The 72,089-nt window shown below is 41.4% G+C and overlaps 1 protein-coding gene and 1 pseudogene across 1 annotated transcript in view; one reads left to right on the forward strand and one right to left on the reverse strand.

Annotated features, from left to right (window-relative positions):
- The window catches only part of LOC134587041 (opsin-5-like), a 21,638-nt gene extending 2,784 nt beyond the window's left edge, over positions 1-18,854 (forward strand). Inside the window, exons 3-6 of the mRNA XM_063443100.1 lie at positions 7,052-7,151; positions 10,897-11,001; positions 13,373-13,596; positions 17,877-18,854. Coding sequence (XP_063299170.1) covers positions 7,052-7,151; positions 10,897-11,001; positions 13,373-13,596; positions 17,877-18,341 — 894 coding nt within the window. The 3' untranslated portion in view covers positions 18,342-18,854. The remainder of the gene's footprint in view (positions 1-7,051; positions 7,152-10,896; positions 11,002-13,372; positions 13,597-17,876) is intronic.
- A 23,378-nt stretch (positions 18,855-42,232) lies between these two features.
- LOC134585697 (actin-related protein 2/3 complex subunit 1A-A-like) lies at positions 42,233-43,392 on the reverse strand (annotated as a pseudogene).
- Between the last annotated feature and the right edge of the window lie 28,697 nt (positions 43,393-72,089).

The raw sequence follows: 72,089 nt of genomic DNA on the forward strand, positions 1-72,089 counted from the left end.
CTTCTTCAATTTTTCAGTTTGCGTGATGGAATAACAGGACACAGAGTTGCAGAAAATAAAATAATTATGTATATAGTTAGAAAAGTTCTCACTAGGGACTGAAACATTAATGTTACTTCTGCCACTACATCCACTGTATTGAAATAAAGTGGCAGAATGTTCATCCTTATAAAGATTTATGAATTCAAATTATTTTGAATTGTGTATATATACTGAATGTTTATTGAGAATGGGAACACTGGTTTCTTCTGATCCAGTTGGTATTTTCTGTGATCTGGGATTTAAAAAAAGGAATGAGGATTAAACCATCCTTAAATGTTTTGGTCCTCTTTGTGGAACTTTATTTATTTAAGAAGTTTAAAAGTGCAAAATATAAAATATTGTTCTTTTGATTCAAAAATTAGTAATTATGTGTAAGCGATCTAAGACGTATTTAGAATGTTTGAATAATTAAGTTGAACTAATTTATTGGATCACAGAATGACAACATCCTTCTTCCCAACAGGCAGGAAATAAAACTCAGCAAAAATCAATTGACAGAAAAGTCGGATGTGGTTTCACTGACTTGTGTACCAGTCAGCAGATAATGGGAGGATTAGCACTACAGACTAAGTTGATATACAATAGCTACTTTGGCAATCTGTTCCCTGTTTGCTCTTGCAATGTTGAAATGGGATTAGAAGATAGGTTGGTACAGTTGTCAATGACAGCTTCCACAGCATAATACACTTGTGCAGTTATATGCTTTTGTTTATATTTATTTTCTAGCTAATGTTTCAGAGATAAATCTAAATAGCAGTATTATACACTGCTCAAAAAAATAAAGGGAACACAAAAATAACACATCCTAGATCTGAATGAATTAAATATTCTTCTGAAATACTTTGTTCTTTACATAGTTGAATGTGCTGACAACAAAATCACACAAAAATAAAAAAATGGAAATCAAATTTTTAAACCCTTGGAGGTCTGGATTTGGAGTCACACTCAAAATTAAAGTGGAAAGACACGCTACAGGGTGATCCAACTTTGATGTAATGTCCTTAAAACAAGTCAAAATGAGGCTCAGTAGTGTGTGTGGCCTCCACGTGCCTGTATGACCTCCCTACAATGCCTGTGCATGCTCCTGATGAGGTGGCGGATGGTGTCCTGAGGGATCTCCTCCCAGACCTGGACTAAAGCATCTGCCAACTCCTGGACAGTGTGTGGTGCGACGTGACATTGGTAGATGGAGCGAGACATGATGTCCCAGATGTGCTCAATTGGATTCAGGTCTGGGGAATGGGCGGGCCAGTCCATAGCATCAATGTCTTCGTCTTGCAGGAACTGCTGACACACTCCAGTCACATGAGGTCTAGCATTATCTAGCAGGTAGCGGTCCTGCTGCTGGGTTGTTGCCTCCTACGGCCTCCTCCACATCTCCTGATGTACTGGCCTGTCTCCTGGTAGCGCCTCCATGCTCTGGACACTACGCTGACAGACACAGCAAACCTTCTTGCCACAGCTCGTATTGATGTGCCATCCTGGATGAGCTGCACTACCTGAGCCACTTGTGTGGCTTGTAGACTTCGTCTCATGCTACCACTAGAGTGAAAGCACCGCCAGCATTCAAAAATGACCAAAACATAAGCCGGGAAGCATAGGAACTGAGAAGTGGTCTGTGGTCACCACCTGCAGAACCACTCCTTTATTGGAGGTGTCTTGCTAATTGCCTATAATTTCCATTGTCACTCAGTGTTGCTTCCTAAGTGGACAGTTTGATTTCACAGAAGTGTGATTGACTTTGAGTTACATTGTGTTGTTTAAGTGTTCCCTTTATTTTTTTGAGCAGTGTATTTATTTAACATAAACATCCTATAAAATGTCTCTTAAAGGACCACTATAGTGCCAGGAAAACAAACTCGTTTTCCTGGCACCATAGTGTCCTGAAGGTGCCCCCCACCCTCAGGGTCCCACTCCCACCGGGCTGAAGGGGGAGGAAGGGGGTTAAACACTCACCTTTCTCTAGCGCTGGGCTCCCTCTGCGCTGGGGATTCTCCTCCCTCTTCTGATGTCATCGGCTGAATGTGCATGCGCGTCAAGAGCCGCACGCGCATTCAGCCAGTCTCATAGGAAAGCATTCTCAATGCTTTCCTATGGACGCTGGCATTTTCTCACTGTGAAAATCACAGTGAGAAGCGTGGAAGCGCCTCTAGCGGCTGTCAATGAGACAGCCACTAAAGGCTGGATTAACCCATATGTAAACCCATATGTAAATCCTAGATGGACCTGGCACCCAGACCACTCAATTAAGCTGCAGTGGCCTGGGTGCCTATAGTGGTCCTTTAACCATAATGCTTCTTACATATTTTAATAATACCTCTACAACGAAAGATCAATTAGAAAATAAATAAAGAGTGCATCAAATTTAATTAGACTGATTTTACCAAACGGGGAAGGGCAAGTAGAGACTGGGGGGTGGGGGGTAAAAACACTAATGGAAACAGGTTATGAGGAAAAGGTTGTTATGCCAGATGGACAAAGATTGTAAAGAGCGTATAGTAAAGTCTGAAATAAGTCTGTAGTAAAGTTTTCTAGAAATTACTAATGAAGAGGAATGGATAAGGTGGGTGGAGATAGGGATTTCAAAACAAGTGGTTTCAAAGAGTTATGAAGTTCATGTAATTTGACAGGGGAGTTTGCCCCAGTAGCAAGTAGCTAAGAAGGAAAATAAACAGAACATGGAAAGAGTATATGGACAGGGTATGAGCAAGTTTTTGATTCTTAGAGACATGAGAAGACATATAAGGATATATCAAGAAATGTATGAGCTTAGGTAGAGTTATAAATGTATGAGCAGAGGTAGAGAGTAGTGATGTCCCGAACAGTTAGCCGGGAACCGTTCGCCGGCGAACATAGTGTGTTCGCGGTCGCGAACACGCGCGATGTTCGGTCCGCCTCCTATTCGTCATCATTGAGTAAACTTTGACCCTGTACCTCACAGTCAGCAGACACATTCCAGCCAATCAGCAGCAGACCCTCTCTCCCAGACCCTCCCACCTCCATGACGAATAGGGGGCGGACCGAACATCGCGCGTTCCTGGCGAACTGTTCGGGACATCACTAGTAGAGAGGTGTAATAAAGCTGATCTGCTTTATTTGCACTCACAAATGGTGGGTGGGCAGGTGAGCCCCAAATACAATATTTTAAGGGTCCCCAAACTCCCCATAGAAGAATCCTATGAGGTAACCATCTCACAAAAGTAAACAAAAAAGTGGTCACAGGACTCTATTTTTAAGTTCATGACTAAAAAGGCTAAATGTAGCATCAGAGTGAACCTAGTATTGCTGCTTTCCTTTTACAGGATTTCCTGTAAACCATTTCTTCTGGATTCCTAACTGTCCTGATTTTATAGCTAAAATCCGCACATACAGACTCAAGGCACCACAAACACTTACAATTTGTGTCCAGAAAACGTTTTTTCTCTAATGCTTCTCCCTTCCTTCCCTATTATCTCTGCATTTCCCTCTTGTTGTGTATATCCCGACTGCCCCCCTTTACTTCACCCCATATCATAATCTTTTCCCACCCCCCACCACAGCTCAATATCATTACATGTTTTTTTATAACCTCCTGAGTCTTACCTCAGTCCCTGTGTAGTGTGGCCTAGTGGGAACTGTAGATTTTGTAGATCTGGCCAACACTCTGTCTCCTGTGCATTGCTGAGCTGTGAGGGAGACAGGAAACATGATGCACAGTTAGGTCCAGAAATATTTGGACACTGACACGATTTTCATAATTTTGGCTTTGGACGCCACCAAAATGAATTTGAAAGGAAACAACCGTGATGCAATTGAAGTGTAGACTTTCAGCTTTAATTCAAGAGGTTGAATAAAAAAATTATATGAAATGTTTAGCAATTGCAACCAATTTCACGCACAGGCTGCTTACTTCAGTTGCTCAGATGTAATTGGACAAATTAAGACAATCATAAATAAAATTTTATTTCTTAATACTTTATGGAGAATCCTTTACAGGCAATGACTGCTTCCTGGTGCTCCACTCCATGCCCGATTCTGACATCACCAGCTCACTTGTGTGAACCAATCAAATGCTTCTCGAACAAAAACAAAAACATTTGATTGGACCATTCTTGTTGAAGAGGAGACAGAAGGGGGTGGATTGGAAGGGCTGCATTGCAATAAAAAACAAACAAAAAAAAACAGCAATCTGTAAAACAGAGGGTGGCGGGGAGGGACTGTTGTGCATGTTGACAACAGACATAACAGATGCACAGAATTGACATTAGGCTGCCAGAACAGAGTTCCAGGTCACCTAAGTCATGTATGCCGTGGCACGTAACTGCCAATTTGTCTGTATAAGCAGTGTTTCAAGCAGAAATACAGACTCCTACCACGATGACCACTTCTAAAAGCAGAAGTGGTTGGAATAACCCTAAATAAAGGACTTTGTCAGTCTAGCCAGGAAGGTGAGTTAAATGCATAATTCAATCGATCTCCTACTCTAACAGGCTAGACATAGAGTTTTGCTAAAATGTAACTTTTTTTTTATTTTTCCTTACTTATAAACACAATGTCAGAAATAAACTGCTTTCCCTCTTTTCCTGTAATATATTTTGACATTTCATGGCATTATGTTTCATAAGTCACAGAATACTGCACATTCTGGAGTGGTTCAAGTGAACCGAGGCTAATTAGAAATGAGCAGTTTCAGTGTAGATTAAAATCTCCTGGAGCTCACTGTGTTAAAGGACCACTCTAGTGCCAGGAAAGCATACTTGTTTTCCTGGCACTAGAGTGCCCTGAGGGTGCCCCCACCCTCAGGGACCCACTCCCGCCCGGCTCTGGAAAGGGGAAAGGGGTAAAAACTTACCTTTTTCCAGCGCTGGGCGGGGAGCTCTCCTCCTCCTCTCCGCCTCCGTTCCTCCCCGTCGGCTGAATGCGCACGCGCGGCAAGAGCTGCGCGCGCATTCAGCCGGTCACATAGGAAAGCATTCATAATGCTTTCCTATGGACGCTTGCGTGCTCTCACTGTGATTTTCACAGTGAGAATCACGCAAGCGCCTCTAGCGGCTGTCAGTGAGACAGCCACTAGAGAATTAGGGGGAAGGCTTAACTAATTGATAAACATAGCAGTTTCTCTGAAACTGCTATGTTTATAAAACAATTAGTTAACCCTAGCTGGACCTGGCACCCAGACCACTTCATTAAGCTGAAGTGGTCTGGGTGCCTACAGTGGTCCTTTAATGGGAAAACGTATATTTACATTTACAATTCACACAACTAGATACCTTGTTATAATAAAAACATGCTTACTTGTGCATTTCTACATCTTAATGTAGTATGGGACAGATTATATTAGCAGTGATAAATCCACCCACTAATCAGATCGCTAAACCCTTGTTTGTATGAATAAGATATCGAGTGTGCTGCTACAGTGGAACAATCTTATGAAAAATAATAGTCATATTTTAACCCTCCCATAATCTTCATGGCCAGTGGGGAGATCAAAGATCTCCCTCACCAGCTAGGCTGCCCCGATGTGGAGCAGTAGAAGGGAGAATATGGTCTCTCTCCTGTACTGTATTACCTTGACAATGCTCTGATACATGCCCAGTGGCGTACACACAATCCATGGGGCCCCGGTGCGAAATTGATCCCTTTAAGAGAGTGCTCCTAATCTCAGCTCATTACCTGTATAAAAAGACACCTGGGAGCCAGAAATCTTGCTGATTAATAGGGAATCAAATACTTATTTCACTCCTTGACATGCAAATCAATTTATAACTTTTTTGACATGAGTTTTTCTGGATTTTTTGTTTTGTTATTCTGTCTCTCACTGTTAAAATACACCTACCATTCAAATTATAGACTGACCATTTCTTTGTCAGTGGGCAAACGTTCAAAATCAGCAGGGGATCAAATACTTTTTTCCCTCACTGTAGTTATGTGAATAAAGTCAACATTTAGCGGCTGTCCCCTAGCCATCATCCATTTTTTGTCGCATCAATCACCTCTTTTTTGGCACCATCAAAACCAACAGCTTTTCCATTGGTTCAGAGTTCAGTAACCTGTACAATCATTCAATCGGTCCAAATTCGGATGAATTACAGTTCGTAACTAAACTGATCTCCGAGTATGCGGTGCCAGTTTGACAGCATAACGAACCTGCTGTGTTTTAAAATCATCTTGGCTCTCTGCTGTTAAGAAAGTGTCAGAGATTCCCCTACTGTATAGTGTGTGTATCCTGCATATACCGTAGAGAAAAAAGTGATGTAAGCATCTTTGAACTACCTCTAAGTGTTCCAGGCTTCTTGATTGACTGCCCTGGTGGGCTGTCTTATAAAAGCAGAGAGTTTTACAAATTGCTTCTGTTATATCCCATATATATCTCTATGCATCACGTGCTTGATTATTTAATTGACTGTTTGATTGCACTGCTTCTCTGTCTGGTTACCCCATTTTAGGGACTTTCTCACCTGATCTCAATCACTCACTTAAAGCTTATTGATGCACAGTTACTATCCCTGCAAACTCTCATTTGACTAATCTTTCTGTCTGCATTAATACCTTGTCAATCAGAGATCCATGATAGCATCATAGCATACAGCGACAACTCATTGGTATGAGATGTTAAGAGAACCAATGTCATGTCATTCCCAGCTCATTGATTGACAGAGCTTGTAGGTGGAGACATGAGCTATGATTTAAAGATCTATTTTGTGTGTGGCAAATTAGTCAATCGACAAGATCTAAAGACATTACTATGGCATCATAACCACATTTCCTTTTACAACTCACCCTTTCCTTCTTCCTTGCAGATAAAAAAAGTCCCTCACAGAAAACTTTGCATTAAATAATATTAATTTATACGCATATTTTAATCATGACCTCTATATTTGAAAGTACCTTGGTTGTACATTGTCATTTGAGATCCTGCATTGTATGGATGTTAAAGGAGATAATTATTTAGCCAAATATGATTTTGATAAATATTTATATATGTTTACTATATTTTATATGTTTTTTTTTGTTGTTTTTTTTTTTATAGGTGGATGGATTTCTCACCCTTCTTTTTGGTCTGGCCAGTATAAACACACTAACACTCATCAGTGTAACTCGTTATATAAAAGGTTGCCATCCTCAGCGGGGTAAGATCACACCTTTTGAGATACATATGAAAGCTTGAATTTTTTTTCAGTAGAAATAAGGAATTAGGATTCTCATTTCTACATTGCTATATGCCTGTGACCACCTCCTGACCACTGCTCGCACCCGTACGGCCAACTCGCGCTTGCAGGACCTCTCGCGGGCGGCTCCTCTCCTATGGAATAGCCTGCCTACTGCCATCAGACTCTCCCCTAGTCTTCAATCATTTAAGAAGGGCCTTAAAACCCATCTCTTCAGGAAAGCTTATGGCCTCCCAGAGTAATCTCTACCTTACATACCTGTCTCTTGCTCTCCTATGGGATAGTGCTTTGCTCTCTTCTCCAGCTCTGCTTCACTCCTACTTGATATTTCCTGTCCTAATGTTTCTAATACCCCACCTCCTATAGTCTGTAAGCTCGATTGAGCAGGGTCCTCTTCAACCTATTGTTCCTGTAAGTTTTCTTGTAATTGTCCTATTTATTGTTACATCCCCCCCCTCTCAAAATATTGTAAAGCGCTACGGAATCTGTTGGCGCTATATAAATGGCAATAATAATAATAATAATATGTAATTTAGTGCCGGTGTCCTCATTTTAACACGTGTGAAGATTAGTTGGGTGGAGTGTGTCCATTCATATTATTCCTCTCAATTGAAAATATTCATTAGAGATATTGTGGAATGTGTTTTTGAAACAGGTGAAGGCATGTAAGATTCAGGGAATTTATTGCATTAGTGAAGGATTTGCAGGGTTATTACCTAAAGAGAGAATTTGAAGTGAATTTCACATTTAAGGTCAGCAATGATTTCAGTTGTGATCTGGCCTTACATTTGAAATTCAATCTATAAAACAATATAGCAAAAGAATGGTGTAGGATGTTTGAAACACCATAAAGTGCGCAAATATATAATGCACTCACAGGATGGAATTAAATTGCAGACAGAAAAAGGTTTCTTTAAAATTCAATGAAGGTCAGAATCTTCTTTTAAACCTTAAATATAAAGGAGAGACACAAGGACATAGTGCACCAATCTGACAGATGACAAAATAATGTATTCAAGTTTATATATTTGCGCACTTTATGGTGTTTCAAACATCCTACACCATTCTTTTGCTATATTGTTTTATAGATTGTATTTGTCTATACACTGAATTAGAAGACTGAAGGGATCTTCTTACAATCTTATTCGGGGTAAATTTTATTTTCTATTTGTTTACCCACTGGGGCGCACGTGTGTTATATATATTTTTTTCTTACATTTGAAACTCAGTTTGAATTCACTTTGAATTCTCACTTTAGTGACTAACCCTGTAATTAAAATCTACATCAACAGATCTAAGAGATAAAGCAAGCTGTAAATGCCAAAATTATGCTCAGATATAGAGTCTATGTAAAAATCATATAAATCAGCTTTGCTTCTGCCTTGGGAAACCACCCGTGCCAGGTATGAGTGAGACGATATAAAAGAGATCAAAATATCTGAGCTTCTCTACAGATTACATTTTATATATATATATATATAAAAATCATTTTAAAAGTTTATATATATCATATAATTTGAAAAGCTCTATGGGTGAGAAATATGCAATTTTTATCCCATTTGATAAAAGTGCCAATTTCAATGAGAAATATGCACATTTATAATTATTTTAGAAACATGTCCATGGCTGCCAATCAAATAGCCAGGGAGGTTCTACTTGAGCACGCTTGCCTTCTTCCCGTCAGACCTCAAACCAAAGTCTTCAGTAACTACAGCGCGTCCACAGACCAGATGTCTACACGCACAGATTCAGAGACTTCTCAATGAGAAGCGTCTGATTGGGTATTTCCCACTAAAGTTTCTGCTGGGTGAAAAAGGGGAGGGGTTGCAAATGCTGCATTTTATAAGGGGAGGGTTTGCAAATGCTGCAATTTGTTTTCTTAAAATTACCATAGCAACCTTTTTCTCTTGCCCAGTAAGCGCTTACATTTTAAGTGAACTTTGGTCACAAACAGTTTGTTTTCTCCTATATAATAGCTACAAATTCACTGTATGAGAACATCAGCAATCATCTTCAAACATGCTGTTATAAGCCAGTCACTGCGTGCTTCTCTAAAACTGTGGGAATTGCTGTTACAAAGAGCTACTCTAGTTTTCAAGACTAATTAACAAATTGTTCAATAATAAATTGCCCGGAATTCAAAGTAAATGTCAAAATGTAGGCTAAATTAGCTACTTCTCCAAGTTATTTCTGTTTTTAGTTTGACTATTTTGCATTGAATTTAAAATGCTCATTGCGTTCCTGGCTAGTGTCACTTTAGCGAATACCTCTGTACATGGTTTTATTTCCTTTTACTGGATCCATTGCAAATATTAAAATAATGTATTTCTTTAGGCCATACAAAGTATTCAATGTGTGTACACGTCACACACCCTGTCTCTGACTCACACATAGACCGTCACACATACATACAATGAATGCCTCTAACCAAAACTCACAGAAAATGGCAAAATATTTGCTAGGCAAACATAAAGTTTGCCTGGGTCATTTTTTACAAACCTTCTACATATATAAGCTTAAGGAAAAATAGACACAAAACAAAGTAAACAGAACAAATATATTTTCTAGAAGAAACATATTTATGGCAGTTTTCATTTAAAGAGCCATCCCATAACAATTCCATCTCAATGAAGTTGTTGTGCGGGCTAGAGTAAGATGGTGCTTACCTTATCTAGACATGAGGTAGTGCCGAACAGGCATCTCAGGGGACAATTTGTGGGTTAAAACATTCCAGACATTCCAGATACCATAACGACTCCATTGGTGTCAAGTTAAGTGACACCAATCAGTGTTTTCAGTATTATTATTATTGGTATTTATAAAGCGCCAGCTTATTCCGCAGCGCTTTACAATAAGCATATTCAAACCTGACCATTTGAATGCCATCTGCTATAGTGAGAAATAATTAATTCTTATAGTTCCGAATTAATATGTTTAGGAAATATCACAGTGGTTTTTTGTTTGTCTGGGTTGGAAAATGACAGTGGAAGATGGTTTCAACACGGAAGGATACATGTATCTTTTACCAGTTTTTAAACATGTCCTAATGAATAGCAAGTCAAAGAAATCCAAGTAAGTGCTAATATGCATTATATGTTGAACAATGGTACCAATAACATTGCTACAACCTGATAGTTATTCCAAAGCAGAATGAATGCTTTGGATTAGGTACAGTACTAATCTCCATTTATAAATTTGCATTTTAATATATTATTCTAAATTGTACTCTTGTGCTTTAACTCATTCCTAATTCTATATAGATTTAAACAATTACCCCTCTGTGGCAATGTTAATGGATAGTAAAATGTATACTATAATAGTAAGTTACATGATTAATGTCATGTTGCTCGTTTTGCCTTTCCTTGAAGAGTAGCATTGGTTGCAGTAATAATATCAAGACTCAATCTAATCTAGTGATAGGAATGCAGTGATGAACAGTGACAAATTATCCAGAAGTCTTGCTGTTCACCGGTCCATGTTCACATTTATCCCATATCCAGTGCATATAGTTGTTATGCCAATTAAATAAAACAAGGTGGAAATGTTAATTGATATACAAATTCACATTTTATGATTTTCTGCTGTTTCTTTTCTTAATGTATTAGGTGGTAAGCCCACTTTAGTTGGTTTGAATTTTTAGCTATGCATTGTATAATTTGATGTTGTATTCACATTAAGAAATATTTTTTTTTATTTTAATTTTCAGCTAACTGCATAAGCAAAGGCAGCATTACAATATCATTGGTACTAATTTGGATTGCAGCATTGTTTTGGTCAATGGCTCCACTGCTGGGATGGGGAAGCTACAGAGGTAATGTCACTTCATTTCTAAGCATCTGACGTGAAAACACACTGTCATCTAGATCAACAACTGATGTGCTAAGTATGAACACATAAACAGACCATAAAGCATTCTGCATATTAGAAGGTTATGTTTCGTTCCAAGAAATAATACGTTCTAGCATGTCTACCTTGTCTGTTCTATTGCTCTCCACCTTCTTCTTTCACACTGTCCCCCTTACTTGTTAGGTTTTTATTAATTTGTCTCATTCTCTGTCACTACATAATGATCCAAGTTATGGGGATTTTGACGCATTTTTCTATGTTTGCAAATGCAATAAAATGGGACAATGGCATAATGGCTGTAAGCAGATTTAGGCATTTAACCTTTGCCATCCTACTCTGTTGCCTTTTCCATTTTTTGTTTTTTTCTCTTCTTCCCATATCTATTTTTACCTTATGTTATTATACAAAAATATATGTGTAGGCCACAAATTCAACTGGGCCTTGGGTGTGACATGTGTCACAGGAGCAACAGCAATGGTGTAACTAGCTGTTTGAATGGGGGGTGGAGCATTATGTGGTCCTCAAACTTAGTCCACCTTGATCAGGGGCCAACACATGGCCTTCTAATAGTGCACTGGACCTAATCCTGTCAGATCATTAGAGTCAATGTACATTAGGATCCTCAGCAAAATAAAAGGCAACGATCTTAACAAAAGCACAGCAAGGAGAGATAGTAAGGTGCATTTTAGAATTGCTGGACTCAAAGGAACATTATAAGCACCAGGACCATGTAATCTCATTGAAATGCACTGTCCCTCGCTCCTTAGTCCTGCAATGTAAAATATTGCAGACAGCCATTAGAAGTGCTTCCTGGAGTTTCACTGAGTTTAACTCTGTGAAACGATGCTGGATTGTTTATGCCGTGCATGTGGACATCCAGTGTCACGGAAAATCCCACAGGAAAGCATATAAAAATGCTTTCCTATGGTTAAGGCTCAAAGTGCCTCTGGTGATCCCCCATTGACTAATGTCGAAGGAAGGAAGGTGGAGCATGACCCACTGTCGAGTGACATCAGCGCTGGAATCGGCAAATTAACAATTTACATGGTTGGGGGGGAACGGCTTTTTGGTAGAGGAACCTGTTAGTGTTAGAAATACATCTTTGTATTTATAACATTAAAGTGTTCCTTTAACACAAACCAATCATTAGGAAGTAGTGGGACTAATTATAAGTTCATTCAGACCAAGAGGAGAACAATGAAATCAATATAAATAACTTCAGGAACAGAATAAATGGAACTCAAGGTTACAAACAAGCTTGGTCTAATACATGAGCAAGAGAATATCAAGATCAAATGTAGCTGGGGTCTGACAGGAACAAGGTAGTTGTGGTCAAACATAGGCCGGATCTGATACACAGGAAAATACTGGAAAAATCAATGCCAATTACTAAGCCTGATCAAATAACAGAAAATCAGAAACAAGGAAAGAGTGAGTCCACGAAAGGGCATGCAACAGTTGCAAAACTCAGGCATATATAGGCCTTGGTGGTTTCTTGATAGTCAAGCACTAAAAATTTGATTGGATGTGGCAGTTTAATAATAATGTCATCACATCATAAAAAGGGGTAGGACTACAGTATCTAGTGTCAGAAACACTGGCAGAGGTGTCTGAGATTGTTTCCAGATGCAGAGCCTCTTAGCTTGCTGGAGTGTGAGAGAAGGGAGGGAAGCAAGCACACAGAGGAGGGAGAGAGTGACTTAAGTCTGGAGCCTTAGACTACCATCAACCTTAGCCAGTAGACTTGTGCACTGCGAGAAAATTTGGTCTGTCCTAACAAACATTTGGGGGGGTGGAGGGGTGGCCAAATTTCACCAATATGTCAGTAATAAATATGACAAATGAAACAGTAACAAAAATTCATTGTACTGCAATATATATATATATATATATATATATATATATTATCAATATATTTTGCAATACATTGGCAGAAACATTTTCCCATAATCTGGTTCACAGATCAAGAAAAAAGCAACAAACAGAAAAAAAGAAGGAGCAATAAAAATGATGTCACTTGTGACATATATATATATATATATATATATATATATATATATATATATATATATATACATGTGTGTGTGTGTGTCAGTGTGTATATCTATTTGTCTGTGTGCAGGTTGGGACTGGCAAAAAAAATAACCACAGGCATTTTTTATTTACAGTGGATTAGTGAGAAGGGGGCTAGCCAGAAAGGGTCTTAAGTGCATGGGCAACCCAATGAGGCCCCTCAGCATGAGGGCCACGGTAGTTCCGCCACTGACTTCATTATTTATTTATATTGTAAGAGCTGCCACAATTATCACAATCATTTTTTTTTTCTCCACCTACAGATCGGATGTATGGAACATGTGAAATTGACTGGACCAAGGCCAGCTTCTCCACAATATATAAATCCTACATTATATCTATATTCATTTGCTGTTTCTTCCTACCTGTAATAGTCATGGTCTTCTGCTATGTGTCTATTATTAATACTGTGAAATCAAGTCGTGCCTTAACAAGTGAAGGAGATCTAACAGATCGACAAAGGAAAATGGAACGCGATGTGACCAGGGTATGTTGTGATTTTGTGATCCTTCAACAGACATTTTTAACAAATACAGATGCTTAGCCTTTCCCTGCCTTCCAAATTTGAATAAAACTGATGTTGCTAGTAGAGAAGTAGAACATTAGGCCCTAAGTGCTTCGGAGACTCCTGTTTTTTGTCAAACTACTTGAAAATGGTTTGATATGCGCATGCAGCTGACTGATATCATATCTACTAAAACAGGATGTGATTATGATACCTGGACTGCTTCTTTTTAATTCAGAGAAATGGTGACAAAGGAGAGAATGGAGCCAGGTGATAACAAGAGTGATTCCTTTTAAATATCTCATGTAGGAAAAGATTGTGATTAAAAAGTCAGGAATAAATACACAGACGTTATACGAACTGTAAATTAACATGACCACAGCATTGAACTGAAGCAAAAGACTAAACAAAAATATTGCGCTTTGAGAAAGATGCAAAGGGTATACCATTGTATCCTCTTCTTAGGTATTGCATGGACATAAGGTTAAGGATAGATGGTCTTCGAGCAAAGGGGAATTTGGACTAAGCTGTACATGGGGCAGTAGAGTGTAACCTGCATTCATTCAGCTACTCTTCTATTTTAATTATATTAGAATTGAACAGTGACAATCTCTGTAAATGTAGAAAGGTGATCTAGATAACTGGGTTCGATTTTATATAGGAATGGTATATGAGTTGAAACATATGATACAGCAGAAGTTGACACAAGGATAAGCAGAATTTGTCAATCCATTATGTCTCACAATAACTTCTATTTACATGCAAATCACTTGGGTTACGTGCTTGCTGGATCTTAGACGCTGTTGTTCGCACAAAGTTTAAAAAGACGGGATGGTCAGATATAGATGACATCCGAAAATAATGAATTCAGTGTGGGTCCGGGTTTAAAACACTTGTAATCCAACCAATCAAAGCGATCTGACAGACAAGTCTCACATCTCTCGAGACTTGGCTGTTAGAACACTCTTTGTCATATTGCAAAACATGAGAAAATATTCTACATAAGGTCTTTCTCCGCTATCGGAACTCATGCAATAATGCAGTGAGCCTCCATGAGTGAAGATGGCTTATTTTTTTTTTATTGTGGTGCAGTTTAGATTTTTTTTCAACACTATTGGAAAGGGGAGGGGGGAAAGAACACTGTGGGGAGGGGAAAGAACACTATGGGACAGGGGAGGGGGGATAATACTATGGGAGGGGGAAGAACACTAAAAAAGAGGGAGTTGAGAGGAACACTAGGAAGGGAGAGAGAGGAACAATAAGGGGGGCATTAAGGTACAGGGAAGGGAAGGGAAAAGGAACACTGGGGTAAGGGATGGGACACTAGAAGAGAAGGGAGAGGAACACTAAGAGGGGGGTGGGAGGAACATTAAGGGGAACGGAGAGCACTAAGAGACAGGGAAGGGGAACACTAAGGTAAAGGATAGGGAGGGTAAAAGAACACTAAGGGACAGGGGAGGGAGTGGAGAGGAACACTAAAGGACATGGAAGGGAGAAGACCATTAAGGGACGGGGAGGGGAGAGGACCACTAATGGACATGGAGGGGAGCAAGGCTGCTCACAGGGCCGTCCCGAGTCCACCCACAGGGCTGCCCCTGAGTTCACCCACAGAGCCGTCCCCAAGTCCGCCCACAGGGATGCAGCATGTGTACTGATTGTGGTGTGTGTATAGTGGATAAAGAATACGTGTAGTGGATGCACAGTGCTTGTATAAAGTGGATGCGGTGTGTGTAATGGATACAGTGTGTATAGTGGATGCAGATTGTACATTTGTGTAATGTATGAGGCGTATATTAGATGCAGAGTGTGTGTTTGTGTAGTGGATGTAGTGTGTGTATAGTGAATGCAGAGTGTGTGTGTGTTTGTGTAGTGTATGTAGTGTTTGTGTGTATTAGATGTGGTGTGTATAGTGCATGCAGAGTGTGTGTTTGTGTAGTGGATGCAGTGTGTGCATTTTAATTTTTGAATGATTTAAAAACATTTTTTTTATATTTTAACATTTTATTTTACTCCCTGCTTCTTACCTGGCCAGGGAGGGGGGAGATCGTATTCCGTGGTGGTCCGGTGGCTTGGTGCTCTGAGCCAGCCGCTGGACTCTGCAGAGGGGGCAACATCACACACTGACTTCCCTTTCCAGCAGCTCCCCTGTCTAACTCTCGTAGCCTTTGTGCCTATTTTATATCTCATATTTATCATATTGAGAGCACTGTTGTTGTCTTTTCATCACTATTCGGAGCCTCGGATACCCAGATTGTATTGACGGACGCACCTCTCCTGCATATCCTTTAAGCAGGGATTATACCGTTATACGTCCTTCACTCCAGAGCTGGTTATAGCTTTTGTAAATGTGAGTGTACTACCTACTTTTTTTTATACATTTTATCCCTGAATCTTGGCTTATTGCACTATTAGTTGTTTTTTTGTAGCTCCCTTTCTGTCTCTCCACATATACGGATATTTTAACCATCTGGACTGATCAACTCCTGAGGATTGCACCCCTACCCTAACCTGCTATATTAGTGAGACCTTATCTTTGACTACCTATTCCAGTGGATTATAGTGAGACTCTATTTTAATTTTTGCTTATCTTCTGTTCTTTGTGAAACACCTTGACAACCTGATTTATATACTATCCCACCTCAATGACTCTGTGTGCTTTCTTTGGCCAAGTGTCAGTGACAAAATCACCATTAATTGACTGTCCTCTAACATCAATCACAAAAATGTGATAATTTCATTGGACAGGGAATAGTGAAACCGGATTGGGCAAGCAAGTATTACATTGCACAAAATGAATTTTCAGCAATCCGAATCACTTCGGAGCTTCGGCGCTTTGGCACTTCAAAACTACTCAACTTCGTCACTTTGGAACTTTGGCGCTTCAGGACTTCGGCACTTTGGACATTCGTAAGCATCTGAATGTCCGAGTGGAATGAAATTCGTCCTAATGAATCGCACATGTCTATTAGAGAGAATATAAGAACAGTTCACTGTGTGTGCCAGAAAGAAGCATTTTTAAAAGAAGTAAGCATATCTGATAGGTATGCTGCAGTCTCATAATCAAAAAAAAAAATCTTTGTTAGAGCAACTTAAAATAAAAGCATTATAAAATAGTGATAAATAGTACAATAGTACATGCTTATATCATACTATGGGATTGCTCTCTGTCCTTGGAAAACACTTACCTGTAGGCAATGGCTTATTTTATGACCTGAGAGCATCCAGTCACAAGATCTATATAGTTAGAATATTTAATACAATATAAAAATGACTTACCACTAGCCTGCTTTGTCTTTAAAGGGACAGCCTAAGCACCAGAAAAACTATAGCAGAATGTAGTGTACAGTATCTCTGGTGCAAAATTTGGAGAAAGGTAGTGTTTACACTTGTCCCTAAGGTCACCTCCAACGCATGTCACTCAGACGCTCTGCATGAAGATGTGAAAAAACTGCATTGATCGACTGCATCTCTATGATGAGTTCCTGATTGTTGCAGCATGTCTATTCCAGTACATGTGCATTAGCCTCCCAATACTTTCCTATGTGTGAGCTTTGGGCTGAGATCATCAGTATTGATGATCTCAGCCAGGGGAGGAGTGGCAAAGGACTTAAGGTAAGTAATAAGTACATGTTTACATTCCTAACGCTGGAGTGTTACTTTAAACAGCATGCAACAAAGTAAAGTTTTTCACTTCTTTTATCTGTTCTAAAATGCACTGGTTGTGTATTCACAAGCAGTCTGACAAGTAAACTAGTTGGTCAAATTCTAACATAGACTCAAAACAGTACTGCCCTCTCCTAATGTCCCATCATACCTAATCCTAAACAAAATATGTTTTCTTTCTAGTGACAAATGAAGAACTCTTTGAGTAGTACTCTATGGTTTGGGTAAATTGGTCTGTTCTGGCAAACCATGAAACTATGTATTGTGCTAGTGAAAATTCCATTAAATGTATAATTAAAATATGAAAAGACCAGAAGCTTGCTGCAGCCTCTGCCACCACAGTAAATATGTGCATCTTCCTGTTCCCATATTCTTAGTGTAACATCTTAACATCTTCCAGCATGCAGATATAATCTAGTTATTGTAATTCTGCACTTTGCATTTTGGATTGGGATGTTGGATGCAGAACATTTTGGCATTTTTTTTATTATTTGGGTGACCTAGAGTTATTTTTTTTAATATACACTTTGTAAATGTTTGCCCTGATAATATCTGTGAACTGCTAATTCTATACATCACTGTTTTGTTTTACTTTTCAGGTATCCATTGTTGTTTGCACGGCATTCATTATTGCATGGTCTCCATATGCTGTCATATCCATGTGGTCTGCCTGTGGCTTCTATGTACCCAATCTCACCAGCATACTTGCCAGCCTCTTTGCAAAGTCTGCCAGTTTCTACAATCCTCTAATCTATTTTGGGATGAGCTCCAAATTCCGAAAGGATCTCAGCATCTTGCTTCCGTGTACGAAAACTAACAAGGACCCAGTGAAACTCAAAAGATTCAAAAGAATTAAGCAGAAACAGGAGTCTGCGCTGCATGTCAAAGAGCAAAAATATCATGAATATAATGAGCTGCCGCTACAAGACCAGCAGCAAGTAGCAAGTCAAGACTCTGGGGTTGGAACTCCAAGCAATAGTCCACCAGCGGAAATAAAGGATGGCTACACATGTCATTTAGATTTGGTTTCCGACAACCCTAATTACGAATGTGATCGATTATGACTTATCAAAATGCACCAACTTTACAGACATTATCTTATCTCACTATTTGCCACATTTTAATGTGCAATAGTTAATATGTGTTCTATTTGCAAGTGTTGGTTCCCTGGTGTCAATTAAAAAAATGTATACATGCCTTACGGTAATTAACATCAATGCCTTCTATAACCAAGAGGTAATGAATTGTCTCCTTGTGTTAACACAGCCAGCATGTCAAACTGCCTATGATTCTTTTAATTTATATCCCGCAATCATTTTTTGTCAGAGAGCAAAAATAAATTAAAATATATAACTAATCCTCTGTTAATTTATACATTCAATTTTGCATTGCTATACTAAATTCTGTTTTAGAAATCATAGAGTAGCTTCTATTTTTCATATACAATGATTCTTTTTTTCCTGCCTTTATGATTCATAAATACTATACAACTAGAATCTTGAAGTGGTCAAGTTTTATTTCTACTAAGCTGAAAAATGCCAGTCTCAGAAAGCTCGATAAAATCTCTTTTAAATGAAGTGTGATAGTGAAATGATGAAAAGAGCCATGCTGAATTCCTGTTACACCAATTAATTTTGGTGGATCTCTGATGGGGCGATTATTATGACGTGAAGGAATATTGTGACATGAAGGAATATTGTGGGTCTTTAACCCCTTAAGGACCAAACTTCTGGAATAAAAGGGAATCATGACATGTCACACATGTCATGTGTCCTTAAGGGGTTAAAGGACCACTCTAGGCACCCAGACCACTTCACCTTAATGAAGTGGTCTGGGTGCCAGGTCCAGCTAGGGTTAACCCATTTTTTTAATAAACATAGCAGTTTCAGAGAAACTGCTATGTTTATAAATGGGTTAAGCCTTCCCCCAAATCCTCTAGTGGCTGTCTCATTGACAGCCGCTAGAGGCGATTGCGTGATTCTCACTGTGAAAATCACAGTGAGAGCACACAAGCGTCCATAGGAAAGCATTGATAATGCTTTCTTATGCAACCAGCTGAATGCGCGCACAGCTCTTGCCGCGCGTGCGCATTCAGCCGACGGGGCGGAACGGAGGAAGATCGGAGGCAGATAGCTCCCTGCCCAGCGCTGGAAAAAGGTACGTTTTACCCCTTTTCCCCTTTCCAGAGCCGGGCGGGAGGGGGACCCTGAGGGTGGGGGCACCCTCAGGGCACTATAGTGCCAGGAAAACGAGTATGTTTTCCTGGCACTATAGTGGTCCTTTAATTCAGTGTCCAGAGTGTAGGAAAAGTGGGAGAACAATGTTACTCCGATATCCCTATTGAGTCAATGTATAGAATTTAAATTTAGGCAACTGATTCTAAGAATTTCCTCTAGATCCATGTGCTGGATCTTTGTTTTCATAAGCTGCAACCTTATTAGCCTAATTCAAGTCCAAAAATGATGTCCGTGAGCTGTGCTAACCAAGATCTTTCTGAAGCACATCTCATAACAGTAGAAAATTAACTTCTAAGACCTAGTTGAGAATAGGCAGCTTTCATCCGAAGATCAGTTTAGGCTAATTCACAGCTGGATAAAGATTGCACATAGCCCTAGGCAGAGATCTAGATTGCCTTCCCCGCCAGCTCTGTGCTTAGTTTCTGCAAGTGTTGTGTGTGGTGGCTGAGAATTGTATATGAGTGTAATGTGCGTTTAGTGGCTGAGTGGATTGTATGAGGAGGCTATGAGATGTATGTGGGGGAGGGGGCGGAGTGTTTAGACTTAAAGGTAGGCAGACATTGTAATAGAGCAGCAGGAAATGCTAGCAGAATGCTTGGTTGTATAGGGAGAGGTATTAGCAGTAGAAAGAGGGAAGTGCTCATGCCATTGTACAGAACACTGGTGAGACCTCACTTGGAGTATTGTACGCAGTACTGGAGACCATATCTTCAGAAGGATATTGATACCTTAGAGAGAGTTCAGAGAAGGGCTACTAAACTGGTTCATGGATTGCAGGATAAAACTTACCAGGAAAGGTTGAAGGAACTTAATATGTATAGCTTGGAGGAAAGACGAGACAGGGGGGATATGATAGAAACATTTAAATACATAAAGGGAATCAACACAGTAAAGGAGGAGACTATATTTAAAAGAAGAAAAACTACCACAACAAGAGGACATAGTCTTAAATTAGAGGGACAAAGGTTTAAAAATAATATCAGGAAGTATTACTTTACTGAGAGGATAGTGGATGCATGGAATAGCCTTCCAGCTGAAGTGGTAGAGGTTAACACAGTAAAGGAGTTTAAGCATGCGTGGGATAGGCATAAGGCTATCCTAACTATAAGATAAGGCCAGGGACTAATGAAAGTATTTAGAGAATTGGGCAGACTAGATGGGCTGAATGGTTCTTATCTGCTGTCACATTCTATGTTTCTATGAGTGTTGTGTAGTGTCAATGTGTGTGTGTGTGTGTGTTTGTTTCCCACCTGCTTAACATGGAGCATTGTGATCTACACCAATATTAACATTCGCTAATGACTCAGCACACCAGCTATGGTGCACAGGGGGGAGAAGCATGAGCTCTTAAAGTGTTTTGCAATTAATTTTAGTGCAGATCACAATGCTCCCTTGAGCAGATGAGGGAGCACAGGGCCAAGCAGACAGATCTTTTTGATCTTCCTGCTGGCTCAATGAGGTCCCCCTCACAGTCAGAGTTGGAGCTCCAGCACAGATTGGGGGCCTACTGGGCCGTTGTTTAAACCTGGACCCTAGACGGCTGCCTGAGTCACCTAATGGGTAATGCATTCCTGGGCTAACCCAGTGAAAAAAATACATATATTTTTTTGTAATGTTGTTTTTTCAGTTTTTATGTCAAGACATTTTCTTCTTTCCTTGTTTTATATCCGATCATTCCTACTTAAGAAGCCAAAAATCTGACACAACTTTTCAAAATAGATGCAGCACAGCATAAAAATCAACACTATGGTAACCTCGTTTAATCCGCACTCTGACCGCAGTGATGGGTAAGACTCATCGAGCCTCACACGCCCAAAGACCAGGGGATCCCCCAAAAGGAACCCCGACCCCGACAATGAAACGATACCTGCTCGCACAGGCGGACTTGGATCCGCAGGCCTCAAATGACTCCACTGAGTCGGACATTTTCTCCCAGCGTTCCCCAACGGGAGAGCAGGCCCTTGAAACGCGGGTGACAAGAGACCCTGCGATGCCGGACCTGATGGCCCTGCTAAAAGACTTACCCACGAAAACCGACCTCAAGACAGCCAACGCTGAGTTGCACTCCTCGATCACGGCGGAACTCCACGCTCTGAGAGAGGACTTACAAGGCCTCAACCAACGAGTATCGCAGATTGAAGCGGACTGTGACCACATGGCAGTGGCACAGGCTGCTAACACAGACATGCTGCAGCACCATACCACAGTGATGAGACAGATGGCCCTGCATATAGAAGACCTCGACAACCGGGGCAGACGCCAGAACATTAGGGTAAGGGGGGTCCCAGAGGAGTTGGATACCAAGGCCCCAGTACAGAGTACACTGATGGAACTTTTCAATAGGCTCCTAGTTAGGCCGCCACAGACGCACATAGGCTTTGTTAGAGCGCACCGGGCCCTGAGACCCCAAGGGCCCCCAGGGGGACCCCCCAGAGACATCATTTGCTGCATGGAGAGTTTCCAGCTTAAGGAAGAGATCCTACGCAAAGCGCGAGCCGCGGACAAGGTGTTGCTAGAAGGGTCGGACATCCAGCTATATCCAGATCTGTCCCCTGCTACACTGGCGTATCGGCGAGCCCTGAAACCTTTCACCAGGCAATTGCAGTCCGCCAACCTAAGGTACCGATGGTGCTTCCCCACAGGCCTTCAAGTAGCGACACCCTCAGGCCCCTTCATGGTCACGGGTGCAGAAGACTTAGAGACGCTTCAACGCGAGTTACATCTGCCGCCGGAGAAGCTAATATGGCCGAACCCGCTCAGATTTTACACGGAAGGTCCTAGGCCTCAAGGCATGGGTCCCAAACCCCAACGACTGCGGAACCCCCGCATGCAGACGATAAGACCAGCGGGAACACAGAACTAACTGTATCACCGACCCTGCCGCTCCCTGGGTTTCTGACGAAACACACCAAGCCTTGAAAGGGAAGACTTGTTTGCATTTTTCACCCTCTATTTTCTCTTTGTTGCATCCATATCGCTCCGAACATCGCCAGTATTTTGAGCTTATCCACTTCATTCCTGGGACTTACAGTTGGCTTTCCGCCTCCAAACCCTGGGCCCGTGTGGAGCAGTCAGCGGACGAACGACCCGGAGTCTGGGGACAACCTTCCTCTTCCCGCTTCATTACCGCAAGTATGCCTAAGGGGACAAGGGGGGTACGGGACTACACACTTCCCCACAACATAAGGACAGTGGGCCGAATAATTGGGGAGGGGGAGAGGGGGTGGCCCTGGGCCCTACTGAGTGGTATACCCTGCCTAATCATGGCATGGAAGGAGAGAGGTAGACACTTTTCAGCCCTGGACTTGTCCCCCCCTTTTTATGCGAGGAGTTAGGGAGGACTACATGAACCACCCCTATAGTCACCCCGAAAGGCTACAGCCCTCAGGCACAACCTATCAGGACAAACTGGGACGCTAACCGGCAAATGCCACCATACCACCCACACGAGACGGGGGAGCCAGCCACATCAGCACCAGTAGAGGGGTTATGCGGCCCACGCAGTTATACAGTGGGTCCCCTCAGACTTTATAGACCGTTGCTGCTCTCCCGGCTATCTTGATCTCACCCTTGCCGGGTTATAGGAGGGTTTCAGGAGCACACTATGCTGGGCCCTCTAGGGGCCAATTAGACATATGTTGTAGCATGTAGTACAGGGACCGGATGGCTGATGAGGGTCAGGGCCGGGCCTGGGTGGAGGCATGTCACGGAGCCTAGGTGGGGGGGGGGAGTAAGAGGATGCATATGACCTTCGGGGGAGACCAAGGTGAAACTCTCGCTACTCTAGGCTAGGTGGTTTTCTTTGACCCTAGATAATTGGGAATCACCCGGGAACCGAGGGGGTGGCGGGCGGGGCACACTTAGACGAAGGACACCATGTTACATCGATGGGCCGATCAGTCCACGAACTGCGGTCATGACACAGACCCTGCAAACATTTGCTTATAGAGGTACATCATAGGCTACACTCCCTGCGTAGTGAGCCAAGAGGCGGGGAGACGGGATGTCCTGACTGGGCGGAACTCCGGGGGCTCGCAGAGGCACGTGACGATCTTTCTGGGAGCGTCCTGGGCCCGCTGGGTTCTGCCAACTTGGGGCCTCTTGGACTCCTTTGCTACCCTACTGGTTGGAGCGTTCTAACCCTAGGTGAGCGGTGCACCCCTCCTACCTACGGGAGGGGGGGTGATTACTGCCCTCCAACGCTCAACTCCATTTTTTGTATATAGTGTTACTCATCCGTACCCAGTTTCTAGACCCAGAGGGTACGTTCCTTCCCCTCTCACCCTCTGACCTTCCCGGTTTTCCCCAAGTTACCCTATCCCGCACTCGCTGTACCTGACGACCGGACAGAAGTGACCGTATCACCTGTGAGCAACTGACACACACCCAGTATGTCTCTAATACCGGCCCCACTCACCATTTTCACACTGAACACTAGGGGACTAAACACGCCAGAAAAATGGGCTGGAGCCCATAAGGACTTTAGGACGGCACGAGCATCCATAGTGTTTTTGCAAGAGACCCATTTTAGGGCAGGCTCACGACCCACGTTGACGAACCCCCACTACCCCAGGGGGTACTATAGTGACTTCCAGGGAGGTAAATCCCGGGGCACGGCAATACTCCTGCATAGACACCTCCCATTTATAGAAACTGGGGTCCTAACGGACCCGGAGGGCCGCTTCCTGCTCCTCAAGGGGACGATCGCTGGCACTATGTATACTTTAGCCAACCTCTATGCCCCTAACCGGGGGCAATATAAATTCTTGGCTAAGACGCTCCGCACACTGGCGGGTTTCCAGGAAGGCATACTAATAGTGGGAGGGGATCTAAATGTAGCGTTAGACCCCAAGTGGGACTCCTCCTCGGGCCACACACACATCCCCTCACAATACCTTACAGCCATTAAAACTCTCCTGGCCAAGACTAAGCTAGTAGACTGTTGGAGAGCCTTCCACCCCGACGAAAAGGATTTCACCTTTTATTCCCACCCTCATAACTCCTACACCCGCATAGATTATCTACTAGTCCCCAGCTACCACATACCGCTAGTCTTACAGGCCGACCAAGGCACTGTGACGTGGTCGGACCACGCCCCAGTGATCATCAAATTACACTCCCCCCTCCACAGGCCCAAGATCTCCAAGTGGAGGTTGAATGAATCATTGCTTACAAACCCTACTATCACCTCGGACATAGGGGAGACACTAAGGGAGTATTTCGCCTATAACACCTGCGAACAGACCTCCCCCACCATACGCTGGGAGGCACATAAGAGTGTCATCAGAGGCCACTTCATCCAAAAAAGTGCGCTCCTGAAAAAACAGAGGGAAGCCCGCATGGCTAAATTGCTATCGGACATAGCACAGGCAGACACACTTAACAAACAACACCAACTCCCCACACACCAGGCCACTCTCCTCAGCTTGCGTAGGGAACTAACTACACTCATTCACTCCACTCATCAAAGGGACGCTCTGCGAAATAGGGCTTTCTTCGCGATCCACGGGAACAAAAGTGGGAAACTTCTAGCGCGCATGCTAGCCAAAAGGCGCCATGACACGTACATAGACAGGATCCGAGACAAGGCGGGGGTCCTACACAGACACCCGGCCAAGATCCAGGAAATCATCCGCACATATTACGCAGGGTTGTACTCCCTCCCACGCCCCCACACCGACGCCCAGTCACGATCACTTAAGACCTCAATAGATGACTACCTACAGACCCATACGCTCCCTTCTCTGACGGCAGCCACGGCCGACCAGCTGGATGAACCTATATCTATGGGGGAACTAGCGCTAGCTATTAAATCCATGAAACCGGGCAAGACACCGGGTCCAGACGGCCTGCCCATCAAATATTACAAAAGCTATGCCGAGATCCTATACCCCCCACTCCTAGACATGTTCAATGCCATCAGGGAGGGACACGAACTGCCCCCACAAGCGCTCATGACACACATCACTATAATCCCGAAAGAGGGTAAGGACCGGGAGCACTGCGGGAGTTATCGGCCCATATCCCTTATAAATAACGACATCAAACTTCTAGCGAAGGTCCTGGCGACCCGGCTCCAGGTGCACATACCCTCTCTGGTCCATCCGGACCAGGTGGGGTTTGTGATGGGCAGGGAAGCCAGGGATGACACCATAAGGGCCCTTACTATAATGCACAAAAAAACAGGGGACGACACGGGCCTTCTCCTGCTGTCCACGGACGCGGAGAAGGCCTTTGATAGGGTCTGCTGGACGTATATGTTCCAGACACTGTCACACTTGGGTGTGGGGCCGTACCTGCAGGGATGGATCAAGGCCCTATACACTCATCCGACGGCACACGTCCTGGTCAATGGGGCGCCCACCGAGGCGTTCCCAATTCACAATGGAACGAGACAGGGGTGTCCCCTATCTCCGTTGCTGTTTGTCCTGGCCCTGGAACCCCTGCTCAACACTATCCGCCATCACCCAGACATCAAGGGAGTACACATAGGAGATACACACCATAAGCTTGCCGCGTACGCAGATGACCTCCTATTCTTTATAACACACCCAGAGATCTCCCTCCCCAATCTAGTACAGGAATCCCAGACCTTCGGCAGGTTATCGGGGTACAAGATCAACTTCTCCAAGTCATATGTTTTAAATGTCAGCGTACCCGCAAGGAGAACAACGCAGCTCCAACGCAGCTTCGCGTTCCAGTGGGCCGCTGATAAAATCCGCTACCTCGGCACCTGGCTGACGGTTAGGGAATCGGAGCTCTTTACAGCAAATTTTGCCCCGATACTGGCTAGATTCCAAGCAGACATGAGGGAGTGGGCCCTACCGCACATCTCCTGGCTGGGCAGAATCCAAGTAATTAAAATGAACCTGCTACCGAGATTACTCTACCTCTTTCAGGCTCTGCCCATCTCGATCCCCACCTCATTCTTTACCACACTTCGACAAGCGATGGGAGCCTTTGTATGGGACGGGAGGAGACCCAGACTTAAATACGCACTACTCACCCAACCTAGGAACAAAGGGGGCCTAGCCCTACCCGGTTTCCGGCAATACTACAAGGCATGCCATCTGCAACGGGTAGTGGAGTGGTCTAAAACTGGGGTCAATAAATTATGGAAACAGGCGGAGGAGGGGTTGGCTGGGATCCCAGCCGCCCTCATCCCGTGGCTCCCCGGGGGGACCGACGGAAAGGAAACACACTACTCCACATACACGAAAGCGACGCTGAAGGTATGGAGAGGGAGTGTCGGCAGACACACACTCTCCACATACCCGTCCCCACTGCTCCCCCTCACACACAATCCAGGCTTCCCACCAGGCAAGGACCCTAGGGCACTGAGGGCCCTGGTGCAATGCCCAATGCCGAGGCTGAGACATGTGTGCTCCGGTCAGGGGCTGAGGTCCTTAACTGACTTGTGTGGTGGTGACCCTAACCAGCCGTTCACGACCCACTTCCGATACGCGCAACTAGTGAGCTACACCAAAACCCTACCACGGGCAGGAGCTCTCACGAGGGGACTCACTACCTTTGAACAACTCTGCGTAGACCCTGACCCACTACCACATGGTATTTCGCAGCTTTACACCCTCCTACAAACACACACACCCACGGCCACACCACGTTTTATGGGTAAATGGGAGGAGGCCCTTGACCATACATTCAGCGCAAGGGAATGGGAAAAGATATGTGAGATCACACACCACTGCTCCATATTTAGTAAGAGCCAGGAGATAGCTTATAAGATACTCACGCAATGGTACTGCACCCCAGACACAACTCAATACATACATGCCCATGGGACCAACATATGCTGGAGATGCACAAATGCACCGGGTACACCTATACATATTTGGTGGGCTTGCGAACTCATCCAACCATTCTGGAGGAAGATACACACAATCACATCCCGCTTCTCTGACAACCCACCACCATTAGAACCTGCAGCAATGCTGCTACACCACACGACTATACCGATTTCTAGGTACAAAAAATCGCTTACAATCCGTATCCTAAACATGGCCAAGCAAACTATACCACAATACTGGAAAAAGAGTGAGACTCCTTCCCTTCTCAAGTGGTTCACCCACATGGAGGAGCTGAGAGCGGTGGAGGAGCTCTCCATGTTAGCAACTGATAAACAGCGTCAGACATACTTGGACATCTGGACTCACTGGATACTGACTACGACGAAACAGGACTTCCTGACGATGCTACAAAACTAAATATAGGGCTATACTCTGCCTAAATGATTTAGGGGACGACGGACAGACCCTCCTCCTCCTTCCCTTCACTTTCCTAACCCTCTCCCTTCCCCACTACCCGAGAGTCACAAGCGAGAAACGCTACCCAAAGGCCACGACGACATAAAGGCACTGGAAACGAGCCCTTACATGTTCATTTCCCTACAAAATGGCATTCCGCTGTAGTAATAAACTGTCAATAGGGAACCTCAACAGACGCGAACCCCCACAGATGCACATCAACAGACCAAGTACTCATCCCTCTCGCACAGGCAGATCACAAACAGCCCTCGCAAGGGACTCAAGGGAGGTAATAGAGTACTCTTCATTAGACACCTTAGCGGTAGCCAACTAGAGGGATCTTGTCTTAACCTGGGGGGACAACAGCTTAGCCAAGGGTGGTTACCCCTCTTCGGTGGACCACACTGCAAGAGACGAATGGGCAGAGTTTGAGGGAGGGAGGGGGGGGACTCACCTTCATGAGCTCTTACTGTTGTTGATATCTGGGACCTGCGTGTCCGACAGCCTTGTTGGGCCTGCGTGCCCGTTTTATGTTTGAATCTAACATGTTGTTGAAAATTGCGCAGACCTGCGAGTCTATGCAGAAATGATTCTATTTTCCCCTTCTATCCAGGAAATAAAAATTATATTTACAAAAAAAAAAAATCAACACTATGTCCTACCATGGAAAATATTACCTTATAATATCAATATCATTGTTAAATGTTTAAATAAAGCAAATGAAAGTGTAATGGATTTTTGTGTCTTCTCTTTATTGCAGCCACGAAGTGTTGACAGCTACAACTTCAAAGCATTTTAACAGTGTTGACTGATTAACAGTAGACCTAGTGAAACCGACACAGAGAGTGTCAACTAAAGACAAACAAGGAAAACACTGAATTGCACAGAAAAAAGGGATGTATTCACTAAATAGTTGGGTGTAAAACATGGCTCAGTAGATAAAATGTATTCCAACTCATATTATTTCAACGTATTATTTTGGACGCATTTTTTTTCTCAATGGACAGGACAAAATATATCTAATACTAAATATGTAGCAAACCGTTCCCTTCCAACGTTAAATATAATATGATGCATTCCATAAATAGATAAGATTATAACACTAGTCGCTGGTAACAAGTGTCTAAGAGTTGGAGGAAAGAAATCTACAACAAAACATACACTATGCAGTATACCAGTGAGCAAACAGAATAGTTAATTTATGGTAGCATAATAATTTATGGTAGTATAATCCATGCTCATTTTCATAAAATAGGGAATTCGGATATGGCGAATTTCACTACTAATGCAAATACGCCTTATTTCAATCACAGCATCACAGTGATACCTCAATTTGGATCATGCATTCTGCTTACTGTATTCGAACATATCGTATTTTATAATATGCAATTCAGTTAGTCACCCTACGTTCTTTTGTATAATAAATGCTATGCCATATTGCATTTTCATATTTGCTACTTTTGTTACTTATTTTTCACCAGGCCTCAGTACCTACATGTATTTTTTCATGGTTGCCCTCTTGGTATTCAGGCACTCATGGAGCTACATTGCTTAGTAATTATGTGGCTAAGTGTTGCTACTGACTGTGTAAATTCATATCAGGCCCAAACTTGGGCATATACACATATTCAGCATTTATGGTACAGCCTGTTAATACTCTGTCTTATTTCACTGTCTGTCAAAACTTACATTGTTTTAAGCCCTTTCTGGTCTCAGCACAGGATTAGTCAATCGTACTTTAAAATGATGTCTGTTATATGGTTATCCGGTATGTCCCTCACCTAAATGTTATAGTCGCCACATGAACCAGGTCCGCCACTTAGGGACACACCACTGCCCCCTCCCCCCTCCACCCCCCCCCCAAAAAAAAACTGCTTAGTATATATACCCCAAATGAAAATCTGCATTTAAAACAAATAAATAAAAAATAAAATATATTTTTTAATGGGATTATATTTAAGTGTTTCTTAACAAGCCCTACAGGGCCTCTAACACATGGTACTGTCATTCGATTCGACCGTCACTAGCCTCACATTAATGCATGTTACTCTGTTATTCTAGCATTTGCTATTGCTTTCAACCCTATTGTGCTATACCAATTATGTATGCATAAGTGTTAATCATACTCCTAAGCATCCCACAAGTATAAACTTATGTATTATATATAAAAAAATAAAATAAAAACATTACATTAACTTTTCACAAGCTAGATGCTTTAGAAACATATGTCTTATAAATTCTGTTTCCTCCTACATTCAGCGTACGGTCATCACAGCCTAAAATCAATTCAGCACTATTGCATTCTAGTGGTCTAAACCTCATTCCTGTCGTAAATTCTGTTTTATACCTACTACTCAACAAACTCTACAACCTATATCTGATCTACCAATCACCGCTCCATTACTTTTATCACAGCCTCACGTGGCCACCCTGCACCTCAGGACATTGGGTTCCTTCTCGACTTCATATACATAGTCCTTGCAAAAAGCCCTTAATGGGACTTTGCAACGTCCATTTCACATGACCCTCAGTGGGCAACATACTATGTTCCTATTTCAGTGCTTTGTTGGACTTTTAATTTGCATAACATCCACTTACAGGGGTTGCATACTACCCCACCACACTACACAATATCAATAAACTAATCATACCTTACTATACCGTATGGCTTTCATTAGGACATCCTCGTGGGGAACCTGTATCCTTCATTATATACGTTGTCCCTACCACATGTCAAACACTATGGTTAAGCAGTATCCATTAGGTGGGATCATCATTGCCTAAATATATTCATATGTTGCAAACGATTGTCATCAATACCTTTAAACATGGTCCTTTCTTGACCTTCACTACATTGGCTTCACAAGGCCCTCTATGGGCAACCCAATACAACACAATTTTGGCTCCTCATTTGGGTTTGGAATGAAGGGCCTGCTTCACGAGGGTTATATACTGCTTATATTACTTCATTCAATTATAAGCTCGGTCTGGCTAGACCTACACCAACCCAACCTATATGGACCTCTCGGAGCCTAAGGAATCTGGGAAAACCTTAATTCCTCATCCGATAAGTTTTATCCTTATTCCACATATTAAGCCACTTCAGTCTAGCATGGTATTGACAACGTTACATATGACAAGTCACCTACATCTAGACACTTAATAATCTATCATGTTGGTTATTTGCGTCATTTTGCTTTGATCACAGCCTCAGACGGCCCTCCACTACATACAAAGTTGCCGCCCTGGTATTCATGACAATTCTCCATACCACTACATATGGACTGGTTCAAACAACAAAGGCATCGTGCTTGGCCTCTACACAACTCTTACAACCTTGATATGTTTATTCCACATTTGTTATTTCCAAATGTCCGTACCCCTCATACAGCCCTATTTTTTTCCATCCTGCAGCTCAGGACTTATATTGGGCACTCTCTGCCTTTCGCAACGATACCTCTACACATGGCCTTCACTCCAGACGGTTACATACGGCCCTCTTCAGGCAAACCACTACGATCCAATTTCGGCCCTCCATTTGGGCATTTACATACAACATTTTCCTGCTTACAAGGGAAAACTACAATCCTTTCATATCACATTTTACTATTCCACCTTGCCTCACTAGGCCCACACAAGTCCTCCCTATATGGTTCCTCTCTCGGCACACTCCCAAGAACCCAGAACCCCTCATTACGAAATTATACGTATTCAGGCCTCTTCCCTCTTCGGTCTGTCTATTTTACTTAAATTAGTATAACCCACACCTTCATCTAAGGTGATGACTAGATCTCATAATTCGCTTCACGCTACTAAGCTGGATATGTTACATACATGTTTTGGCGTTTAATTACTTAGGCTATTTTTTCTCACGCATTCTTCAGGTCCTTCTAGTAGGACGCACAGTGGGAACTCATCTAGATTTAGTTCAATCAGGTATCTCTTTTCCTGACTCACTTTGTTTGGCCTAGGTAAGTACTCATTATACATAAGTTCCCTTATTTTTCTTTGTTCCCACCATTCTTACTTATCAACCTGTTTTTGACGTATCACTCCTTAACCACAACACAGGTACGTTATTTCAGTTAGCACGTACACCATCCTGTACATATTCCCATTGTTTTTAGGTTCCTTTCTACAACATATTTTCTCAAGCTCAACCTCACTAGTTGGGCAATATAAGTACGTTCCAACATACTTTCTATCAATCCATTAAGTTTCTATTCCCCTACACTTCTTAGGGATAGATCAACTGGCTGATTTTCTAGTATATATTAATAATTCAGTCCCGCAAGGCTAACACCCATCCTCACGCAGATGTATTCACCCATCGGCCCAACTCATAGCTAGAGCCTCGCTCCAACCTGTACAGGTAATTAGAAAGGGCCTCACCTGTCACAGCCACTCATTTGAATCTCTTATTTGTCACCGAGAGGCCAACATTCATGCCACTTCTTACTGTGGCCTCAGTCCCTCAGACAAAATCCCAGCTTGAGCCTCTCTGAGCCACTTGGCATATACCTTCCACTTGTATAGCTAATTTCTTCACCATCCGGCACAGGGCTACACTCTCATCCACATGCCCATTACATTTACTCATTGTTTATTCATCATTGTAGCGGAGAGCTGATATCCCACAGCTATTCTCCACGTAAGATCCCAGTGAGGCTCAGGAACAAGGCAATAGTAAATCCACAGGCAGAGTTTCCAGCAGGCAAAATAACGCAGCAGTATCCCCACAGCACTCCCAATAACTGGACGACACACAGTTTCAGGAGCAGAACTGACAATCTTTATTCCAGGGTTCCTTATAAAGCATGCTCCCATGCAAGGGAGGGGTTTACATCAATTAGGACAGTAACCAATACTGTAAATGTTACCTCCCACACATCTCCTCCCCTCAGGGTGACTCATAATCCCCTTAACTTACACAGTGTTTTACCCCAAACATGGATGTACCCCTAAACCAACACATAACATTAATATTCGGGTACCGCTAGGTAGCCCTGATCTGGGTGAACAATATATCCAAAATTCACCCAGATCGGACCAGGGGTCCGGTAGTTTGGTGGAGGGTGAAGTTTGACCGACCGCACACGAGGTGGTAGCCGAAAAGGGTTCCATACGTTTGGGCCCTGCGGTCGGTCTCCGTTCGGCAGACGAAATACACAATATTCTTAGCCATCCATACCTAAATTGGAGGTCTCAGCGGTGTTCGGTTGTTTGAGTGTCCGATTTGAGTTCCAGACACTCGACGACCAAACACCGCTGAGATTTTGATGCGTTAGATGGCCGCCGCACGTGGTTCATATACCGAACAGCGGCCACCCAGGCATCAGCAATAAAGATCTAATGGTTCGGTAGTTTCATTCTCATGGAACTACCGAACCCACATACGAAATTATATCTAAAGACATGAATACACAGCACGAATATAGTTACACAGGTAAATTATAGGACAGGCTTACTGCATTCCGCTACAATCATGTTATGTCTTTCATCACTAGAAGAGGTTATTTCATTCCCAGGTACCCCCGCCAGACCCTCCACCCCAGCTAGTCCATTGAACCCTGGTCAAGTACCAGGATACCACCAACACAGTTCCTTGTAATCCTGGACCGTTCCTAATTGCTGCCGAACTCATGCGTTAAGACTTACCGCTGCCAGCTACAGCACTGAAGCCAAGATGTACAGACTCATGATTGCCAACTCTACGCCCGTACAAGTATCACAGACAACTACCGGTGACATTAATAGGCGTACATCTTGACTTATTATCAATACAGCTCTGCCCACCGCGGACAGTGCCCAGCATATCAGGAGAGACTGAGTCATTCATTGGCTTTTGCAGCCATTATCAAGGACAACTGGTTCCATGACACATAGCCCACAGAGACATGAAGCGTACTCTTTTAGTAACCTTCAGCTCTTGTTGTAGTATACTCCATCGCGACCACTGCGCAGCCCGGGGGGTCTCTTTGGTGGAGGAAGTCTGTCAATTGCTATTCAAACACAGCAGTATGCAAAATTACTTGGCTGGCAGCAACACAGCAATTTGTCTGCATACACATACCAGCCGGTCACAACATGTGTCTGTTAGTCCACCCATTGTACAGTGCTACGGAATTGGTTGGTGCTATATAAATAATAAAATAATAATAATAATAATAACAGCTGAAGCCTTGTCTCAATCCCATTTAAGGTATTCCTCCAAACATTCCACGGCTGCTTAACCACATACTAAAACTCCTACATTTCATGATCTCATTCTGGATTAGCTCATCTCATGGTCATGGTAGATTGCCGGCACACGTGGCTCTGTTTTCTTATACCAACCATTTACATACCAGAACTCTGGCCATTTGAATAAGTTCACTTTGGAATATTGAACCGTCAATCCGTACTCCATCAATACCATGGTGACATTCACATCCTTTTGCCACCTCAACCTTAAATTAGCTTACAAACTCTTGAACTTATGCCCACCTGCAGACATATACCTACATTCTTTCAACAATAAATGGTGCCCAGTCAACATACTAGACCATTTTGTCCTACACTCAAAGGACTACACAGGCATGCACTCTTTTTCAAGGTTACACGTTAACCATTCACTACATCAAATTCATCCTGTACGTCAGGACACAATTCATAAAACTCTGATACGACCCTTCATCATATTCAGGTCATTCTTTTAGAATAAGCACTGCTTCTGCAGCCTTTAGTAATCATCCCAGCGCACATCATAAACTGGGACATTGGAATCGTCTGCATACTCCAGATGTCCCTCAAACAGTACTTTAAAGTACTTGCTATGTAATGTCAACACGTATTAACCTCCCTGGTGGTATGATTATGTCAGGAATTTTGTACCAAAAGCGGTACCATTTTTTTGCATTTGAATTACCCGCCCAGTTCCGCCCCCATGAGCCTCTGCGGCTCACAGAGACGGAACCAGGAAGTCAGATGGAGGCATCCGCCGGGGCTCTCACCGGCAATCTTAGCGCGGGGACATCGCTGGATCGCAAGGAGAAGTTAACCCCTTCAGGACGGAGTCAATAGTGCGCGTTCTGATCAAAACAAAACGTAAACAAAAACTGGAATTTGCGCTATATGTCTGTTCACCCGTATTTCCCCTCTTTCAAATTATATGCACCCACACTTATTATATATCATTTTGTTCAGGAGAAACAGGGCTTTAATCTATCATTAACTATTCATATATGGAACATCATTTATTATGAATAAAAGTAAAAAAAATGTGAGAAAATAAGATTTTTTTTTAAATTTGCATTTCCGTCTGACATTTTAACTGTGAATGTCATAATACTGACTACAAATATAAATATATATATATATATATATATATATATATATATATATATATACTTGTGGGCCCCTGGGAATCTGCGGCAGGTCCTCTCTTATGAAAGCCACTAGAAAGGACTACAATTTGTTGTTTTGCCTTCTTCTGGATAAACAGCAAAAAGTAATAGGATTCAAGGTTGAACTTAATGGACTTTTTTTCAACCTAGACTATTATGTAACAATGTAAGAAAACAGTCCCTATCCTACCCCATAAAGTTGCACACACACTGCATCTATTATACAAGCATACACTGCATACTATACATATACACTGCATCCAATACACACACATACACCCATCCAATATACACACGCACACTGCATCCACTATACACATACACTGCATCCAATATATACACACACCCCATCCAATACACACACACACACTGCATCCACTATACACATAAACTGCATCCAATATATATACACACACACTGCATCTATTACACAAACACACACTGCGGACTATACACATACACGCCATCCAACCTACAACATCTGGGGATCTACCTTTTTATTTTATTTTTTTAAGATTTGAAAGGTTTTTTTATTTTGTTAACATCATCATGGGTCAGGGGAGGGTACAGAAAAAAAGAAGGGACAGGAAGGTATATGATTTGACAATAGACATGTATGAAATAGTAAACAATAGAAACAATATCGGTCTCGGGTATATGCACAGGACATAGACATAATCGAAGTAGAAGTCGTACATAAGAATCCTGGAGTTTGACTGCATGTTTCACCTGGGAATCAGCATATGGGTTATCTACAAATATTCCTTTGCAATGTAACTCGTCTCAGTTGACTTGAATGTCAAAGCCTGTTGCTTTCTTTCGTAGCTAGTTCTATGTTATTTACTTCAAGATACGTCAGGAGGAGAAGGTGGAGGGTACAGAATGCAGAATGGTGTACGTTCGAAGAGAGAGTGGTCAACCATCTACTCGTCATCTTTCAGTGCGCAGTATAACATCACACCCTTCTGAGGTTTTAGGTGGTCGATATTGAGCTGGGCCCTACACCTGTGTGACCACTCTGCCCTGAACATTTTTTCACCTACCAGTCTACCCAGGGTTGCCATGCATTAGTAAAGGACTCATGATGGTTAGGTGAATTGATGGTCAATTTCTCATATGTGTAGAATAGCTGAATTTTCTCTAGTAATTGGGATTTGATTGGACATATGCGTTGCTTCCAATGTAGAGCTATAAGGTTGCGGACCGCCAGTATGGTCAGGGCTCCTAATTGTCTGGAAGCTTTGGGGGTCTGTTTGGAAAAATTAGGAACAGACAAGTGGACAGAGTCATTTTAATATCGGACAAGCCCAGGGACGATAGGACATGTGCCACTGATTCCCACAGTGGCGTTATGGGTGGGCATTGCCACCAAATTATGTTCCCTTCTGCTTTTTCGAAACACCAGCACATCTTGGAGGTTGAGGGGTAAATCTTATGCAGTTTGTGTGGGGTGAGATACCATCTAAATAAGTTTTCTGTGTGCTTCTAAGTGGGAGTAACATTTAGTTAAGCCTTTCAGTGCATTCAGCGCTTTTATCCATTTTTGTGTGGATAGCTCACACTCTGTTTCTGTATCTCTCTCTATTCCAGACAATGCTTGGTAACAGATCGATAATGTCTTGGGGTGTCTAGGTCTTTTCCGACACCTTTCAAAAATTGTATGGGCAGTATGTGCAAGGTGTGGTGTGAGGAGGTCTTGAGTGCGTACGTGAGACAGGGCTATGTTTTTTAATTGCAGGTATTGGAATACGAATGAATTTGGCAGCTGGAATTCGGTTTGTAGGTCTGGGAACGGTCAGATTTCTCCATTTTGGTAGATATCCCCTATGGTGTGTATACCTTTATTGGCCCAGGAGTTGAAGGTGAGCCAGGGAGATAATGCTGTCAGTGCTGTCAACGGGGTGTCCTGCTGGTATTTATGTGCCCCTCTATTTTATTCCTAAAGTGGTCCCAGTGGGTTATAGTGAGTCGTGTAGTTGGGAACAATTGTGTGTTCATCGTCCTTAGGTGTTTGGGAGCCCACATAATGTTGGACAGTGATGAGCTCTCTGCTCTTGAGTTTTCTATGTCTACCCAATGTAATATGCCCTTCTATTCATGCAGCTTAATCGCGGACTCTAAAAAGCTTGCTCTGTAGTACGTCCTTACAGAAGGTAGGCCTACTCCTCCCTGAGAAGGATTTTTCTGTAAGAGAGATATCGGTATGCAGGGTCTACATTGGTCCCAAATGTATGTGTTTATGCTTTTTTGTATGTGGTTTGTGAGGGAAATGGGTGTGTGGTGGGGCAACATCCTAAACACATACAAGAGTTTGGGTAGAATTACCATTTTGGACCTATTTACTATCCCTAACCAGGATAATTTCACAATTTTCCACTTGGAGATGGTTGTTGTACATATGTTAGGCAAAGATTTGTCATTTAAGTTATAGGTAGTCAGTAGGGAGGGTGCTAATTTGACCAAGTAAGTTATGTTAGTTTCCTCCAGTCGAACTGGTATTTTCTGTAAGGATTTGGACTGGATCTGCCGGTAAGCCAATCGTCAAGTCTTGAGTTTTTGCTTGATTTAATGTATAATGGGAAATGTTCCCATATTCTTGTAATAATTGGAGGAGAGCTGGGACAGAGGTGGTCGGTTGCTCCAGGGTCAGCAGGATGTCGTCTGCAAACATTGAGAGACTAAAGCTTTTGTCACCTACTTCCACTCCCTGTATGGCTGGATGTTGTCTGATGTTTATATGCCAATGGATCTAGGGAGAGGATGAACAGCAATGGAGAAAGAGGACATCCCTGACAGGAGCCATTAGGGATATGAAATTTGAAGGAGAGAAACCCCGCGTTGGAGACCCTAGCTGCAGGTTGGTTATAAGGGGCAAGAATTCCATTGATGAATTCACTGGGGAGCCCATTTTTCAGAAGTACTCTCTCCATATACAGCTAATTGAGCCTGTTGAAGGCCTTCTCTGCATCTAATGCTAGTAGACTTCTCTTTATGCCTCTTGCATGTGGGATAGTATGTTCACAATTTTTCGCGTATTATCCAACCCTTGTCTTTTGCGGACAAACCCTGACTGATCCTTGTGGATTGTTCGTGGTATTAATGTGGCCAGTCTATTCACCAAGATTTTTGAATACAGTTTTGTATCAACAGATAGGGCAAAAGTTTGGGCATGTGGTGGGTGGTTTCCCTGGTTTCGGTAGGGTAGATATGTGGACAATTTACATGTCGGTGGTGAGGGCTCCCTTTGAGTAGCAAGTGTTGAAAAGATCTGATATGTGTGGGGCCAGGATGTCTGCGAAGGTTTGGTAATAGCCATTAGTATAGCCATCAGGCCCTGGTGCTTTGTGGGATGGGAGAGATTTAATGGCCTTTTCTATTTCTGCTATATTAAATGGAGCTGATAATTGGTTTAACTCTTCTGGCAGCAGTTGTGGGACCGTTATTGAATCTAAAAAAGGCATTAATGTCTTTTACTGATGGAGTTGGGCATTTGGGGTTGTCTTTTAAGTTGTATATAAAGTGCTATAGTATTGACAATGTCTTGTGGGTTTAGCAATTTTCCTTTTTTAGGCGAGATGATGTGCGCTATTTTTGAATGCGTCAGTCTAGCTTTTAATTGGGAGGACAGAAGGGCAGCATGATGTTAGTTTTGGCTAGTTCTATATCCTTTAGTCTGCCTTGTAAGAGTCTCAGTCAACCTTGAGTGGCAAGGAAGGGGTCCAATTTGTTTTTGTGTGTTAGAACTGCCAGTTCTTGTAGGGTCTCAGTGTATGCTTTGAGTCTCTGCTTTTTTGCGTAGCTTCCAGCTCTTATAAGGCTCCCCCTTATGAACGCCTTATGTGCTTGCCAGAAGGTTTCTGTGTTTGTGTCGGTAGGGGAGTTGGATTTGGAATAGCCTCTAGGTCTTGTCGTACTTTTGCAACTATGGCAGGGTCCTGTAATAAGGCATCATTGAGCCTCCAGGATCCTGATCCTGAGGTGGGTAACTTTTGATATATTGACAGGTAATCGGGGCATGATTGAAGTGATTTGTCCGATTGTAGTGTCTTGGATTTTGGTAACTGAGGACCTTGGTAAGAGGAATCTATCGATTCACGTATAGGTGTTATGGACCATGGAATGGTAAGTAAAATCTTTCTCTAATGGATGTAGTACCCTCCACGTGTCCAGGAAGTCATGTTGTAATAATTTGTGTTTTAGAGTGGCGCCTGTTTTTCTCTCCTTCTATATGTGGTGGGCAGAACCTTGTCCGAGGAGGTGGAATCTATTTTATGGTCTAATATGAAGTTGGTATCCCCCTGGATTATTACTTCTCCAAATTTGTATTGTGTTGCAAATGCAAAGATTTTGTCAAGAAAGGATATATGGTCGACCTGTGGGCCACAGACACTGATAAATGTATATGGTTCGTTGTTTATATAACATTGTGGTAATAAATATCTGCCTGCTCTGTCTCCCAGTTTTTTGACCAGTCGAAATGTGACTCTGTCACCAATTAGCACTGATACCCATCTTTTCTTAGATTTATAACAAGAGTGAAAATCATATGAAAAGTGTTTGGAGGTGTAAACTGTAAAGTTAGTTGTTACCTCTGTATGTAACTCAGGTACAGTCTTTGGCATGTAACACTTCGCTTTAAACGAATAACAATATGAAACAACAAACGTATAACTAAAAGCAGAAATTCACACAGCATAGGCCTAGTCCCTCAATGATAGCATCTTATCTGAGGGAATGAGCAGTCATCTCCGTGATCTTCCGCATGTCGGGCAGAGTCATTTTCCTGCGGCGGCTCTTTGCCAGTCCTTAGTGATTTTCACCGGTGACCAGTGTGGATTTCTTCCCGATTCCTGTGCTCTCGGCGTCGCATGGCGATCTTCCAATCTCCAAGGAGCTGTCTCCATTCTTCTATTGTAGTGATGTGTCGTGTTGTGCCATTATGGCGAACTATGATGTGGCCTGGGAATCCCCATTTGTATTGCATGTTAGCTGTCATCAGCGCTTGGGTAATCGGAGCTAAGGCCTTCCGTTTCCAGAGAGTAGCAGCTAATAAGTCCATGAAGAGCTTTACTGTCGCGTACCGCTCAGGTAGGGTCACTGAGCGTCTCGAGGCCTGCATGACCCTATCTTTAGTGGTAAATTAGTGCAGCTTAGTTATGACATCCCTTGGAGCTGCTTGTGGTAGATTTTTCGGTCACAGAAGTCGGTGTATGCGGTCAAGGAGAAATTTGTGCTCCAATAATTCCGGAACCAAGGTTTTGAAGAGATCTTTTGCGCATTGGGACAAATCTTGGGGGAGGACGTCCTCCGGTATGCCTCTGAGGCAAATATTGCTGCATCTGTTGCGGTCTCCATGATCCGCTACTTTGTCTGTCAGACGGTCTATCTTAAGTTGGAGCTCTGTGTAGTACTCCACCAAGTTGTTGTAAGAACATACATTTGTTTCTCTTTTATCTTAATAATGGAATAGGAATAACGAGTGAAAGAGCCACCATCAACCACCTTGTGATCTGCACATAGCTATATAAGTAAATTTTAGTTTCAGATGACTGAAAAAATATTTAGGGTATTGCACCCTCCGAGACACACATGTCATTTGATTGGATAGATGGTTCTTATAATTTGACAGTCTCACGATACAGAAGGCTTGCAGTGGTATAGTTTATGTCTGTTATAACAGCTCGCACAGAACATCAGCCTATTTTGTGTACTCAAACAAAGCTCTCTGCAAATCATTTTGACCCATAGACAGTTCTGCCAGGCATTGTTCTTCAAGCGTGGGATGCTTTGACTTGATTTGCAACAAGCCAAGAAACAAATAACTCATTTACAGAAAGAAGCAGAGTGTAAAATGATTGAAAATGTTTGCGAACTTTACTGATACTGAGCCAATACCCCCCTTGTCGAAATGTCCCTACTTCTGGCGACCACCTCTCAATCAACAATGGTTCAATGGAGCCTGTTGTTGATTCATCTAGAATAACAGGACAGCTTTCATTTATGCATTCCTGGAGCCAAGTCTGTGGTTTCTTTACTGATAATAACTGAACTGAAAATGTAGAAACTACACTTGTCAGCTCCAAGCAGTAATACTGCACTGTCTTTGTAGTTAGTCCATGTGGATAAAACTGCTACTCAAAGAGCAGTGTTTGGTGCATCAAGAGGTCGATAATATGTATTATCTTTTAACAATTGCCCATATACATGGAACTAGATCATTAAATATATACTTAACCCTTGTTCCAATATTCATTTTGGGCATGAATTGTGTATCCTTTTTAGTGTTAGATAGGAAAACAATACCTAAGATATTTCAGTTTTGACTTTATACCTTTTTATCATTCCTCTCTGTAGCTGATTGCTCTCTTCACAGACATAACTCATTGACTGAAAGCCACCAGATCATTCAGAAGTTGTCTCTAAGTTCATAAGATGTCTGAATCACCTCTAATTTTAATCATATATTAAGTCCCATGGCTTAAAGGAGTTCCTCTTTTTAACTCATAATTTAGTATACATGTAGGAGGGAATACAGATAACACTGAGTAGCTCCTGCCTGGGGGTTCACCAAAGCCCTATATTAATTTTTAATCTTCCATCCCACTCTCCTGTGGATAGGGGGGGGGCAAATATGTGGACAACCAATACGTGAACCTGCATTCCTCTGATTGTAGTGTGACAGAAAAAGAGGGACCCTAGCCTTAGTCACCTTTGACTAATTGTGGACCTCCTTTTTTTTTGCCACATTCTTCATTGTTTATTTTTAGCAGAGATTTTACATAAAATTATTTTAATTTGGTAATGTTCCCCATAGAAACTACCAAAAGCAGCTTTGGTAAACAACAAAAAAATTAACAACTTAAATGAAAAGAAAACATTAACCGATTTCATTGATAACCATCTTCACCACAGAAAGTAAGTAATCTGGTCTGCAAACTGTACAAACAATGTGCTTTAAAACTGGAAATTACACGTTTCCAGAAGGAGAACATGCTTATTAGAAATTCTGACAAGTTTATTGCTGGAGGGGTCAGCAGAGTTTTGAAGGGTTCTCCACCAAGTTCTAGAGGTCAGCAAATACTGCTTCATTTTGTTTTGCTCGTGTTGCTTCACCTTCTTCACATTATTCACAATCCTTGAATGTTGAATTCCAGGGTCTTAAAGTCCCAAATTGTCATGGCTCCATCTATCCCAGTTGTACAAAATTTGTGGAGTTTTATCGTCATCATAGATGGACACTTGGGTGATGCTGTTCTGATGCAGTGTCTCCAGTGTGGCATTGAGATCTTCCGTAGTGGCTCTTTTGTCCATGTTTCAGAAAGCGCTCCATTGCGGAGAAATTACGAAGGGTGCTCTACATTGGAATGTCCAATTTTGTAATGAAAGTCAAGATGTCATTATCATCCTAAGTGAACAACATAGGACAACAATCATGGCCCGCTGCTTTCAAACTATTCTCAGATATAAAGATGACCCTTAGTAATGGCAGGAACGCTGTCTTCAGCTAGGCAATAATCATGTTTTAGAATCATCTGGTGCAGACACAATGCTATCATGTAGGACCCAAGCCAAGCGATTGCTACTTGCTGAAGAGCTTACTCTATGCACCCAACCACCACTACCAGCTCCTCCAAACTCAGCCATGAGCTGACCAAATGGCATTTTAGAACACCATGGAGTGCAAGCTGGCTTTTCATCAACTTCTTTAAGGTAAGCAGAGAATACCCTGGTCTGGAAATCACATTATTGGGGTGCCATTCCAGGCTAAGCACTGTTTAATGAATTGGCTTCTTGATGTGCTTGCTCACCCATCAGTTATTTTCTGACTCAAAGTAGCACACAGATATAAGTCTAGCTCCACTCCTGACAGCAAACTTGTTTTCTAGAGGAGACCACTTAACAAAGATTGCAGCACGATGGATACGTAGGATAACTGATGTTGGTTTCCAAACCCCATCCTCCTGGCTCTACACATAAATGTTGCTGTTAGCTCAACAGGTCACAATACGGTCACTTTCAGGAGCCCAGTCAATGCCTGTTATGTGCCCATTGTGCTCCTTTAACTCATGCCCCTTCACTTATTGATTTTCACTTTTTTTTTGTAGATTTGAACCTCGTGGTTATTTGGGCTGATGGCAATCTGAGTGAGATCTTTGTTCCAGGCATGGCAGCTGATGGGCTCAAGTAAAAACTGATGCAAGGACATTCTTGAGTGTTTTCAGGCAAAAAACTGAAAATGATTGAACATCACAAGTTCTCAGGTTTTCAAATGTGCTGTGGAACAGTACTGATTCATGGACTCAGTCAACGCGAACCCGGCGCCGGAGCAAAGGAAGAGCTGCTGACAGGAAGGGAGCAGAAATGCACATCTTTGGACCCACATTTAATTTCATTAACTTGTTTTGCTTGCTAGCAGGACCAATTTATTGGTTGAATTAATTTCCTCCTCTTATCCTTGTTTGTACTGTGCTCTGTGTGCTTTCACTACAGATTTTTTTACATAGACTGTTCATGACTCTGTTATGTCAGTAAAGCTGACCTTTGACCGTTTCTGATGATTTGTAAAATACACATAAATAATGATGGTTCTCTCATGAACTCAAACAAAATAAAGACAAACAATGTGTCTCTGAAGTCCTTAAAAGTAGCATCAAAGGCTACAAGGAGGAAAGGTATTTGCCAGCAGCATCCTGACCAATAGGTGTATTAGGTATCAATGACTCACATTAAGGTATATTTAGGACAAGAACATTGATGTCATGGTTTTCTAAAGAGACTTGAATGTGAGGAGAATACATTGGTGACCTTGTGGAAGAAACATTATCTGTCTGGGCCTTTGGGAAACGGAAAGGCTATTGTCCCAGACAACGTATTATACATATTCTATATGAACTGCCGACAGAAAGCCTAGTCGGATAACAATGCTGTTATTAGGATAACAAAACAAGCCTTGATCAATCATGAAATCCAGGGTTTATTCACAAATCAGTGAATTGTGATAAATCGACAGAGGGATTGTAAAGGAAATGCAACATGTCTAACATAACAGACAAACTTGTAAAATAGATGAGAGACCAATGTATTTTTTGACTTATAAAGTGTTTTATCACATATCGCACACTGACATTTCTAATGTTTCCAAGTATGACCTGGACAGCATGTTTATATTTAATGGCATTGGATTGGAGCAGTAACTTTTTAAAATGCTATCAGATTTGCTCCTGGACTTTCAATATGTCTTACATATGTCTATATGTCTTATTTTCTAAGTGCTTATTTCACATTTCTAGTAAATAGCTGAAAGAAAATCTGCTGCTGTACTTTTAATAGTAAATTACTGTCTGCTTTTAGAATGAGGAACAGGGACTATAGATTAGTGGCCATCCCCATTTTTGTCAAACTGCTCTGGAGTGGTTTGACACAAAACATGGAACCATTAGCCCACCTTCAGGCCAGCCACACTCATAATGCAGGAACTAAAGTTCTCATTATCAAGTGTGAATTGATGCACCCTTGATAGCAACGGAATGAGTTAATTGCATTAAGCTGTTTCTATTGATGTAGCAATTCATTACTCAGATGGCAGAGCATAAAAGTATATATTTTGTAACAGAACCAAAATTATCAGGAAATCTAATTTTGCCAAAAGAACTGCTCTGCAAGGAATATGATTTTGTAAAACTGACATTTCTGATGACCTGAGAGCTTGGTCCAGATCTAATATTATGCCTTCTTAGGAAGGCCACACTGGGTTTCATCAAGGTTGTGACATACCACTGTGCTGGGGATTGGCCAAAGACAAGTGAATTATTATTTCCTTTCATCCCTAATAAAATGTTAATATACAGTGAGATGAAAGTTCAGAGCTTTCAAATTTATGACAAAATGCAATGTGCTCTTTTCTTTTTCACAGGGAAAATAGTGCTCACAAAACCTGAGGCATTCCAATGAACTTGCGTTATAATTTGTTTTTGTGTTTTTTTTTAGTAATTTGGACACTTCCTGATCTATCCAAGTGTCATCTAACTGGGAAAAATTTATTATATATGGAAAAATGGAAAATTTAATTGTGCATAATGGCATGTAAACACCTTTAACATTTTGCAAAACATTAATTCAATGTTATCTCTAACTAAATGGTATCAATATATACCACACCATCACCAATCTGTGACAAGTTCAGCTTCCTCCAAGGATATCCCAGAGAGTATCCTTATTACAGCAAATATAACCCATCAAACACATATAGAGGATATAGCTGAAGCTCTTCAAAACAATAAAAAATAGAGAACATTTGTGTAATACAGCTTTAAATATGAAATATGCACTTGTTGGATTGCACTCACAAGATAGACTGAATATGTTGCCTTGTGGTGCCTCAATAATTCCATGGGGAGGCAACCCAAGGCGACATATTCAGTCTATCTTGTGAGTGCAATCCAACAAGTGCATATTTCATATTTAAAACTGTATTACACTATTCTATATTTTTATTTTTTTGTTGATCTTCAGCTTTATCCTCTATGTACATTTGTTGGGTTATATCTCTTACTAAACTCTCAAAAAATGAGGGAGTCTGCCACCCAACTTATATTTTGGCAATAGTGCTTACTATACTCATTAAGGGCAAATCATGTACGGTTTTCTAATAAGTGAAATATTCCCTACACATCCCCAGCTTCCTGGTGCATTGTCCTTACTTCAGTTATGACACATACTGCTATTTGTCTCCTTTTCAAGTATTCGCATGTGGTGCTTTTTTATGATGTAAGTTTGACATTGCACACTTATGACATCATATCTCTCTGTCTCCAATCACAACCCAGTATAGGGTATATATACATCTAGCTAATCCTTGTTTTCTTGCTTTGTTGTGCTTTCTGAATATTTGAGAGTGCGTTATTGTCTAGTTGATTTCCTGTTTATTGACCCTGGATTTTCAGACTATTCTTGCTCTCCATTATCTTGACTATGGCTTGTTTTTTTGCTTCTGTGTTTTACTGATACCCTTGACATGACTTATTTGCTGTTTATTCTTTGTCTGCTTACAGATATTTTTCCTATCCTAGGCTCTAATATGTATGAATATAGATACAATGTTCCAAATCAAACGTTCAAACTGATGCTAATTCGTTAAATTTACTTCTTGAAGAAGGTTGCTTATTTGAGATGCATTGATTGCAGTGTCCTTCATAGTCCCGCGTGACTATGTGCCAATATACTATTTTGCTGCAAAAGAATGAAATATTTTTAAAGAAAAAAACAAAGAAGAATGTTTTTAACAAATGAACAACAGTATGAGCATCTGATTTGGTACACTGTATCTATATTCTTACAAATATAGTGATTGCCTGGTTATTAGGTATTTATGTTGCTAAAATCTGTGCTTTATTATTATTATTATTATAAGGGGTACCAGACTTACAGCACCAGTTGGTAACCCTTTAAGCACTGACATATTTTGTGGTTTATTTATTTTACTTTGTTCTTAGCAGTATTTAGCAAACTGTAAAATTGTATATAGACATTATGGTTTTCTAGATCTAATATATGAATTTACTGATGTACACATGAGCAAATATAGATATATTTTGTATTTGTTTCCACAGATCTAGTCTGTCCCAACTAACTTTTTCAACTAACTTGTCTCATACCTCCCCAGGACTTTGTTTTAAATAAAGGGAAAGGTTTTTTGGTTTTTTTTTAAAGAAAGGACTGAGCATACATACCACCAAACAACTTTACATACAGCTCCATACACTCTAATGATTGGAATCTTACCCATCAGAAGCCTGGGAGCAGTGAAGACTCCAGCAGTAGTTGATTTTAAAAAGTCTGTGCTCCAAAGCCTCATGCATTTCACATTGATCAATTATTATTCATAGACATTAAAAATAGTTAAAGGCCAATCTGCATTGTAACACAATGATAACGTGATACACAATCGCTGTATTATCCAGATTCAGTATGAGAGCAATTAATGTAATATTAAGGCTTAACATCTGGATTACCATATCAATTCACATCTCTTTACATTGATCCCATACTTAATTGATGATTTTAACAGAGGAGTAAGAAGCTTGATAAAGAGGATAGAAAGGGTTATTTGCCTATTGAGAATAAGATAACACTAGAAACTTGAGAATCGTATAAAACCACTAAGTAATACAGAAATGTACATCTTGTTAAGGTTTTTGTTTAAATGTATTATGACAGATTGATGTACACTATAGTCTGCATTGATGTAATTTGAGATTTCACACATCTTGCAATTTATAGATCTTTCATCCTCTGTTCCTTTAATATATAAGGGAGTTTTTGTTATCAAACTGTCATGTTCTGAAAGGGGTACGAAGATGTAAAAGGGGAGGAGTGGACAATGGAATGTGTTCACTGATTCCAATAGTTTCCATGACGATTTCCTCATTTTAAGGACTTTTCACAATTTTTCAGAACATGACACTTTTGATAAATCACCCTCACAAATCAGCAGGCAATGAGGCAGATAATTAACATTGTTGGGACCTGCTGGGAGTAAACCACCATTCTGCAGCCATGTTAAGCGAAACACCACCAATAGAAATTATATAAAGATGAGATCATCAAAAAAGGTATCCAAAATCTTTCTATTATTCCACTAAAAACATGCAGCAAACACCAGCCAGTTTTAACACCATTTCCGTCTATTTTCATGCTGCGAAAAACAGTCTGTCTTGGTAGGGATTCAAGAAACTTTCTAAGCAACACTCGGACATTAAAAAAAACAAGCATTTGTTACAGGGTGTTTTCCTGCCGTTTTAGATTATTGGGCCATCTCAAAAAGTTTTAATATTGAAGATTTATTTGTCTTTCTTTCATTGTTGCACCAGTATCTCTGCGGCCGCTGCTCTACCCAGCTGAAATCATCATTCCTGATCATCCGAGTCAATCCAAGACTGCCTCATAGGGAAGCTTTAAGGGCTACTGCACAATCGGCATATTCATGTAGAGCAGGAAGACTCTGAACATCGACCTGCAAAGATTGCAGATATGGCACCAGGAAGGGACATTTTTCAGAGAAGGAAGGGTTTTCCATATCTGACACTGTAGGGACAGTCTCTTTGCACCAGAGCCATACATTAAGCTGTAGTTGTTCTAGTGCTTAGAGTGTAATTTTAAAATATACACGTAATGTAATGACATGGTGAGGTAACCACTTGCTAAACAATTTGTATAGAATATAAATGTATTAAACCTCATTCAATGGTTGGTTGACCCTGATAAGCATATTTAGTCCATACTAGCTTCAGTGTCCTTCATCTGCAAGGAGTTTGCATATGCATTAGAGTACAACACAGATGTCTATTGGCGATCGTGCGGGAACCAACATAGGTCTACTCACAAAATGTGCAAGTAATCTTTTTTCACATAGCTATCACTAGGGAAGGCTGCTGAGAATTGACAAATGCTATAACATAATGTTCCGAGTTTGACCAATTTTTGCTAGCATCAACTTAGCCCATATGACAAAATAACCCTTTCTCTGTCTTATAATATCTTATGTTTGCATTAACATTTCAAAAGAGATCGTAAGTAGTCAATATTACTATTTCATAATTTTATGTTAAATAAATATTGAGAAGTAACTGAGCCAATTTAAAATAATGTAACCCCTGGAAACCAGAACATAAGGCAAGGAGAGAATGAGATTAGTTGTTGACGAAAAGACTTCTTACTCCATAACCATAGCAATGAGTTGTACAGCTTGTGGTACTTAGAATGTCCCTTGAAGAATTTACAAAAAATGATAGGTCCTGACTAAATAGCCAGATATAGGTGATGCCATATCTATTAAACAGCGTGCAGCCAGTATCTGCTAACTCTAACTAAAACTGCAACTGGGAAACTTGAAATGTAAGAGGGTGGACCTTGTACCCCCCCCCCCCCCCCCCATGGCTTTTAATTTATTATGGAGGGTGTATAGATCGCTGTCCAACCACCTATCCTCACCTACGGTCAGTGGGTAAGGGCTATGTATTAAACAAGAGGACCTAGTGTTCTCCTTTACGATTGAGTGAATGGTTGGTTTTATTCATTTAATGATGGGGGGTGTGGAATTACTATTGTCCAGCCTCACCCATGGGCTTTGGGTGGAGGGTTTTAAATATGATAAGGTAGAGTACATGTCATTGTCCAACCCTGCCCTCTTCCCCAGTTATGACATATTACCCACCCAGTGGCTAGGGGTGCCCAAGCCTTTGGTCAACTCCCATATTTAAAATAACTTCACACCCTTAGACGTTCCAAATTAAAAATAAGCATACCTCCTACCCTCAACAATAATTATAGTGAAGAGGCCCAAAAAAATATAATACCCACAAAAGCCCAAGTAAAAAATGCATAACTCATGATGTGCTAGCAAAAAAAGTCCTAATTCACGAAAAAAATTGAAAAAATAAAAACCGTGCTCAAACAAAAATAAATCTAAGTGCGTCCCTTAAGGGCACCAGGCAAAATGAGCTTCGATAAGGAAAAGCCTGATCAAACCACCTCACTAGTAATTGTCTTTAGGCAAGACACCTAACTATATATATCTTCCTATCTCAAATACAACCAACCTCATGCTGATTATGAAACAGCTGTCCATGAGTGGTACAGCAAACATACATTTCAAGGAATCCATGTTTTAAATGGAATAATGAGGCAAAAAGGTGATTCCTTGTTGAAACAATTTGCATGTGCCCACCCAGATTCCCTTGCAGTAGTAACATCACTTCAAATTTGAGATGTATGTGGGAAAAGCAAGTCTTATTGACTGGTGTGCAGTTCTGTGTTTAACATTGTATTGACTATCCACTGAGTTCAGCTGGAAATGGTTGTCAATAACTTTTTTCCCCACCATAACTTCCTTGGTTTGTGTCTCTCAAATTCTCATAGATTGTAAGTATTTTTAATCAGGGCCTACATCATAATTTCTAAATATACTCATTTCTATAAATGCTGCACAATATGTCGGTGCTATATAAATGCTAAAACTGATAATGATGAAATAGTGACAAAAACTTTTATGAAGGCTTTCCTATGCCTTGAAAGTAGAGCACTCTGATTAGCTGAATTGGAATCAGAGCACTCTGACAGACAAGTCTTACTTTATTAAAACTTACCATGAGAATATTCCCATGTGGGACCGAGGAAAAGAATACATTTTCCCCAAATGTTCCCCCAATAAATAACTAATAGACCTCATTGGTTGCCCATGGGTGAGGGCTATTTGGGAGATATCAGGTTCCCCCATTATATACCAATATTCCATCACTGGATTGGGTACAAACTTTACAATTTTAGAACATGTTACTATCAGAGTTATTCACTAAAAGGAGAATTGTAAGTGAATTTAAAATGTCCAAATTGGAAACATTCTCTAAGTCAGCTATGCTTCTAGTTCAGCTACTCTGGCCTTAAATCTAAAATTCATCTTGAATTCTCACCTAAGTGAACTCTGTAAATGTTTAACTCACATTGATATCGCTAGAAATCCCTTATGACTGGTATCTATTACCCAATAAAGCCTACTAATATCTACAGTATAGTTTATTTTGTTTCTGACAGATCCAAACAAAAAGTAAGCATTATTTAAGAGTTTCAATATCTATTTTTCTTGCGCCCCCCACCCTCACCCCTGTCTATATATTACATGTAGTCTTAGATCATATTCTGAGAATGGAAAACACTGGTGTTATAGCAGCAGGATAAAAGATAATTTTGAAGTCTTACAGGATTATTCACTAAAATGAGAATTCAAGGTGAATGCAAAGAGAATTTCAAATTTAAAGTGAAAAAGCCAAAAAGTGAGAATTCAAAGAGAATTTCCAATTTAAGTCCAGAGTTGCCGAACGTAAAGCATAGCTAACCTTAAGTTCATTTTGAATTTATTTTAAATCTCGCTTCAATCGATAACCCTGATTGTATTTTTTTGGAGATTTTTGCACCGGTGTTCTCCTGCGGTACATGTCTGTGAGTTTCACTATGTTTTAAAAGCTAATTACCTAGATAATTTATGAACGTTTAATAGGTTGGACAATTACCTGTTAAAATACTGCACACAAAAACATGCAAATAGCATCTATTTATTGAATGTTGATTAATTAACTCTTTGCAGTCCTATGTCTGAATATATCCGACAAAATATTTTACCTCTTGTGGTCCAATGTCTGATTTTCACTGGAGAGTACCGCTGATCCTCCATGCCAGGTGCTGTGAAGGTGCGTCAATGCGCACAGGGTGGGAGGTCCTGGCAGAGGAATGCACGTACAGGTTGCATTGCATTCCACCAGGTGTCCATGGTGCGATCTCCAATTCAGGTGTGAATTGGTCAATTTAAAAAAATTAAACCTGCTGGGGCACTCAGAGGAAATTTATTAGACCGCAAAGGGTTAAATTACTTTTTCTGTGCATGTTAAAATAACTCATTGCATATTGTAAGACATAGCAAAGACAGAGCATTTAATTAATCTTGTTCAAAATGTACTCTCACAAAATTTCCATGTCAACAAAGAAATAGTAAGTTTACTCACTATTCGATAATGGTTGCCCAGAACTATGGAATGCGGTGCTCACTGTTTGATAAATTAAAAAGATTTTTACTTTTCTTCTACTTAGTAAGGTCAGATAGGTCAATGATAAGTAGAAGACCTTAAAGGTTACATGAGAGAAAACAGTTGATGTCAACCTTTGGACACTGAACATTACTAATTAGCACAGGCAGGATAGAACTTGAGTGTTCATCCAAAACACCTAATTGTAACCTACCATGCCTAGCAAAAAGGAAAGTGGTCTGCAGGCTGGAAAAGCAGTGTCTTTGAAAACAAAGCATGTCTAGAGCAAATTAATAATATATGAAATAAAAGATTAAATCAAAACTCCCCTTATAATTTGTAGTAAAACAAGATAGAATAGATTTGTAAAGTATACAGTAAATCAGGGAAATCCCAGATTTGACCTGAGAATGCTTTTAAATTAAACTGAGATCTGCATGGAACAATAAGTGAATAAGCCAGAATTCAATTTCCACTCACCCTATCACCATGAAAGTGTGAAAATTGAACCATCACTTGATAGCAGGCCATCACATTATAAAACATTGACCTGACCCGCAGTCAACATCTACTGATTATCTTCTCTTTAACATTGTGCATTCAGCCTATGTTTGGGCACGCTACATATTCAGTCTGGGTCAGTACATTCAACCTACATTCAGCCTACTACTTATTCACTTTGGTTCAGTACATTCGTCCATGCTACCGATTCACTGTGGTTCAGTACATTCGGCCTATGTTTGGGCTCGCTACATATTCCCTTTGGTTTCAGTACATTCAGCCTACGTGCTGCCACGCTATATATTCACTTTGTTTTAATACATTTAGTCTGTATGAATAAATAAAAGGAAAGAAAAAAACTACCATAAAGTTCTCAACAACATGATAAATATAGTCACAATGGAATGAGCATAAAAAATAACTTTTAATGGTTATACTAAAATATAAGAATAGAGAGGATAAAAACAAAAAGCACAAGGCTACAAATAAAAAGTCCTATAATCTGGCTAAAGTATTTAACTCTCCAATAAAAGAAATAGCAAGGAAAGTATCAATACAAAGAGATACTTAATGGTATAAAGGTGAAACACTTGCTGTAAACAATGTACGGTAACTAAATTATAGAGGGGAGAGTGGAGTACCGGTAGTAGTATCCTCTCAACTCCTCCTGCAGAACAGAGTCTGCTGGATATGAATAAAGTGCCTCTAGTGCACAAGTGGTTAACCAGCACACCAATATGGTTGCAATAATTCCTGCACTAATGGAGAAGAGGCAGAGAATACCTGTAAATAGGGATGAATAGGAGGCAGTAACAAGCTAAGATCAGATACAATGTTCAATAGAAATATGCAAAGTTCAGGAAATCCTGACGCTAGATTAGATAGAAAATCTAAGTGTATCACTAAACCCCCTAAAAGACAATACAAGACAGAGAATAGGACAGAAAGAAGGAAGCCTAGTTATGAGAGCAAGTTCGTTAGTAAGATCACGGCTGAGTGAATGCATTTATTAAGGGTTTAGTGTACTTTATAGCAAGTGTTCTACCTGTGCTTTTATGAACCTAAAAACTGTTCGTTGATTGTTGTTGACTTTACAGGTTGTGGATTACTACAGCATACTTAAAACTAATTTTCAAACGGGAAGTTTGGATCCAGTTCACAATTATTAATTTAAGTAACTATTTGACACATCTACTAAATTGGGTGTTTTTGTGACTATTAATAACTTCTCGCTTAGATACATCTCAAGTTCATTACGAACTCCAAATCTTTAAGTCTGCAGTCTAAGCTTCTACTGTGCATTTTAACGCTTTAAAGCAAAATTATACTCTCATGCATACGGCACATTTTATCAGTTGCTTCATTGTGGTATTTATCTGCCTAATACCGAGTTTTGTGATTGTGAATCTCTGTGGTTTGCTGGGGACTGCTGCACGGTACTGGGAGGTTTTGCTACTGTGAAGATTTGCCGGACAGACCTTACACTGCTTATTTTTGTAGGTGTTTGCTGAGATGCAGGTGTGTTGTTTACAATGTTGTTCAAAGATTGTTTTTTCGTATAATAATTGATTACAAAAACAAAACAAAAAACACTGATGTCTATCAGTTTGCTGTAACAATTCCTTCACATAATTGTTTGTTGATTCCTAGCCATATCATGTTTCTTTTAATGTAGAATCATGCTTGGATATGTATTGTTCTCAGCTACCTGCTACTTGAGCTCCAGACTGACTGTACAGCAAACATTTTAGCAAACATGGTCAACTGCGCCATTTAATATACTGATTCAATTTTTTTGGAGTATTTTAATTGTTCTGAGCTCATTATACTTACTTTACCTACCTTTCCGGCAATCACTCTTGACATATTTTCACGGTGTTAGTAACATGTTATCGTTTTATGAACACCACGTTCTCTTGCCCACTTTCTGGTTTTGGTCTTAGATTATTGAATATCTGTAACCATTTGTCTTTAACAAAACCAACCTTTAGCTTTCATTAATTACCCATTTTGTCAATCTTCTGGTTGTATCTCTATTTATTAAAATTATGTTTTCGCATTCACGTCACCATGCCAAGTGACTCACTTTTCCAAATCAACCACCCTCCTTAGGGCAGTCTAGTTTGGTCTAGCTGTTAGGGTACCTGAATTCCCCCTAAGTAGTAAATTGACTACTTGTGCAACTAGGTAGCTGTTCTCTGAGGCCGACCCTCATCTTCAACTAAGGAGGTGTCAGGAATACTGGAACCTGAACACACAGACAGAATCACTAAACGAAAATCCATATACTGCTCCTCAAAATGGCCGGGTTAACGAATACACGGAGTCAGTATAACAAGCCAAGGTCAAAAGATTTGAGAAGACAGGAAAAACAATTGAGTAACCCGAGGTCAAAGGAGTACAGAAGACAGGATAAATGTAAGACAAGAGCCAGATGATATAAGCAGATTATCACAAGAGGAATACGCTATTGGGTTACCAAAAACCATAAAAGGGCAACAAGAAATGGGAGAGCCACAAGGTAAGCAAGAAGAAAACCTGACAGAATCCCTTCCCCCCTCCCTCAAGGACCACCAGGAAGGTGGGAAGCAGAGGCTTCAGAGGAAACCGAGAATGAAAAGCATGTACCAAACGAGGCACATGCACATCAGAGACCCAGGAGTGTTACTCAGGACCATAATCCTTCCAGTGAACCAAATGGGCAGTTAACTTAAATGGGTACATGTTATTTAGGAAGGATAGGAAAAACAAGAAGGGTGGTGGGGTATGTTTGTATGTCAACCATGATTTAAAGCCAAATATTAAGCAAATGGAATGCGATAAGGAAAATGTGGAAGCTTTATGGGTAAATATCTGCTTGGGGGAAAAGAAGGGAAACCAACTATTGGTTGGGATATGTTATAAACCACCTAATGTTAATATTGACGAGGAACAACAGCTGTTTGAGCAAATTGAGAAAGCTGCAAATCTGGGTAACACTTTAATTATTGGAGATTTTAATTACCCGGACATAAATTGGGACAGAGGGACTAGTAGCTCAGCAAAGGGAATTAGGTTTTTAAACTTGTTAAATGACACCTTCATGTCACAACTAGTACAAGCACCAACTAGAATGGACGCTTGTCTGGATCTGGTTTTAACAAACAACGTTGATCTTTTGACCAACATTCAAGTAGGTGAGCACTTGGGAAATAGTGATCACAATATAGTGTCCTTTGAAATAAACTCAAAAAAACAAAAGCACATGGGGTATACTAAAACATATAATTTTAAAAAGGCCAATTTCAATAAGTTAAGGGTAGCTTTACAATATATTGGCTGGCATAAACTCTTTAGTGAAAAGAACACTGAGGATAAATGGATCATCTTCCAACAAAGGTACATTTCTCAGTATGTACCATTGGGAAATAAATATAAAATAAACAAATTAAAACCAATGTGGCTTAGTAGAAAAGTAAAACAAGAGATTCAAAATAAGAAAAGGGCATTTAAAGCATTTAAATCGGACAAATCAGATGCATCTTATAAAAGATATAAGGAAGCAAATAATGCGTGCAAAAAGGCAATTAGACTTGCTAAACTTCAAAATGAAAAAATGATAGCTAAAGAGAGCAAAACCAACCCCAAAGCATTTTTTAAGTACATACATTCTAAGAAACCCCAAAATGAAAGTGTAGGTACACTAAAAACTGAAACGGGGGTGTTAGTTAATGAAGACCAGGAAAAGGCAGGAATTTTAAATAACTATTTCTCCTCTGTATATATTATGGAAGAACCCATGGCAATAGATGTGCAAATGATTGCTACTACAAACTTGCAGAATAATTGTAATTGGTTAACTCAAGACAAGGTGCTGCAGCAACTAAAGAAAGTTAATATAAACAAAGCTCCAGGGCCTGACAGTATCCATCCACGTGTACTTAAGGAACTAAGTGTAGAAATAAGTGAACCTCTGTTTTTAATCTTTCAAGATTCTTTTCTTTCAGGACGTGTTCCGGAGGATTGGAGGAAGGCAGATGTGGTTCCTATATTCAAAAAGGGTTCAAAATCCTTGCCTGGAAATTATAGACCTGTGAGCTTAACTTCTGTGGCTGGTAAAATATTTGAAAGGTTATTAAGGGATAATATTCAAGAATTCCTTGAATCAGCACGGTTTTATGAAGCACAGGTCGTGTCAGACTAACTTGATTGCATTCTACGAAGAAGTAAGTAGAAGTATAGATCAGGGTGTTGCAGTGGATGTGATCTATTTGGATTTTGCCAAGGCATTTGATACATTTCCACACAGAAGATTAGTGTTCAAACTCAAGGAAATCGGTCTAGATGAAAATGCTTGTTCTTGGGTAGAACATTGGCTTAAAAACAGAGTACAAAGAGTTGTCGTTAATGGTAAATTTTCAAGCTGGACAGAGGTGGCAAGTGGTGTCCCTCAGGGGTCTGTTCTGGGACCCCTTCTATTTAACATGTTTATAAATGATCTTGAAGACAGCATTGAAAGTCATGTTTCAGTGTTTGCAGATGACACAAAACTTTGTAAAATAATACAATGTGAGCAAGATATTACTTTGCTGCAGAGGGATTTAGATAGACTGGAGGAATGGGCACTCAAATGGTAGATGCAATTTAATGTTGAAAAATGCAAAGTTATGCACTTCGGCGTAAAGAATACACAAGCAACGTATACCCTAAATGGAAGCGAATTAGGGATAACAACACACGAAAAGGACTTGGGAATTGTTATAGACAACAAACTATGCAACAATGTGCAATGTCAATCAGTAGTGGCCAAGGCCAATAGGGTATTGTCATGCATGAAAAAGGGCATTCATTCTCGGGACGAGAATATCATTTTGCCTCTTTATAAATCACTGGTAAGACCACACATTGAATATGCTGTGCAATTTTTGGCACCTGTTCTAAAGAAGGATATTATGGCACTAGAAAAAGTGCAGAGGCGGGCTACAAAATTAATAAGAGGAATGGAACATATCAGCTATGAAGCAAGGTTAACAAATTTAAACCTATTTAGTTTAGAAAAACATTGCCTGAGAGGGGATATGATAACATTATACAAATATATTCGGGCCAATACAAACCATTGTGTGGAAATCTATTCACAAACCGGACTTTACATAGGACACGAGGTCATGCGTTTAGACTAGAAGAAAGAAGATTTCGTCTAAGGCAAAGGAAAGGTTTTTTTTTACTGTAAGAACAATCAGGATGTGGAATTCTATGCCTGAAGAAGTGGTTTTATCAGAGTCCATACAGATGTTCAAACAGCTACTAGATGCATACTTGCAGAAACAGAATATTCAAGGATATAATCTTTCAATGTAAGGTAATAACTGCTTGATCCAAGGATAAATCTGACTGCCATTCTGGGGTCAAGAAGGAATTTTTTTCCTAGCTTGTTGCAAAATTGGAAGTGCTTCAAACTGTTTTTTTTTGCCTTCTTTTGGATCAACAGCAAAAAACATGTGAGGAAGGCTGAACTTGATGGACGCAAGTCTCTTTTCAGCTATATAACTATGTAACTATGTAACTATGTAAATACTGCAAGGCACCACAAGAAAATCTAGAGTCAACAAGAGAATGCCCCTCATATTCCTCACAGAAGGCAGCACGGATGGGGCCCAGGACGAATAACAGGCTTGGTGAACCTATTGCACAGCAAGGGTTTCAGAAGAGACATATTGAAGGTGTTAGGGATGCGCAGGAAGGAAGGCAATTCCAAGGAATAAGAGACAGGATTGATCCTGCGCAAAATCCTTATAAGGACCAATAAAGGACCAATTATAAGGCCCAATACATTTGGGTGCCAGTTGTCACATCCTGTTCCTAGCTGCAGATCATTCTGGCTATGGCTTCTGGTATTCAGTACTCTTTTTACAATTCTTGTTTAGTTTTTCTTGGTTTTTCTGGTTTTATATTCTATGTCTGTTTTTATTTATGCTGGGGTTCTGGGTTCATTTCTTTTATTCCGTCCCTGGAATTCACAGTCTCCAGGATTCATTTAAATGTTTGTTTTATGTTGCCACACCCGATTGAGGAAGGCTGAACTTGATGGACGCAAGTCTCTTTTCAGCTATGTAACTATGTAACTATGTAACTATGTAAATACTGCAAGGCACCACAAGAAAATCTAGAGTCAACAAGAGAATGCCCCTCATATTCCTCACAGAAGGCAGCACGGGTGGGGCCCAGGACGAATAACAGGCTTGGTGAACCTATTGCACAGCAAGGGTTTGAGAAGAGACATATTGAAGGTGTTAGGGATGCGCAGGAAGGAAGGCAATTCCAAGGAATAAGAGACAGGATTAATCCTGCGCAAAATCCTTATAAGGACCAATAAAGGACCAATTATAAGGCCCAATACATTTGGGTGCCAGTTGTCACATCCTGTTCCTAGCTGCAGATCATTCTGGCTATGGCTTCTGGTATTCAGTTTTTCTGGTTTTATATTCTATGTCTGTTTTTATTTATGCTGGGGTTCTGGGTTCATTTCTTTTATTCCGTCCCTGGAATTCCCAGTCTCCAGGATTCATTTAAATGTTTGTTTTATGTTGCCACACCCGATTGTTTTCCATCATTCCTTTTGTTTCAGTGTTCCTGCAGGCAGCTGCTCAAGGCTTCTGCCCTTTCTTGCAGGCAAGTGCTTTATATGTCTTCTCTGGTTGTTTTAGCATACATTACACAGTGTAGGACCTGCCAGATATGGGGTACATTGGCGTTGTTGGCAGGCTTATGCAATGTATGATCATATAATGTGACTAAATCCCCATGATTTCCATATATAGTGCTTAGTTATGTCTCCTCTTGTTTTGCCTATCTTATCTTGTCTTGTTTTAGTTTGTATACCCAGTCCATGTACAGTCCTGTCTTGTCCTGTACATGTAATGTTAATGTTTCCCTAATGAATTGTGTACATGTTCTGGGTTTAGCTTCCTATCCTTCTCTGGTTCTGGGTTCTATTAGTTCTGTCTTGTTTTTCATGTTTGGTGCCTTTCCTAGTCTTTCCTTGTTTCTGTACTGGATACATTCTTGCTGCAGTACCTCCCTATTCATCTCTGGGTGGTCTGCTGAATTCCTGCTCCTAGTTCCTGGCATCCGCATAAGCTGATTCAGGGTTCTGGTTGTGGCTGCACAAACCCTGGTGCTCAACACCAGGGGGCGTGCGGTTACCCTGCACCTGACCCTGCTAATCCACCTCCACACTGTGACTCCTACTCATATTATCAGGCATACTGGGTCCTGGTCCTCGCACCGCCGCCCGGGCAGTGTCTGGGGCCCAGGCACTGGACCGCCACCTTGACACCAGTTTCATCGAAGGAACACGTAGACGTAGATTCCTTGTAGATACACAACCCTATCACCTGGAACATAGCTCGGAGCTGCAGCCCTGAGGCGATCAGCAAATCCTTTCTGGTACATGGCTGCATGAGACAAGTCATGCTGGACCTGCTCTCACATCTCTTAAAGTAGCAAGGTGTGCATCCAAAGTGGGTATTTCCTTATCTGAAAACACACCAGGAAGGACGCTAGGTTGAACACCATAAGCCACCATGAAAGAGGCATGACTAACTGAGTTCCTAGCAAACTCAGCCCATGGGAGTATACCAGACTAATTATCTTGAAGTTCATTAGCAAAGCAATGCATGTACAGTCTCAGAGATTAATTCGCCCTTTCAGCAGCATTATTAGATTGACGGTGCTAGGTTGAGAAGAAGGAAAGTGTGACTCCCATCTCTGCACAGAAATCCCTCCAGAATTTGGAGATAAACTGAGGACCCCTGTCAGAGACTATGTCAAGAGGAATGCAGGCTATTGGGCTTCCAAAAACTATAACAGGGGAGGTAAGTATAAATAGGCATTACTTACTTCTTCTTGGTCCAATTCCGCTTGGAATTGACCACTATTAGTGGAAGGTACTTGACCTTCCTAATCTGACCTCTGACGTCATTTTCATGCGCCTAATTTGGTCTACTGAATTCCGCGTTCAGTTCAACGAACGCCGGGCGCATACTTATTCACGCTGCATGCAAGCGTGCAGTGTCAGACTGAATGCCGGAGGGGATCACGGCACCCGGAGCTGAGCCAGAAGGCAAGTAGGCAGAAAGGAGGTACTTTGCAGAGGGTGTTTTGCTGTTTGTTCCACTAATTTATAGTGGGGCTCCTTCAAAACCTTTGGTATAACAATTTTCTTCTGTTTCAGCTATGGTTATAACAACCCCTGCAACTTGTGGAATGACAGAATGGAGGAAAGAAATAAGAAGGGATTAGAGGTCAACAAACATTCTGACAGTTTGCTTTCAGGTCTGATTTTGCACTGTGTTTATTCCTGACACTGAAAAATATACAGGAGATTGTTGTAGATTTCTCAGCCTGAGTGAATTTTTGTTTTTATTTCTGAATAATCCAAGAAAATTGTAGCCTAGAGTATATGGCAATGGTAGTGTCCCATCTCTCTGTCAGGCAAATGAAATCTCCTGGAAATGACATGGTAGACTTGCTTTTTTCTTTATGTAAACCATAGCCAGGGCTGGCTGGTGCTAACAATTGAACTGGTGGATTAGAATACTCTTGTTTAGAAATGTTGTTTAGATGCCAAAATATAACAGTGTTTTGTTATACTTTCTTGACACCAGATTACTAGTCTCAGATCTGTCAAAGACAAGTTGCACAGATGGAATCAGATTTCTTTTTTTTTTTTATCCATCCATGCAACTGAGCTAAAATGGAGTGCAAGTTTGGGCTTACTATCAGAATATTGTCTCGATCAGTGGTTCCCAAACCAGTCCTCATGACCCACCAACAGTCCAGGTTTTGTCATTATCTCCATTGGAAGTACATAAATTATGGATTGTTGGTGGGTCATGAGGACTGGTTTGGGAACACCTGGTCTAGTCAGAGAAATAATTTAATCTGTAATTGTGTCAGGAATCTTTTGACTAAATAATCTTTTTTACTACCTCTGTGAATGTTTTAAAGGCTGAATTGTACCCTAGCCTCTATTTAGAAGCATTATCTTTTCCATTTTGTGTACAACCATAAGGCTTTCTAAGTTGCTAATGAAAGGACACAATTGAGGCCACGATCTTGATAATGTTCAGGAACATGTATTATATACATTATTGCATTTACTAGACTTGGAGACTATTTTCATTTTGAACTTTAATTCAAATTTGCAAGTCCAAATTTGAGACAATTAGGTCGAACTCCCAAACTCTGAGCTGTAATGTACCTCAATCACAAATCCACTGAAATGCACTGAAACGGTCAAGCGTGTTCATTTTAAATCTTGATTTTAAATTCCACCATTTTACAGTGCACTGATATGCACTTTCCCTCCCTTGGTTGATTTGTTTTGTTTCCAGAATCAGTTTTTCAGTTTCAAAATTCTGCTGAGCAGGTTAAACATATAGCTGAAATTCTTATTTTTCCCCCCCAGAAATAATGGTTTGGAGGAACGTAATTTTTTCCCATGCACAAGTCTAACGTACTGATTTACTGATTGCTGACCCTTTACTTCTGTGGATAGTAGTATTAAAATCACATGTGGATGGATTCTTATGCTAAGTGATTCCTGCAGGGGCGCACCTAGAGCATTTGGCACCCGGGGTGGATCCTTTCCCTTGCCCCTCTTCCCCTCCCCCCTCCATTTTAAAATGTAAAAAACACTATCAATATTTTCAATGTTTAATGTTTTCATTAAAAAAAAATAAAAAAAAAATATTTTAAAAAACACTCAATATTTTCAATGTTTAATGTTTTCATAAAAAAAAAAAAAAAAAGTGGTAGCGATCGGTCACTTTCGGGAGTTCCAAAACGAACAAAAAGACGAATGGTTCCCCTGGCTCATAGGTAGCAATTGTTCGCCTGGTTCGTGGGAACAATCCTTCCGAACAGCGCTCACCTGGCTTGTTGTGAAATGAAGCAGGCGTTGGTACAAAATTACCGGTGTTCACGAGGTCAAGTGTCCGACTTAGAGTTCCAGACACTCAACGACCAAGTACAGCTGCCTGCTTTTGGGAGACAAGATGGTTTTCCAGCACAGGTGTTGTTCAGTTATACGAACAGCGGCCACACAGAGAGAGCACTTATGTTTTTCTTTGAAGTTTAATGAGCCGGGGGGTGGTCTGTGTTCGGAAGAACAATCTACGGAATGCAAGGAAAATAGCTGGGACATGGAAATACTGGGTTTTGTCACAAACATCTACCAGGATTATTTGTTTTTCCAATTAAGTCCAACATGATGTTCACTGCTATGCTGCCAGTGAAATAAGATTCTTTCCATCAGAGAACAAGGTGACTGGCTATTTTTCTGGCTTCCATACTGATGTTGGGTATCAGTGATAGAATATAAGTGTCTCTTGTTAAATTTAGTTAAGTTCTGGGCTTCTATAATGCAATGTGCATAATGGGTAATGGCCATCGTATTAATATAATGTGTATGATTTTGCCCTCTAAAGACAATGCTCAACAGTTCGAGCATGAAATACAAATTTCATTGAATAGGAAGGGATCAACTCCTGTCTATGGTGTTTTTGACTGAATAATGTGGAACTGAAATGTCATTATCTTGCTATTGGCAGAGGAAGTGGGCTATGAGTGCAAGAGAGATTCGTGGTTATTGCCAAATAATTTTGACATTTTCCTTGAGCAGGAAGAAATCAATGTCTGTCTAGTGTATTTTTGGCCGTATAATGAAGAATGGAACCTTCTTTGTCTTGTTATTGTCAGAGGGTGTGGACTGCCAGAGGGACTCATGATTTTTTTTCAAACCAATTGATTGGTTCTGATGCTTGGAGCATCTCTTTAATGTGATAAAGCTGGAAAACCTTATAGAATGTGCACCATTCTGAAAAGAACATGAATAGAGTTATATATAGTTTATATTTTTCTTATTTAGCTGGATTTAAGAATTAATCTTTGTTATAGAAAAAAAAAAACTACTTCTGGATATTAGCTGACCCTCGGTTTATGTAACCTCCCAGCCCCATGCTATATTTAATTAAGTTCTTAATACAATGAAAGCACACTTTATCCAAATTTGAAGCATATGAGATGGATTATGTTCCTTGAATATTTTATTTGCACAGTGGAATATTGTCCTTCCAGAAAGGTATTTTTTAAACTATTGGAATGGCCACAACTTAGTCCAACTGTTTGCAATTCTGGTTATATAAGAAACTGAAGTAAAACCCAATTTAATATTCTGATACTTTACCCTAACATAATATACCCCATAGCTTCAGGCTTGCTTTAGCGTGTCTATTGGCAAGGGTATACACAAGTTTACTTAAAGTTTTCATTTACATCCCCTAATGGAACTTGAGAGCCTGTCACAGACAGTTTCTGTTTTTGAAATTTGAAAAAGTTAAAAAAAATTGCAATACTTGATTAAACTTTTAACCTGGAATATATCAAGAAAGTAAAAATATTTTAAATAGGACATCATCAGAATCATAAGGCCTTTTTTAGTTTCTGTAAAGCACCATCTATGAAATCCATGTTGACCTTACCAATTGGTTCATAGCCTGTTTTGACAGGTACTTTGCATGATGCAAAGTTGAGACCTATTTTCTAGGTGTAAAATTATTCAATGTAAAATAACACATAAACAGTATTGTCTGCAAGAATAGGTGGGCAGAGAGGAAGACATCCAGTTCAATAAACACCTGTGACCAATGTCTGGGTTTTAAGAAAGAGACTCTTTCTTGCTCATGATGCCGGTAATATTTTTGTATATCCACTGATCCTGCTTGGTCTGCCTCATACCCTTGCATTTGGATTGTTGTGAAGAGTAAATATGACTGAGCATACTTCCCTCTTTAAATGAGGAATTATTAATAGATATACCCCAACACATAACACTGTTAGTGTTCACGCAAATTAAACAAAGCAATCAGATCTGCAAAAGACAAAGTGATGTGTGGTAAGCAGGTGCAAACTTAGCACATAACAAATATTATTATAAGTAACTCAAATTGTGCAGAAATATGATTAGAAGTCCATACATATAAAACATAAATAATATAATATACGGTGGTGTGGTGCGTCAGATACAAAATAAATCTGTGTATAAATGGAATAGCACTCACTAAATTAGGATCAATAAAAACCCTGCTCACAGCTAAATGTTCTTCAAACACAATAAGTCTGTACGATCTAAAGGTTGTTCTATGTCTTGTTTTGGTATATTCCAGTCCAAATATCACCAGAGAGCAATAAATATACCGTATTTATCGGCGTATAACACGCACAGGCGTATAACACGCACCTCATTTTTAGAAAGAAATTCCAGGAAATTTCCCCCCTCATCCCATAGTATTCCCCCCCCTCATCCCATAGTATTCCCCCCTCATCCCATAGTGTCCCCCCTTTCCATAGTATTCTCCCCCCTTTCCATAGTATTCTCCCCCCTCCCATAGTATTCCCCCCTCCTCCCATAGTATTCCCCCCCTCCTCCCATAGTATTCTCCCCCCTCCCCTCCCATAGTATTCTCCCCCCCTCCCCTCCCATAGTATTCTCCCCCCCTCCCCTCCCATAGTATATAGTATTCTCCCCCCTCCCCTCCCATAGTATTCTCCCCCCCCTCCCCTCCCATAGTATTCTCCCCCCCTCCCCTCCCATAGTATTCTCCCCCCCTCCCCTCCCATAGTATTCTCCCCTCTCCCCTCCCATAGTATTCTCCCCCCTCCCCTCCCATAGTGTACTTTCCTCCCCCTCCCCTCCCATAGTGTACTTTCCTCCTCCTCCCCTCCCATAGTGTACTTCCCCTCCTCCCCTCCCATAGTGTACTTTCCTCCCCCTCCCCTCCCATAGTGTACTTTCCTCCCCCTCCCCTCCCATAGTGTACTTTCCTCCCCCTCCCCTCCCCTCCCATAGTGTACTTTCCTCCCCTCCCATAATTACTTACCTGTCCTGAAGCGTGGGCCGGCTTCACACCGTGCACCGCGGAACAGGAACTTTAATTTAAGGTTCCGGTTTCCGGCGGGACTGAAAGGAAGTGTGCACACTATTGTGCACACTTCCTTTCAGTCCCGCCGGAAACCGGAACCTTAAATTAAAGTTCCTGTACCGCGGTGCGCGCTGTGAAGCCGGCCCACGCTTCAGGACAGGTAAGTAATTATGGGAGGGGAGGAAAGGAGGGGAGGAAAGTGGAAAAATAATTGAGCTGGGAATTTTAAATAACTCAATTATCTATCAGGTACATGAAATACATTACATATTATTAAACATCCCAAAAACAAAATAAAACAGTACAGAAACTCCACAATTCTCATATCCCTGAATAGCCTGAATTTGAGAGCACAACATATCTAAAAAGCGCTCAGATTGGTTTGGTGGAATATGATCGCTATTTAGGAGAAGATTTCACCGGCCGGCCAAGAGGTGATGCCCCAAAAGAGTTCGAGAGAATCCAGGGCTGTGGCCGGTCTTGGTTCGGGAGTTCCTGCACGAACACGGACAAACACTCCCCCTGGCTCTTAGGTAACGAATGCTCTCCCCAGTCGGTTGTTGTTCGGGAAAGTATACAGGCAGCAGTACCATCTTGACCTGTGTTCGCGAAAATTTGTGTACCCAAAATTAGTTCCACCCACTCGACGACCAAGTACCGCTGCCTATGTTCGGTAGACAAAATGGGAAAGCACTCAAGTTCTTTCCCTGGCGGTTGGGCACGCAAAGCAGAGAGTGAGGGTGCAGAGCTCTTCCTGCTTAGCTCCCTCGCTCGCCCTAGAGTAATGCCAGGAGCCAGAATATGACGTCAGTCTAGCTCCAGGCATTACTCTGCAATGCGCGAGGGAACTGACCAGGAAGAACACGCTTACTGCCTCAAAGCACCCTCACTGCCTGCTTTGCATGGCTGACCGCCTGGGACAGAACTGGCCACCAGCCTGCACGCTGTCACATTACCTTTTGTTGCACAGGCTTTGACATTTATGAATTTAGTCAGGAAGGGGAGAGGAACCCTTCCTACAGTCCCTCTCATGTCTCCAGCGGTTCAGACGCCTGGCACTATAGTTCCACCGCTTTTTATGACGCAACATTTGGACGTCGACATAATAACGCCGATGATGTCACGGCTTGCCAAAACGTTCAAATTCTAACATTTTGGGGGTGTGGCTATAATTTGAAGTCATAGGGTATAAAAGGAGCACTCAGGGAATGGATCATTGCCCTGTTGTGGTTTCTGTTTTCAGTTCCCAAGAGTGCGGTATATCCTGTGTCTATTCTGGTATTTTGATCTTGGCTTTCTCCTGACTATTCTACGTTCTATCCTCCCTGACTCGGCTATTGTTTTTTTCACTTTCCTGATTTATGGCTTCCCTGACTCGGCTTGTTCCTGACTATTCTTGTTCTAACAGCATGTAACCCAGCCATTCTAAGGACTGGTAAACGTTTTATAATCTATTATCATATCTATTTACTCTGCGTGTTGGGTCACAATTTATCGTGACACAGGCCCGCCCACACGCCTGCCTGTCTACCCAACAGCCCAGCCTCAGCTAGCCCAGGAGCCCCACTGGACCACAGGTGACAAATATCCACCCAGCTCTCCCAAAGGTAGGGAGGCTTGGTGGATTTAAATAAATATAATTTAAAAAAATAGTTATCTGAGTGTTGGGTGGAAATGAGTGTGTATGTCTGTCAGTGTGTGTGTGTTTGTCAGTGTGTGTGTGTGTGTGTGTGTGTGTGTGTATGTCTGTGACAGTGTGTCTGTGAGTGAGTGAGTCTGTCAGTGAGTGTGTGTGTGTGTGTATAGCTGTCAGTGTGTCTGTGGGTGAGTGAGTATGTGTGTATCTGTCAGAGTGACAGTGTGTGTGTCTGTGAGTCAGTGTGTATGTCTGTCAGTGTGTGTGTGTTTGTTTGTCAGTGTGTGTGGGTGTATGTCTGTGACAGTGTGTCTGTGAGTGAGTCTGTCAGGGAATGTGTGTGTATAGCTGTCAGTGTGTGTGTGGGTGAGTACAGTTTAAAGAAAAAGTATGTGAACCCTTTGGAATGATATGGATTTCTGCACAAAATGGTCATAAAATGTGATCTGATCATCATCTAAGTAACAACAATAGACAATCACAGTCTGCTTAAACTAATAACACACAAAGAATGAAATGTTGCCATGTTTTTATTGAACACACCATGTAAACATTCACAGTGCAGGTGGAAAAAGTATGTGAACCCCTAGACTAATGACATCTCCAAGAGCTAATTGGACTGAGATGTCAGCCAACTGGAGTCCAATCAATGAGATGAGATTGGAGGTGTTGGTTACAGCTGCCCTGCCCTATAAAAAGCACACACCAGTTCTGGGTTTGCTTTTCACAAGAAGCATTGCCTGATGTGAATGATGCCTCGCACAAAAGAGCTCTCAGAAGACCTACGATTAAGAATTGTTGACTTGCATAAAGCTGGAAAGGGTTATGAAAGTATTTCCAAAAGCCTTGCTGTTCATCAGTCCACGGTAGGACAAATTGTCTAAGAATGGAGAAAGTTCAGCACTGCTGCTACTCTACCTAGGAGTGGCAGTCCTGTAAAGATGACTGCAAGAGCACAGTGCAGACTGCCCAATGAGGTGAAGAAGAATCCTAGAGTGTCAGCTAAAGACTTACAAAAGTCACTGGCAAATGCTAACATCCCTGTTAGCGAATCTACAAAACGTAAAACACTAAACAAGAATGGATTTCATGGGAGGATACCACAGAGGAAGCCACTGCTGTCCAAACAAAACATTGCTGCACGTTTACAGTCTGCAAAGAGCACCTGGATGTTCCACAGCAGTACTGGCAAAATATTCTGTGTGTCCGTGTGTCTGTCAGTCAAAGTGTGTGTTAGTCTTTAACAGGAAGAGGTGTGGTCTTGACAGGAAGGGGCGGTGCACATGTAAATTAGGGGATGCCTGAGTTCTGTCATGCCTAGGGCAGCACAGATCCAAAATACACCACTGAGTGCAACAGGGTCAATATGTAATGCATACATTATATGGTGCTGCTGGGGCCAATATATACAAGCTAAGTGAGGTGTTTTTTAAATAAACCTATTGCAATCTGTGAGATTTGAAATCATTGTTTAGTGAATAAGCGAGTGCGCTGGATTATTTTTTTTGTATGTTGTATATATTGGGCCCAGCAGCACCCTATAATGTATGCATTTTCAGGTGAGTGCAGCCCTCTTGATTTTGTTTATATATTTGGTAGTCCAGGCCAACTCCTTGGTTTTGCACCCCTTCCTGTTACAGGTGCCTCATTCCAGGATCCTATTTAGCTTTGACTTGCAGAAAGTCCCAGGAGGAAGTAGTTCCCAAGTAAGTGGATTGATCTCATAATAGCAAGCATTAGGCTGCTAGAGTAGGACCTGCTAAGAATGGGGTACCGTATTTTTCGGACCATAAGGCGCACTTAAAATCCTTTAATTTTCTCAAAAATCGACAGTGCGCCTTATAATGCGGTGCGCCTAATGTATGGTTGTGCTTTCTGTCCTAGAACCGATTTTATGTGGTACACGGCGCTCAAAAATCTGTCAACATGTTTTAGCACGGCCTTGGTAAGCTACGAAGCTGCACTGCTTGCAGGGCCGGACTGGACCACCAATATACCAGGAAATTTCCCCGTGGGCCGCATTAAGCTGGGGCCGGGCTAACAGCCCTAATGATTATTATAATAAATCTTCCCCTCGGACTGTGCCAGCCTGTCAGTCCGAGGGGAGGGAGGAGCTGGGGGAGGGTGTGGCTGCCAGCAGCTGCAGGGAGACCTGTCAGTCTCCCTGCACAATCTCCAATCATTTCGGCTGCATGCCCCGCCCCCAAACGGAAGCTCCGCCTCCCGCCCTCAAGCTCCGCCCCCACGCACGGTGCTGGACCAACCGGGAACTAAAGTATCAGGTATCAGTCTCCAGTGTCATCCGAGCTTTCAGGAAGGCCGGAATCATCACTGAACAGCTAAGTAACAGCAACGAGACTGACTCTGATAATGATGATAATGATGAGAGGGATCCGGGCATGCTTGATGCCAAAATCGCACAACTGTTAAACTCAGACACTGAAAATGAAGAATGTGATGGGTTTGTGGTAGAGGAATGAACTTAAAAAAGTCAGTGTATTGTTTTGTATTTTGTGTGTAACACTGAACAATGTTGAGAGTTATTGTGAAAGAGTTGAATAGAGTTGAATAAAGTTTGACTTATCAGAGTTTTGTTTCATTTAATGGGTGCGCCTTATAACTCGGTGCGCCTTATGTATGAAAATAAACCCGTTAGCAGTCGATCAATGATATTGCGCTTTATAACCCGGTGCGCCTTATGGTCCGAAAAATACGGTAATTCTAATCTTTTTGGCTCTATACACCACCACAATGGATTTGAAATGAAATGAACAAGATGTTCTTTAACTGCAGACTTTCAGCTTTAATTTGAGGGTATTTATATCCAAATCAGGTGAATGGTGTAGGAATTACAACAGTTTGTATATGTGCCTCCCACTTTTCAAGGGACCAAAAGTAATGGGACAATTGTCTGCGCAGCTGTTCCATGGCCAGGTGTGTGTTATTCCCTCATTATCCCATTTACAATGAGCAGATAAAAGGTCCAGAGTTCATTTCAAGTGTGCTATTTGCATTTGGAATCTGTTGCTGTCAACTCTCAATATGAGATCCAAAGAGCTGTCACTATCAGTGAAGCAAGCCATCATTAGGCTAAAAAAAAAGAAAAAAACCATCAGAGAGATAGCAAAATCATTAGGTGTGGCCAAATCAACTGTTTGGAACATCCTTAAAAAGAAAGAACGCACCGGTGAGCTCAGCAACATCAAAAGACCCAGAAGACCAACTGTGGTGGATGACCGTAGAATTCTTTCCCTGGTGAAGAAAACACCCTTCACAACAGTTGGCCAGATCAAGAACACTCTCCAGGAGGTAGGTGTATGTGTGTCAAAGTCAACAATCAAGAGAAGACTTCCCCAGAGTGAATACAGAGGGTTCACCACAAGATGTAAACCACTGGTGAGCCTCAAAAACAGGAAGGCCAGATTAGAGTTTGCCAAACAACATCTAAAAAAGTCTTCACAGTTCTGGAACTACATCCTATGGACAGATGAGACCAAGATCAATTTGTACCAGAGTGATGGGAAGAGAAGAGTATGGAAAAGGAAAGGAACTGCTCATGATCCAAAGCATACCACCTCATCAGTGAAGCATGGTGGTGGTAGTGTCATGGCGTGGGCATCTATGGCTGCCAATGGAACTGGTTCTCTTGTATTTATTAATGATGTGACTGCTGACAAAAGCAGCAGGATGAATTCTGAAGTGTTTCGGGCAATATTATCTGCTCATATTCAGCCAAATGCTTCAGAACTCATTGGACGGCGCTTCACAGTGCAGATGGACAATGACCCGAAGCATACTGCAAAAGTAACAAAATAGTTTTTTAAGGGAAAGAGGTGGAATGTTATGCAATGGCCAAGTCAATCACCTGACCTGAATCCTATTGAGCATGCATTTCACTTGATAAAGACAAAACTGAAGGGAAAATGCCCCAAGAACAAGCAGGAACTGAAGACAGTTGCAGTAGAGGCCTGGCAGAGCATCACCAGGGATGAAATCCAGCATCTGGTGATGTCTATGCGTTCCAGACTTCAGGCTGTATTTGACTGCAAAGGATTTGCAACCATGTATTAAAATGTGAAAGTTTGATTTATGACTGTTAATCTGTCCCATTACTTTTGGTCACTTAAAAAGTGGGAGGCACATATACAAACTGTTGTAATTCCTACACCATTCACCTGATTTGGATGTAAATACCCTCAAATTAAAGCTGAACGTCTGCAGTTAAAGAACGTCTTGTTTGTTTCATTTCAAACCCATTGTGTTGGTGTATAGAGCAAAAAAGATTAGAATTGTGTCCCAATATTTGTGGACCTGACTGTATACACACACTGCTCAAAAAAATAAAGAAAACACTTAAACAACACAATGTAACTCCAAGTAAATCACACTTCTGTGAAATCAAACTGTGCACGTAGAAAGCAACACTGAGTGACAATCAATTTCACATGCTGTTGTGCAAATGGGATAGACAACACTAGGTTTTATCCTTATGGCATTTTATTTTTATATACAGTAGGCTTTATCCTTGTGGCATTTTATTTTTATATACAGTAGGTTTTATCCTTGTGGCATTTTATTTTTACATACAGTAGGTTTTATCCTTGTGGCATTTTATTTTTATAATGCAGTATGTTTTATCCTCATGGCATTTTATTTTTATATACAGTGTTTTATCCTTGTGGCATTTTATTTTTTATCATGCAGTGTGTTTTGTGCTTATGGGATTTTTTTCCTGTAAATGCAGTAGGTTATAGGCTTGTGGGATTTTTCTTCGGAAGCATCTGCCTCCTCTGTTCCCCGAGATCTGGGACCGCGGAGTTCATCTTCGCCAGCCCAGTGTGTTTTTTCCAGCTGCCGGTGTGCTCGCGAGCGAGCACAACCACCCGGCGGCCGGATCTTCTTTCCCACGTGGCTGCTTCGCTGCAGCCGTCCCCCCCCCCGTGGGTCCCGTGTGTTTTACCCGGTCGCAGGGGTACTCGCGAGTGAGCACGAGTACCCGGCGACCGGATCTTCTTTCCCGCATGGCTGCTTCGCGGCAGCTGTCTCCGCCCGCGGACCACGTGGGTCCTGTGTGTTCTACGCGGTCGCAGGGGTACTCGCGAGTGTGCGCGAGTACCCGACGGTCGGATCGTTTCCTCCACGCAGAGGCTTCACTGCGGCCGCCTCCGCCCGCGGACCGCGTGTGTCCGGGGGGGGTGCCCACGCGCAGCTCCTTTCCCGCCAGTACCGTTCTTGGCGGAGGTCTGTGGA

Source organism: Pelobates fuscus, chromosome 2 (assembly GCF_036172605.1).
Source record: "Pelobates fuscus isolate aPelFus1 chromosome 2, aPelFus1.pri, whole genome shotgun sequence".
NCBI lineage: Eukaryota > Metazoa > Chordata > Amphibia > Anura > Pelobatidae > Pelobates > Pelobates fuscus.